This window comes from Caloenas nicobarica, chromosome 5, assembly GCF_036013445.1.
Source record: "Caloenas nicobarica isolate bCalNic1 chromosome 5, bCalNic1.hap1, whole genome shotgun sequence".
In the NCBI taxonomy this organism is placed as follows: Eukaryota; Metazoa; Chordata; class Aves; order Columbiformes; family Columbidae; genus Caloenas; species Caloenas nicobarica.
The window spans coordinates 48,126,068-48,198,156 of NC_088249.1; the positions used below are offsets into that span (position 1 = coordinate 48,126,068).

General features: G+C 39.4%; 1 protein-coding gene across 1 annotated transcript; it reads right to left on the reverse strand.

The window, feature by feature from the left end:
• Positions 1-9,355: 9,355 nt before the first annotated feature.
• EHF (ETS homologous factor) lies at positions 9,356-41,058 on the reverse strand. Its single transcript, XM_065636343.1, has 9 exons — positions 40,980-41,058; positions 21,525-21,624; positions 18,769-19,014; positions 18,418-18,477; positions 16,008-16,076; positions 15,848-15,916; positions 12,791-12,850; positions 10,405-10,600; positions 9,356-9,622 (listed from the first exon to the last, which is right to left on the reverse strand). Exons 2-9 carry the CDS (start codon positions 21,619-21,621, stop codon positions 9,523-9,525), a joined length of 897 nt encoding a protein of 298 aa, XP_065492415.1. The 5' UTR covers positions 21,622-21,624; positions 40,980-41,058; the 3' UTR covers positions 9,356-9,522.
• Positions 41,059-72,089: the final 31,031 nt, after the last annotated feature.

The window sequence follows — 72,089 nt, forward strand, 5'->3', positions numbered from 1 at the left end:
CCAGTGGCAGCAAGGTAATAGACTGGATTAGCTTTATCATCAGATAAATTTCCTTGAAAGCAAATATAACTTTTATTATCCCCTCACCCCTAAACATACTGGCAAAGCGAAGTATCTGTAAGCCATATGTGATTGTGTGACAACTGTTGAATATGCCATGCATCTGCATGCAGTGGCCTTCTCCATTAGATGCCTTCTGGCATGCCAATTATTTCAGCCTAAACATGCTGAAATGTTTCACTCATGAACTATGAAATACTGAAAAATATTGGTTTGGCATGAATAACTGGTGAATCATGAGCATTCATAATTGTTTGAGGATATGGAGGTAGTCTTGGCTTATTTGTATTCTGGTTTCACATGAGAACACTGATATGAAACAGCAGTAATTGAATCTGATAAGCTGTGGTGAGCCTTCCCCCAGGAGAGGAGGTACGATTTAGAAAGAGAGAGATAAGAGTACAGAGGGAACTCTAGAAGGATGCATGGATACTTGCAAGTTGCCTCACATTGCAACTGGTAGATTTTACATACTCCTAAAAGGAGTGATCATCATCTCAGGCAAAGCTAATTACCTGAGATGTAATGATTTTGTCTGCCATGAGAAGGATCAAATTCAAGGCGTTTCCTCCCCCCACCCCCTTTTTTTTTCTCTCTAATCAACTGTCTATTTAAGCTTTCTTTGAAAATACAGGGATCTTAGCATAAAACTGCAGTCTGCGAGTTTTTGGTGGCGAATGTTGTTTCTCTTCCTCTTAGTGTTCAAGCACAGGTTAGGTGGGATTGCAATGTTGAGGAGAAGTACCACAGTCCACAGGAAACAGGGCAACATCAGTCCTGTGGTGTGATCCTCCAATCTTTCCGAACTACAATGATTCAGTAACAGAGCCCCTGGTCACAGATTTGGGTGTCACTTTCAAATTTCCCTGACTTGGCAAATTCACAGCCTATAACTGTGTGAGCTAGAGCCAAAGGGCTAGTTTGGTCTTAGTCCATGAAAACTGACTCAGAACACCAGGGGGCTGATGGACAAACTCTTTATGTTCTTATCCAGGGAAAGAGCAATTTCCATGGGTGCAAGCCAGCAATGTTACAACTGCCTCACTTGGGAAGAGGGGATGGGAGAAAAGATTGGAGGCAGTAGCTGGCAAACAGTGAGAAAAACTAGCAAGACTTGAAGGAGAAGGTGCAGTCCACTCTTTTAAAGTACTTCGTGACCTCCAGAGGAGGGCTGTGTCTCAGCATCCTCATGGCAGCATCACCTCCAGGAGCTTCAACACTCCCATCAATCTTCTGACATTTCTGCAGCACACACAGTTGTTTCATTTGGAGTGCTTCTCCAAGAATATTAAAGATCTTCAGCCTGCATCTGCTCAGCGCATCTGAGCAAGGCAGGACCTGCAGCCTGGGAGATGAAGGTGTACAGTGGCACTGAACCTCTGTACACAGTGAATCCTACAGTCTCCAGAGTCTGCAATCTGGATAAACCCAGTGCTTCTGCTCACCAAACATTGCTATGGAGCCATTCTGTAGCCTTCCCTAGAGAGCTGTGAAGCACAATAATCTCCTTGCCACACAATGCAGGTCACATTATTGCCCGAAGTCTTCAAGATTCAGAAAGGAGCTTTAAAAAGCGGCTTGTAAGGTGTTGTCTTCAGCCTCTGAATACCCTCAGTTCCAAGACAGAGGCTTTCAGAGAATCTTCATGCTATGATGGTCTCTTCACCACTCTCAGAGGAGATGGGGGAGGCTCCTCTGTAAAATTCATGAGATGTCACGGATACCCAAATCATTGCTTAAAAAGGCATTCGCTCCTCACTGAACTACACATAGCCTGAAATGAGGAAATCCCAGTGCATGTTATATACTTATGTAAAAACCTGTGATTGGTCAATAAACACCTGTCAATGGAAATAAAGTGATTTTCACAATGAGTGATATTTGCAATAAATAGTCCACCTGCCAATCTCATTTTATGATCTGATTGACCGAATAAATCACTTGAACTAAATCACTGGAAGAAGAATCTATCTCAACATCTAGAGAGTCATAAAACTGCAGACTCAAATACGAACGAAAAATCAACTCAAGACATACATAAAATGTATAACACCAGTTAACAAATATTTATGAAGCATTCTTACTTCCCCAGGGCCAAGAAGTATTGCATATGCAGCAATCTTGCTTGTAAAGGCATGGGGCAAAAACACATTTTGTGTTGCTCTTGAGCAGGCCAGCTCTAGGAACAGAAACTGCACTTCTTGCACAGCCTGTCTCCCTGTTCCTCAAGATTTAAGAGGAAAAAAAAAATTGCAGTGCTGAGATTTTTATAGGTTGCATCCAGATTTTCCCATTTTTCGTCTAGCATTCAAAGGAACACTTTAGACCGAATACTCTGCACCAAGAAGATATTAGGGGCGTGCATCAGGGATGTCAGTGAAATGTAAAGGAGGCCCTGTGGTAGAAAGGAAGGTAAGCAAAGTAGCAGCAGTGATCCATTAGGTTGTAAAATTCATGGGGCAGGTCCTTAATTAGTTTAATTTTAATGAAAAAATATAATTGCCTATGTTGGATCTGCTGTGGCCTGTAGCACTTTAAGAAAAATATAGTTCCAATTGCCAGGTGCAGTTGATTTTTCCCCAGAAATTTTCATTAATAGGGTTCATCTAGGAGAACCTCAAACTGGAATAAACTTTTCAGTGAAAGACAGTTGAATGTTGAGCTACTGATGCCAATGTAGTGAGCATGGGATTTTCATAGATTTGAGCTTCATGATAAAAATTGCCTACAACTCTGTGTTTATCTTTGTAACTCCTAAAAACAGGTGAGTCACTGTAGAAGTACAAAAGTGTCACCAGCACTCTTCTTGGAGCTTCCTTTGCCAGTCTGCTTTTGGAGCTTCTCACCAGGTTTGAATTTACATTATCACTGCTGAATGGTTTGGTTAACGGAACCTTAGTTGAATCATATTAATGTAGCAGTTTCTTTAAGAGATTTAGTCAAGTCAGTTCCTGTGGAAACATCCCAACCAGCATATGTCGGGATGCTTATGTCTCGAATGTATGTCTCTGCTTTACAGAGAAAGATATTAGACAGGTGCTGTCATTAATTAAAATTTCCCTGTGTCTTCATCTGCTTGATAGGGTATAGAAGATACAAAACATTTTTTAAAGGGTGACTTCATTCATTAAATCAGATTCACTGCTGGTGCAACGACTGTAATGTAAAACATATAAAAAAAATTATAAAAGGAGGGTTAGTACGTAACCTTTTCTCAAAAGTTAAAAATAAAATGTCTAAAAAACCCCCTCCTGATTTATTTTTAATTTTTTATTTTCCTGGTTTGTTGGGAATCTATTTGGCTTTCAATAACAAAATTTGCTAATGAGATCTTTTGAATGTGAAAGTACTCTTGTAAAATATATTTTCACGTTAGGCTTTTCTTTGCAGAAACAATACAGGGTTACTTAAATCAAAATGTAAATACTTGAGTGTGTTTCAAATTTCCCACAGAAATAATCAGCCCTTTTAAACCAGATTTAGCTATTCAAGCTAACAGTCTTTTCCCAAGAAAAATAGTACTGCATGGTATAGTAACTGATTGGGACAGATGCATTAGAACCTCAGCTGCAGAAAAAAGAAACATTTGCAATCTCAAAAATAATTTTATTTCTCCTTTTCATTTTAGAGACATCACATATTTAGACTAAACTTATCCCCAACTTCACACAAAACACCTTGTTCCCAGAAGAGTATAAATGCTGAATAAGGAACCAAAAAACTTAGGAAGAAGAAGCTATAGTTTGCCTATTTATTTTGCAACATCCGCTACAGCATTACAGACCATTCATCTCCCTCTTCGTTCCCTATATTGAGACTGAATCTTTTGCTGAAAATTCAAAATGAGATGAAAGCACAGGAGAATATCACACCATTCTGAAGACAGAGGGGGGAAATTCTTCAGCAGAAGTAGTGCTTCAGTTATTTTACTTTCATAATTTAATGGTTTTTAATGCTCACAAAATTATGCAGTGCACATAGGGATACTGCTCTAATTTCTTGTTCTCCTTACAGTTATAATTGGACTTATAAACACTACTTTATGTTTCATTTTTGCAACCAACCTCTAAATGAAAGACTATAAATAGACTGACTGGGGTGTCATAAACTTTTTTTGTGCATATAGCCTTTGTATTTCCACACAGAGCCGTTTGATGCAGTAAGAACTGGCCATCTACTCAGTCTCTTTCTCCCGCCTTTTTTTCCCCCCTGTTGTTCTCTCTGACATTTTCATGTGTTGAATCAGAGTCGGGTGACTGAAGGAGCTAAATATCTGAGGAAAGGCAGCAAGAGCAGTTGTTGGAGGAAATTCTTGGCTGGCACAAAGCTTAGATTGCATTGTGCAAAGCTCTGTCAGCAAGGGAGCATTTGCTAAAAACCCAGATAGATAATCTGTCTTTCAAACTGTTATGAATATGCCACTTACACTTCTTGGGAGCTGTTAGTGTTGGTAACTCTTAATTGCTCATCTTTCTCCAGTACCAGATTTCACTCACCTGAAGCAATTCTCACTCATCCTTGATGCAGGCATGCCCACAAACTTGTATCAGGCTTAGCGTAGCTTGGTAGACTCTGTTTACAGCACTCATTCTCAATTTACATAGGATTTGCAAGCTCTGAATTTTACCTTGAATTAGTATTTAATATGGCCTTAGAACTGAGCTGAAAGCTGAAGTTTTGCTTGATTTTAAGTCGCAATCAAATAAGAGTTTTGTGGGGGATTTTTGTTTGGTTTGGTTTTGTTGTTTGTTTTTTGGGGGTTTGGTGGAGTTTTTTTGGTTTTGTTTGTTTGTGTTTGCTTTTGTTTGTTTTGTTGTTGTGGGGGGGTGTGTTTGTTTGTTTGTTTGTTTTAGTGTGCATTTATTTGCATATTTCCACACAATATTATCTCAAATATTGGCCTCAGCTTGCTTGAAACAGAAGGCCCAAGCATTTACAGGAAAACCAGCTGTATGCTTATTTAAAATTCAGTCTGAACTTGTTTGAAATCTGGTTCTATTTTGAAACCTGGCTTGGGACTCCCAAGTTCTCACAACGTGACAATTCTTTCAAGGCACTAGCTTTGTTTTTGCGTACTAAACATGGGGGTTGTACCTGTGTTTAAAATTCAAACATATTCTGCTACTTAGGCAGACATAATTTTGGAGGACCTTGAAATTCTGGGTTTGAATATAGGTTGATTCAATATGGACAGAACATTTTTAAAGCCACCATCCTCAAACACCCATATACGTAATTTCAAATGCAGTGGAATCACTCGCTTGCTTAAAATTAAGCACATTTGCAGATCGTAGAGCATGACAGTGTGATTTGTCCCATCGCAGTGAAGCTCCTTGTTTGAGATTCAAGCCCAACTCCAGATGTGCTGGCACAGCAACAAGTATGGGTCGCTGCAGCAGGCATACCACACTTCACCATCATGGTGCCCCATGCTGCCAACAAGCTCAGGATACCCAGCAACACAGTAGCAGGAGCTACAGGTTGGCTCATTGCAGGTCAATGCACTGCACCCTCACACCATATTGATACAACCACAGTCCCCCACAGAATGTTAATGCCATATGAGCCAACTTTGACTTTCTCTTAAATATAGAAGTTTTCACTTTTTTTCCTCAAGCTGCAGGCCAAATCAGAACACATGTTCCCTTTGTTCATTGAGTGTTTTTGTAGCCAAAACCTAGATGGAAAACGAACATGAAGGACAGGATTTCATATTTTTACCTGCTTGGATTCAGTAAAGAAAATGCTCAGTGTGAATAATTACATCCTTAATCAGCTTAGCTGTACTTAGCATGTACTTCAAAATACCTTGAAGTTAAATCAGTACTGAAGTAAGAACTTTGTAAAGTTTAGCTATTGAACAAGAAAGGCAATCTGTCTGTGTTGACATAACCAAGTATCCCAGTGATGCCTGTGAGACAAAAAACAGGTTCGGAAATCCAGTACCTTCGCAACAGATGGGCTGTTCAGCATATTAGTAAATTTAAGATATTGTATTTTGTGGTAGTTACATCGGTCCTTTTGCCAATATTGAAATATTCTTCAATATTGAAAGAATTCATATTAGTCACTTCCAATCTCAAAACATAAAGAAGTGAAAATAAACATTCATCATAACATTTCTTTCATGAGGGTTTTATTTGGATTTATATCATATCCACAAAAATAGAAATAGTCTTTAGAACCATTTCGTGATACATAGTCTCCAAGTTGAGATTTACAATAGTGAAATATCTAATGTGGATTTGTTTCCACACGTATACATTGAATATGATGCTGTGAAAAGCAAAGAGGAATTATGCAATGTGCTGTGGAAAGATGAAAATGTAACTAAACACTTTAATGTCTATGTAGTTCACAAGCCTACACACAGTTTCTCAGGATGTTTTAGAGTTTTGCTCTAATTTTGTACAGAAAATATAATTTGACAGTGCTCTTGCCAACACCTTTGACATTGTGATTTGCTTGTAAATATATAAATATAACACACTTTCCTATCTAAAGCTTTATACATATGAAAATTATGGTGCAATAACATCTGTACACATGGTGCTACCAGTTCAGCAGCTGCTAACTTAAAGGATGCATCTAAAAATATGATTGCTCAGTCTCTGAAATATAAAATAAAAGAGCAATCAGAAATGCTTTTTGTTTAAATAGTAATTTACATAAACATTCATGTCTTCATTTTCTCCATTTACTTAGATCTGGTAAAAAGACTCCCTTTGGTTTGTTGTATCTGTCCTTGGCAAGAACTGTAGTTTTAAACAGTCCTTTGTGTTTGCCTTAGACAAAAGTTAATATATTTGTAAAACAGAGTAAATGTTGGCTGGCTTCTATTCCAGCTTTGTGCTGTTTTAATGCTGAATGACAAGTACCTAGTCTGAGAAGTTCTACAGAGTGGGAATAGAAACTTGCACAATTTCCACGTGCTAAAAAATGTGACAGTGGACGACTGGCATTTATACTCTACCCCAGCTTAAATCACTCTCTAGATTTTTACAGTATGCTACAATTAAAGCTTAATTTTTCAAAACCTTTAAAACCAGGTTTAGATGCTGCTCAGTAACCAGTGGTGGCAGGTGTAGATCACAAGTTCATTTTATCTCCCAAGAAGTTTGGTGGGAGATCTCATAGAAAGCAGCTTTATGAAGGTTTTATAATCAAGTGCTGTAAGATGTATGTTAACCTGACATAGGTACAACAGTATTGCAGGTTTGTGACAGTACCACTGATTTCAGATTTTCACCCAAGGTGTTGATTGGCGGGGGGAGGGAGGAGTTTGAAGAGCATGGAGCAAAGGGCTGCAAATAACCATGGGATGGGAAAAGTCTTTGGAGCAAAGTGAAATTTCTCTCCTCATCTGGTGGCCTGGTTCTTGTTATATGAACTACAAAATGATGGTAGAGGAAGTAGAATATTTCTAAACAAGCTAAAAAAATGAAACTATTGAGTTGCACAAATGCGAGCAAGACCAGTGCAGTCAGTTTAAAAAAAAAAAAAAGGAGATAGACTGAGAGAAAAAATGCTTTGAAGTACAGAGGCTTATTATTTGATTTATAAATAAGATTAACCTCTCTCCACTCAGGTTATGAAAAGCAAAAATTGTCATGCATGGGTAATTAATGGTGACAGCTCTTGCATAAACAGTATAGAAGGTGGTGTTATTGTTTGTCAGTCACTATATGTGTAGAGAACAAGTTAGGCTCCCATGTTTGCCGAAAAAATTATTGTTAAGAACATTTAATACCCTTTATATTGATACTTCTGTTGTCTCTTCGTTTCATCTCTTTCTTTCTAAATCAAACAAAAAATGGAACATCCTACAACCATCAGCTGCACCTTGCTGCATTGAAATGCAGCATTTCAAATCAAGGGGATGCCTGAGGAAATGGATATTGGATGGATTTAATATTCTTAATATATTTTTTTCCTTTTTTTTTTTTGTCCTGGACTTCTTAACTCCTGTTATGGCTTTTGAAATTCCCCATGCCTGAAAAAGTGAGTTGGAATTGATTCTGGTTTCACCTCTGTTAACATCACCAAGAAAATCCTGTTTCTCAGTTCCCACATCTCATGTACTCAGTGACCTGGTGAAGTGCTCCTCTAGTTTTTATGTTCTGCATGTGCTTGGTGCCAGTGGGAAGCATTTATGACTTGAAGAAAGAAAAAGCAGCCCCTGAACATTCAGTCTCTTCATAGCACTGCGAGAGATGAGCCCAAAATACTGACCCAGACTTGAATGTCTTCAAGATCTCAGTGTCTTTATGTTGGTCAGTTTTTCTCCAAGAATCCCAAGCACAGCTGACAAATACAATATAGAGTCAGACTTGAGAAAAGGAAATGGAAGTAGTATTTTTACATGCAATGGAGGTTTGTGTTTCTCAAACATTTTTTGAAAGTATCTGTCCAACTGAGACTTGACCTGCTAGGAGGACCATACAACTTGAAGGAACAGGGCAGACTGCTCCTTCATGCCATGAGATTAACATATGTTCTGCTTTCTCACCTCCTCACTGCTTCAATATGGCACGGATTTGAATGCTTTAATTAGGAATATAAGAGGGTGCGAGGAGTACTAATATTTCTACTGAGAAACTATTGCCTTTCAGTAAGTTTGCCCAGTCAGAAAACTATCATCTTCTGTTAACAGCTTTTGGTCCCTGAGATTGACTATATTCCTGCAGTTCACCCCAAAGATGTTAGTTAAAAACAAATAGCCCTTTTCCTGAGATAAGATGAATGCCCTTTGGAGATTAGGGAGGATACTCAGTACAAGGTAAGGTCAGATCTTAAACTTCTGCCTACGAAATAAGGTCCCAATGGTGGAGGTAGCATGGGTTCTCCAAATAAATGCCAACAGCAACCTTGCAGACTCACTGGTCTCTGTAGCTGGGATAAGCTAACTGAAGAGGAACCCACCATCCAACTGAACACAAGCAACTGGAAGCCAGCAAGGTGTTAAAACACTCAAAAATCAGAGGAGGGAAGAAACAAGTGATATTTGCCAACGATAGCTATGAACCAGCCGACTACGGATATGGAAGAAGACTGCTTGGCTCAGAGATGCTTTACTGTTTCCTCCACTTATAGTTGCTTTTTAAAGTGGATGATCATACTAAATGCCCTAATATTTCTCTCCTTCCCTTTCTTTGCATGACTCATAAATCACATTATGCCTGTATGATTAAAAACCAAAACAAACAAACAGAAAAGATAAAAACTTCACAAGAAGGGAAAAATAATCATAATTCTATAATATTATATCACAGAAAACTGTGTACATTTTCTCCCCATACAGGACATACTTCAAATAAAATAATTTTAACACCAATAATGATAATGTTCCTTCTTCCCGACAGAAGTAGAATTGTTTTTTCACCCCAGTTTGGTACATAAATATAAGAAAATAGTCTTTGAATATCTACAGCCAGGTATTTTAAATGTTATTTCTTGACGTAATTAATTCTCATTTTCTCTCCATCCACGGGCATTCTTTCCAAATTTATATACTAATCTCCGACCATCCACACGTTCCAGGATTTCTCTTTTATAATAGTATCTGTTAAAATAAAAAAACATAGAAAAAAGATTTAAGATTAAATTCACCTACAGTCCTAAAAGGCCACTGCCAACTAGACAATCCCTCAGCTACCTGAAAAGTCCTCACTTTCTATTGATATATATACACAATACCTAAGGTTATTATAACTGAAAGACAAAGAGGTTGACTTCTGAGTTTAAATTTTCATCATATTTCAGGTCATAGAATATTGCCATATTTATCACATACTCTTATGAGATTTCATGGCTTTTTCCAGATACGCCAGGATCTGAAATCAGACCCGGAAGGAATCTCAGCTTTCATTTAAAAATACATTTTGAACTTTCACAGATGATGCAAAAATGCTAAAAATGTTAAAGCAAAGAGAAAATGAAATCCTCACATAGAATTTGTAAACCTATTTTAATATAACAGTTAAGGAGTACGTTTAGTTTCTGAACATTGCTGGAAATAACAAGGTCTCTGGCCATTACTGAGCCATTTAAGCCTTACCAGTTCAGTAGCATGTGAACTTTCAGGTTGATACAACCATGTTTCCTTCCTACATTGGTTGTTCGGGTGGACAGCAACAGAATGTATATTGTATATATAACACATGTATATTATACACGGGAAGGGAAATAAAAGACATTACATTACAATCTCAAAAATTAGTGTGAGACACTCAGCTGTCAAAGACAATTGGTGCTGCTGACAATTCATTTTTAAGTCAACCAGGTTCTCCATCTAGGTCGTATATTTATGTGCCCCAGTCTTCTACAGCAAAATCTCGGCTTTACCTCATAGCCCGGCTGAGTTTCTCGTAAGTCATGCTGCTGTTGTTTTTCTTCTTTCCCCAGAGCTGAGCCACAGCTTCAGATTTTAAAAATCTGAAGACACCTTCTGACCGGTCTTCCCACTTGATTAATCCTGGGTTTTTCTCAGGATTGAGAAGAATATCTCGAATAAATTCCCAAAGATGAGTTCCTCGAGGGTCTGAAAGAGGAAAGGGGGCAGGAGGAAGAAGTGTCTAAAGAGCTCTTGAGGCTATGCTTGTCATTTTTATGTCATATTCTTACAATGGGTCATCTACAAATGGTGACCATTTGATAAGGAGAAGCCATAGCTCCTGGAACACAGCAGCCCTGCCTCAGAGATATATAGGGAAAAGACGCTGACGATCTTTATACTGAGGCTGGACATGAGTTTCAGCCTTTGGCAGTCTAAGACCTATGGCAAGCAGGTAGGAGCCCCAGCAACCAGGGGAAGCAGAGTCCAGATTGCCCGCTGCTTCCTTCTGCCTTTGGCACTGTTTCTGCCCTGAATATAACGTGTTTAAGTCTTCCTGTCATCTCATTTGCCCCTTTCTCCTGATATTCTTCTACAGCATGGCATGTACCCTGATATTATCGTGCAGTACATGAAATGGCCAAGATAATTGTGAAACAGGGACTGAATCTCTATGCATTTAAACTGACATGAAATGCCATTCCACATCAATGAGTATTTGGTCCCAGGTCTCTTAGGTAGACTCAAATAAGAAGGTGTAGAGTAGATAGAGTGATAGTGACAAAACTGGTTAGTCAATGTATGTGAAAAGGGTATAAAAAGTTTTACTGTGATATCAAAAAAGGCAAAAACAGATTTCTAAGTTCAACAGGCAGACCTTGCAGTTCAAGCACAAATCCATTTCACAGTTACTGTAGAGATGGCATAAGAAAGCCCAGGAGAAAAAAAAATAATCCAACAGGTCAGATGCAGTAGTTTATGATTGAAGAATAACAAACACAGTGACAAGGTGGGCCAGAAAGATAGCAGTCTTTTGATCTGATTTCAAAAGTATGTAAGGGTTTAGACCAAATTAAAAAGGAAAGAAGCTAGTCAAAGATGTAAAGCTAAACAGAAAACAGTATACAGTGCAACATGAGTAGAAGTAGATTTCAGTCAACCAATCCATTGTTTTTCTTTGTTCTTATACTTGTTTTCTAGAACCAATGAAGTGTGGTGGACCTAGTCTATCTGGGCATCAGTTAACATATTCAGCAGATCATGATAGAGAGCAGTACTGAAGAAAGTGGAAATGTAGGGGATTAGCCCAGCATGCCAAGACTGCAGCTGAGTTCTTAGAATCATAGAATATCTCAAGTTGGGAGGGACCTATTAGGATCATTGAGTCCAGCTCCCTGCTCCTCACAGGGCTATGTAAAACTAAACCACGTGACTAAGAGCTTTGTCCAGATGCTCCTTGAACTCTGACTGGCTTGGTGCCTCCCTGAGGAGCTTGTGCCAGTGTCCAACCAGCCTCTCAGTGAAGAAGCTTTTGCTAATGTCCAATGTGAATTTCCCCTGGTGAAGCTTCATTCTATTTCCTCATGTCCTGTCACTGGTCACCAGAGAAAGGAGATCAGCACGTCCCCCTCTGCTGCCCTCCTTGAGGAAGTTGCAGACTGTGATGAGGTCATCTCTCAGCCTTCTCTTCAAATACTACAAAACGTAGTGGAGGACCAGTATTAAGATTTTTCTATTATAGATAGAGAATGACACGGGATGCAAAAGACATACACAAGGTATTTTCAGCATAAAAAACTAAGTAAAGTACATTAATGGAACTATGTCCAGAAATCACAATTGTGGTAACCTGTCTTCAGAGTCAAGTTGAATCAAAACTAGCAGAAAAAGCAGATGAGGGGGGTGGAAAGACTCTTATATCAGAGAAGAAAATGGCAAGATTGAGGGGCAGGTGCTTGTTCTTGACGCCATGTGTGAAAAGGTCTGCAAGGAGAGATGCTGAGTAGGGTCTCTGGTGCATACTGCACCTGGCAGGTATAGGCACAAGCACGGCCATTCCCATGCACAGACCTTCTTGATTTAATCTTGGGTCTTCATCATTCCTTTACTCCAGTCCACCAGCCCAGCTCAACATAGGGAAGAGGCAACTGGTTTCTGGTTGCTTCCCCATAAGCCCTCACTGACAAAACCAATTTGAAAAGTATAACAGTACTGAGCCAAAAATAACATAAGCAAACATTACTAGAAACAGTCAGATATTTGGAGGATTCAATCACAATAACAATCTAACCAGTTTTGCTTTCAAAATACCTCCTTTTCCCTCCCAAAGACGATTTCCTTCAATTTATTTCTTTTCCTTCAATCAACCAACCATTATAAACATGGATGTCAACTTACTGTGCTTCTTGGTGTGGGACTTTGGTGTATGATCTTGCAATTTTTTCACATCTGAAGAATCTGCAGGGAAGCAAAATGAAGCCTACTTGTAAATTTGATTAAAGTCTTTTCATTGACTAGCAGGTTGAAAGAAATAAAACCACAAAAACAATTATTACCTCTTTTAAAGATAATAACTTTTCAGAAGGTAATCTAAGTGAGGAGGGAGTGAGTTTTGTTTTCTGTACTATATGTTAATCAGCACAGTTCACAAAGAGACCATTGATGAATAAAGAACGAATGCAGAGGTAAACATTTGGCTTTTGAAACCTAAATTTGCTTAACAAATACCTCACCTCATGTTAAGTGTGAGAGAGAGAAAAAGAAGATGATGACATCTATAAAAGGAATCCTGAATTGTCTCACAATGTCTTAGTCTTTGCAGAAGCATGTATCTTTGGGGGCTTATTTGTTTCTGAAGAGATGATCTAATGTGAAATGTATGCACTGGTACCAACGCACGGAACACCTACCTAACTAAAACATAATGAACTGGCAAAATGTGGCTGTTGGGGGAGGCAGGGTGAGGAAATGGGTTTGCACTGGTAGGAGTTTTGGCAGCTGGATGGGCATATATTTTTTCATGGCTCAGAGCCATAGAAACAAGCCATTTCTCATCGATGGTACTTTATCACCTGCAGCCAAACAAAGGAGGAAAAGGGTTTCTGGCACAAGCATTTCTTCAGAAATGAAGAAAAGGAAAAGTTACTCCTGTTCATGAGTGTAACCTACCCTGCAGTCTGCATGTTCAACCCTCTCACCCTCAAACCACAGCAGGCTGGATCACTCTAAGTCTTCTAAAATCCTGAGAGAGAGTCCTGTGAGGGAGCCCCTTTGCTTTTCAGCATACTTTGTGCCTGAATTCCATACAGCAAAGCTTTAGGTCCCACGCACATTTTCCCAGCTTCTATGAATGCATGATTATAATAGTTTTCATGGAAACTGGGTATTTGCATGGGAAAATGACTCACAGGAAATATTCATTTGCATAGAAACTTGTTGGATTTGTACAAGCAACTGTAATAACTGCATGTGAAAAGGTAGATGCAAAGCTATTCACACACTTGCTTTATTAATACATAACTGGAAACATAAACTGAACAGGTCAATGAGGATAAGCCTAACCTCCAATATTCTGTGCCTGACATAATTATTGTCCTTGACCCCCAAGCAGTAAATGCACTCTGAGTCATTTTGCCTTCTCGCTCTCGAAGAGCAAGAACTAGCCTGAACCTCACTCGGCTTGCGAGTGGGAGGAGGGGGAAGTAAAATGAGGCTTATTTCACTGCCTTTTCTCAGATTATGATTCCCCTGATGTTATTAAAAGTCTGTGGAAAGTCCAGATGAGGACAGAAGGACCCAGTCCTTTATTTGCCCTCTTACATAAATTCTTCTAATTTTAAAATCCCACAATTCACTTGCAAATGTTTGTTATGCTGCACTTAGCTGGAGATTTATTCTTGGAAATTCAGTTGCCTTCTGCCTAGATGGTGATTTATTCTGGATTTCAGCTGTGTAAATAGCCTCCCGCATTGCCTCCCCTCCTACATGGAGACCAGTTTCAAACATGCCATGTTAGGAGGCTGGGACCTGACATATTAAAAGAGTTATGATGCGGTTTCAACAAAGCTTTCTTGCAAAACTTTTGACAAAAGGTTGCACAGTATTTGCATATGATTCAGGAATGAGCCATTTTTTTACAGGATATACAAATTTAGTTTTTCCAGAAGGCTGTGCCCTTGGCGTGCCACCCTAGCTCTAGGCTTAAGCAGTCAGCACCATGCCAGGATCTTAACAGGTCCCCAGTCCCATCAGAGAGCTCTGAAATCCTGGTAGCCATCTTGTGAGAGCTGGTGGAAGCAGCAAAGCCATCTTGTGAGAGACGGTGGAAGCAGCAAAGGAAGTAAACAGAATGTTTGTTTCGGGGTTTTTAAGGTTTGGCAGTTTTCTTTTTCTGGTCAGGTTTTCTCTCTCTTTTAATTTTTTAAATTTATTGCTGAATGCATTAGTTGAAACCATGCGTCAATTGGCAAGTCTGGCTGTGCTGGAAGGCTGGGGGATGCAGCCAATGGGCAAGCACACAGGCTGTGACTGCCACCGGGTTGCAGAGGCACAGGTTTACCCCCAATGCAGAGACAGCACCTGTGAAGCTGCATTTACAGCAGTGTGCTTTCCTTTCTTATCCTCCCATGACTTCGACTGCTTTCTCCTTCACGTCTGTTTGCCTAACAGCCTGCTAAGAAGGACCTGCCTTTCCTTCCCCCCTTTCTCACTCCCCTGCCATCTCTGCTCTCCTCTTTTCCCACTGCCTCATTCTCTAACCTCTGCCTCTGATGCCTGCTCCCAGGACATGGTCCACAGAGCACCCCGACATGTGTGGTCTGACTGCACTTCCACCGAGCACTATGGCAAATGGATTTGCTCTTTCTCCTGCTCTTTAGCAGGCAAATTGTATCTCTGCCTCATGGAAGCACTGTGGATAGGTGAAGAGGCATGCAAGTGCCTGCCCTACTGTTAGCTGAGATGAGGTCCAGTATGAAGCCCTTCTGCTGGTGCAGTTGGGCAGAGAGCTTGGTGCCTGCCCTACAGCTCCCCTGGGCTGACCCCAAACCAACAACTTACTCAGCATGAACCACTGGCTCACTAGGAAAATGCAGCCAATTCTGGGGAGGAACATGGCACTCATTCGCCCATACTCAGCTACACCACAGAAAGGTGTAGTGCAGCTGGAACACCTTATCTCTCTGACACTAACATCTTCCCCTTTGACTCAGTCACTTTAAAAGATATGTGGAGATCACATATTATTTTATCTTCTTTGTCTTTACAGAGAGAGGAGAAAAGCATTTCTTTGAAACAAGCTATTGTAATAATGATAGCTAAAAGAGCTATCAGAATCAATACTGCTTGGTTTAAAATTAATGGTGACTCAGATTCAATCCTACAACAGAAGACCACACAGATGGTAGCTCTGGGACAAATGACAAACAATTAACAATATAATTGCAAGTTCCTTACCAGGAGGCTGGTGATTAGCTGTCATCATGGAAATCTGAGCACGACAGAATGTTTTACTATCCAATAGCTCTGCGAAATAAAAATAGGACATTTAAAGTAATAGCCTTAGACAACAATAAAACCATCTCAGAAATACATGAAATATTGTGATGTTAGTTACCTACTGTGCTACCATAGCCACTGTCATACAGGTAATTATCTTCTTTCCAGGACACCATTAATGATGGATCTGAAGGTAAAGGATCAAAAGGAAAAACAGATCACTAAAAGAACATTTTTTAGCACAGAGGCAAATATTGAGCCCCAAGGGAATAAGAAATGAGAAGAGAAAAGAAAAAAAAAATAAAAAAGAGCTGTGAAGGGAACCAAGAAGTGAACGGGCCATGTATGAAATTATTTCCTTTCACTCAAATTACGGGTGGGGTTTTGCATACTGAGGCAAATGTACTTACACAAAGCACTGACTTTTAGAAATAATGTAGTAGGCTCTTCAGTGAATTCTCTGCCCCCGATGATTATAACAGTGCTTTGGTGCCATAGAGATGAAAGTGTTCTCAAATATCTAGTAAAATACGAGGACGACTCTAATTTCTATAATGGTGGAATTCAAAAGTCCCCTCTGAAACAGAACTTCATGTGTATGTGTAAGCACATAGTGAGAAACATCAAAGGCTTATCCTAGATGAAGGGAAATTTTATTCCAGCCATTTCAAGTCTCCATCCTTAACCTAAAAAACACCTTCATGATTAAAGAGGGATAATTTTTAGTGACAATCTGGTCATATGGATCAACATAAACAGAACAGAAGCATCATTTTTATGACCTGTACATTGATCAGGAATTGCTTTCCTCATTTTTGACATCAGAAGCCTTAAAAACCTATATTTTTCTTTTGAATCCAGGTCAGAAATGGTGAGATATAAAGTTCAAAACTAAATTTTTACTTAATTTTTGTATGTTAATAAAAATGAAATTTAAAAGAAGAAAACTGTGTTACAGTTAAATTATCATGTTTGGCTGACACTTATGACATAGGAATTTAACAGGTATGCTAAATAATAGCTGCATGTTTGGGCACCCAGAGCTTGTGTTCCTACAGTATCATACACCTTTTGCTTGCTTGGACACCTGATCTGCTTAATATTGCCTCAGAAAACAAGCTTTAACTAGCCAAGACACCAGGAGACAGCTTGTCTTCCTCTTTTGCCAGTTTCCAGTACCTGTCTTTGCAACTGCGATGGTCTGCTAGGATGAGGCAGGCTTCTGCTCTAAACCACCAGCCCCATTCCTGTTGGTTCACAAGAAGTCCCTTCCCCAGTGGCCCCAATCCACATCACCTGCTCCTCCTCACGTAGAAACTAAACCCACTCCTATGGTCTGTAGTCAAAATAACCAGAGCCCCATCATGCCACTCTTGATTCAGGACAGCGAGAACCATTAGTCCTCGGCTTTGACCTTTCCAGGATGTGCCGCTGAGGTACTTTTCATTGCACTGTGTATCTCTAGTGGGAGAAGGAATCAACATTATACCAGGATCTCATAAACTGGGACTTAAAGAATTACTGTAGTCTCCTATATGGCAATCATTGAGGCTGCTGCATGCACATCACCCACATTACGCAGGTACAGGCAAGGAATGTACTGCAGATTGCAATGCTTGCCTGCTGCAAGGAGAAGGTGCATAGTGTCCCTGGCTGAAGAGGCTGGGCTCCTCTGAGTTACCTGAATAAACAGACTGGTAGTATCTGTTGGAGACATGGCGCGCCACGAATCTGTATTCATTCTGGCAGAAGATGTTAAAATGTGGCTCATGAACCCACCAATATACAAAGAGGCTGGCACTGGTGTGATAGAGAATGATTGGATACGTACAGGAGTGCTCTGGCAAAAGAACCAGGAAAATAATTGTGCCTGAAGAGAAAGGCTGAACCGAGCTGGAGTTCTTTTCTTGGTGACACAAAGTCCTGGGAGGAAAAGGATCTAACTATGAACACACTGGAAAAAAAAGGCTGTCACAGGAAAAATGCAGATTTGGTCAAACAAAAGTACTCCCTGAATTTCAGTTTGATTGAAACGTGAAAAAATTGAAATATAACATCTTTTTTCTCTCAAAGTTGTTTTGTTTGGAAATTTCCTCATGTTTCGAGAATTAACAGCACTTCACAACAAAACATTTTTTGTCTTTAACTTTTTTTTAAAGTAAGAATACCGTGAAAATATTTTTTAAGTCTGCTGAATGAGACATACGATGAAGTCCGCTACAAAGCTGCACTCGCTGAGCACTGCAAACTATGCCAACTCTGAACATCAGCATAGACTGCTGATAATGCAGATGTCTCCCAGGAAAAGTGGCCACATGCAAACTAATAAACAATGGTACTACCTAGAACTTCAAAAAGCGGTCATTGACTGATATTTGTGTTACTTCTTTTATTTTGCATGATCGTTTTCCCTTGTATTTTTTTGATATCTTTCTTGGAATTATATACATATATATATATGTATCTTGGAATGGACAGTTTCCTCTTTTTGTCACCATCAAACAACAAGCCACCCAACTGTTACTCACCTGTTTGCTCTGTCTTCACAATGACATTATGAGATTGATACATGTCACTTCCACACTGGCCTGCAAGAAAGCATATGGCAGCTAGAACGTATGACAATGAGCACAGAAGAATCAAAGGTATTAGCTGTAAGCAGCAACTGCTACAGCTGAGCCAGAGAGCTAATTTTGGAGTGGGAAATATACCCTTTCCCCTGGTCCTTCAGATGTTTTTCTTATGTCATAGCTAAGCAATTTTGCAACACAGTGAGTGAGGTGTAAGCAAATAAGATCTGCCAGCTAGGTCTCTGGGGAACATAACTGATCTGAATATCCTAGAATTCATTTCACTGTATATGCCTAGAATCTATTCACCATTCCATTTCAGGTGCTGAAGGTTGCTGTAAAGCAGTTGCCCTGCTGTCCCAGCTGCCTGAGTGAATTCCTGCAGACTCATACTACACAGATGTTCGCCGTTGATATCAAACTCCTGGAAGGGTATGCAGTTGGCATCCAGTTGGTTGGTATCAAGGAGATGTTGCAGCCACTCCCAGACTTGAAACTTAGTCCAATACTGTGGGTGTATTTCGTGCCACTGGGCTCCATAGAAGCTGCTGGACACTGGAAAAGAAAATAGGTATTTACTGTATTTGTTATCACCATGAGATTATGTTGATGACAAGAAAGGTCTATAGGTAAATTGCATGCCCTGGAAGTCCACGGTTCCAGATTATTTTCTCAGTCCTTGACACTATCTCGGTAGCTATTGCTGGAGAAAGTGTTGTTACTTTTTTTACCTCAGTTTTCCAGTTAAAAACTGGTAATAATTGCATTACACCTCTCTTGGCAGATCAAGTATGTAGGAATTAATTTATTAATATTGGCTAAATACACCAAAATTCATTAATGGAAGATACCTTACAGAAGTACTGTTGAAAAAGTATGTTGATTCTTTGGTTGGAAAACAATTTTAGTGCATCAGAAAATGATGGAAAAAGCCTTGCAAAATTCTCATAATGTGACGTGGAAATTTTCTTTGAATAATGAATTGATAGGGACTGACTATGAATTGTGGGATTCAATCAAAGAAAAAAAAAAAACCAAGGCACTCTCATATTGCTCCACAGTAAAAGCTTGTCAGTATGGCCCACAGCTTCATGATAGAGCTCATGTTCTGAAGAATGCATATTATTTCTGTAGTCAGGCAAGGTGATTTCTGAATGCAGTTGTAAAATCCATTTTTATTTATGGAAACTGCCTAATCTTCTTGTTAGAATGTCTGAATCTTTTCTTGGCAATCTTTTAAACTGCTCTCAGTTAGATGTCATTGCATGATGATAATTTACATGTGCAAATGAATGAAATTTTATGTGGGGATAGGATAATTAGATAAGAGTAAAGGCAGGACTGCTTTGGTCTGCCCTCACAGAAGCACTGTCGAAAGGAGTTCAGTGCAATTTATTCCTTGGGAAAGGAGGACAATGGAATATGCCAGGCAAAAACAGCAGTGTGAAAAAGTTCTCACAAGTTCATAAAGCATTTAAGGATGCAGGAATGAGAGATTGCAGAGGTGGTTGAATTATGGGAGGAGAAAAGACTGCCGTGGCCTAGCTCTACAGTAGCCCCACTCCAGGATGTGGCACTAGTCTGTTCTCAGTCTACCCAAGAAAAAGATTACCCATGCAGCTCTGAGAAATGCTGACAACAACGCTTATTGCTAGAGGACCACAAGCAACAGAGTGGTCATGCTTTAGGAAATCTCTTCCCCTTAGGTCCAACTAGATCTCAGGTTTCTTTGGCTGAAGTACAGTGCCCAGTGCTAGTTCCAAAGTAAACACAAAGAAGATCCATGGGTTTCTTTATCAATATTGGCCAAGAAGATCTGCATCAGTAATTTACCAAGTTTGCAGGACTGTTTCTCATCCTCCTGTTGAAGGATTTAGGGAGTGAGAGTGGAAATGATTAAGAGTGTGATATGTCAGAGAATAAAGGTTTGATGGAGCTGTCAAGTATTCCCTGAAAAGGAGGTTGTTTTCTCTTCCCATTAGTTCAGAATGTTAAAGGGATTTCAGAGGCCACTAGACTCCTAATGTAAATGGAGAGCCTTGAAGTGAGAGAGCAACTAAATTAAAGGAGGTGAAGAAATGAATGATTGTAGAGGATGGTCTGAGCTTTTGTCTTCCTGTTCCTCTAAAACATGAGTGAATCCTGAGGAGTTCCATACTGGAAACATGTAAACAGAACCCATCATTTTTGTTCATGAAATCTTGTGCAAACTGAAACTCAGCCAGGACTTTTTTCCTATGAATCTGTTTCAGATAGGTCAGCACATTTATTAAGTGCACACTTATGTATTTCTCTGTATTTAGAGATTACACCTAAAAAAGAACAAGATTTCCACTGAGTGAGTACCTTATTTGTAAGTTTTGTTGCAGCATTTGGATTAGAAGGAAAACTGCAGTATGGATTTGGCTGCTTAGAGTTTAAAGTTTATCTGTTGACTGAGTGATAAAAAGAATTTTAAAATTGTATCAAACACTATATAGATATATGTCTATATCTGTGTTTTTATCTTGAAAGTGAAGATATATATGAACACATTTTCATATGTACAGCCAGATAATCAGAAAACAGCAAGAAAAAAACAGTTCTCAGATCATAGGCTATCTAGTGCTCTAGTGTCAGTCTAATTAGAAAGCTATCTAGCAATTTGAGCTGAAAAAGCAAACAGAGTGAAGGAGCTAAAAGACTCTTCCCTTGGAAAGCCAGAGGGGTGATTAGCATTGAATAGTAATGTTCGTTCAGAAAAGGCGTGAGGGATAAAGGTAAGAGAGAAAGAATTCTGGACTGAGGAGAGGGAACTTTTAGCACTTTCAACACCACTAAACTCATTTTAAGAAAAAGAACGAGTAAGGAAATGAACAACAAACTGGTCACTTTCAGAAACTTAGTGTTGCGAGTTCAGCTTTTTTACAAATATGTAACAAATGGAAATTTTTCTTACCAGAAGTGAAACTCTAGTAAATTAGTATTACTGAAAAACACTACTTGTGCATGCTTAAAAAAACAGTAGCCTCTTCCCCCTGCCTCCCCTCAAAAAACATGTCTCAGAGCCACTGAATTCCTCCTACCATTGCATGTGGAATATCCATCTGTCCAGGAAGGCTGCTGGTGGAGTAAATTGCTGCTGGAATTGATACTCATTCTGCCAGTTCCTTCCAAAATCATGATCTGTAAGTGAATTGAACAGCTTGCTCGGTGAATGATGTCTAGTCCAAAAGGTAAATGGCAAAAAAAAAACTAAACTAAAAAATCCACTGAAGGTGAAGTGAGGAAGCCAATTCCATTTGTAGAAGATGCAACTAAAATCAAGAACATGTTGCCACAACCCCTTTTTCCCCGCCACAAAGTCTCTTTTTGATAAAAATTACCATGATTGATTTGCATATGCAAGAAGCAAGTTTCAACAGCTGCCCCTCCATAAATGAATGAACTGTAACCAGAAATGAAGCCGAATGAAAAGACAAGGGTCCTGATAGAGCGAAACAGGAAACCTGCCATACTTTGAGAAAAGAAATAGTAATTGTTTTACTTTTTTTCTAATTTAAAGAGAAATGTGGTTTAGACATGCTTTTTTTCCCTTTTTTTCCCTTTTTTTTAGGACAGAGAAAAGACTTTTGAATAATTGCAAACGAAACTATACAGCTGACAAGTGATGTTCTGAAACTCCCTTACACAAAAGGACCCACATGTTAATGCTACAGGGAGGTCATGTTACAGGGAATATCTTGTCAGCTGACCCAGTTTCTTATCTAATCTATGTCAGCAGTGTCCATAACACTTCTCAGTAACAAATATCACAGATCAGACATTTCAAACGACCAAAAATTCAGACTGTCAAAGATCTTGTAAATGAGACAGTCATTGGTGTAACAGAAACAGCATTTTGGAGTGACACCACGCTCAAGACAGTATTCCCTCTTTGAAGCGACAAAAACTTTCCTTTCCACTTAACATTAGCACCATGAGTAAAACTTTCCTTTGTTTTATTTATACTTTAAAAAATACCCAAAACCATTTAGGTGATGTTTTAGAAAAATGTCACATATTTATCACATGCTCAATCATTCCAGTGAAGGTATACAAAATTACCTAATTACAAGTACTCCTGGTATTTTATATTATCTTTCAGTGGTTTGAAAGGTTGCAAAGTTTAAAAATATAAATTATAAGCGTTAGACATTCTTCAAGAGTTTGGGAAAGTAATTTGTTAAATAATATAAAGACTTCAGATTGTTATTCTTATATAAAAACACACACAAAAAATTGTTCAAAAATTTTCTGTAAAAACAAAACATTAGACAACAGGATGGCATGTGTGTGCAGCTAAAATTCACCCTGGAATTAAAAAGAGGATGAAATACAAAATGGACTTGTGAAGCTTAAACTCTTGGCCAACTGAGGCCAATGAGAAAACTTCCACTGAGAGCACAGCCTGACCAGTTTTGTAGAAGCTCATACCAGCAACCAGTTTGGTAGAAGAAAAAGAGTCAACGGAAATACTCGCAGCCTCCATTTTAAAGAATAGCCTGAAGATGTCCTGGGTTGATGTTTTCCTCTGTCATTTAAAACAAATTATATAACTTTTAAAAGTCTCTCTCTACTTCCTCCCCTCCATATATATATGTATTTAGAGAGGGAGAAGGAGAGAGACAGGTTACTGAGAATTGCTTAAAAAGCCAAAGCCTTAGGAAGTGTATCACAGTGAATGGTGCTTTACATTATAACATAGTTCAGGGCCTTTTTGTAGCTATGGATGTTTTAACCGTTGGTTTCCACTCTTAACTCTAGCCAGACTGTGACTCAGTGACCACCAGCAAGGAGAACTGAAATTCTCGTAGCAGATATGTGGGGGTATAAAATATTAACAATAAAAGCGATATCTATTGTCCCACTCTGACCAAATAAAAGATGACTGCCATATCAGTCAGTATACTTATGCAAGTTAGAAGAGATGACATTTTTTAGTCTCATGTTTAAGCTGAGTGACTTAGTATTGTGAGGTAGAAAGTGTAAGGAAGCATTTAAATGTATTATACCGAGTATAAAGATGTTCAGCATGCAAGAAGAATATAATTTATCTCATATTTGATATATAAGAACTTCTAAGCAATAATGCATGTTTGACAGTCAATACATACGCTTCTGAGATTGTCCAAATTAATGATATATCAAGTTATTTATTTAACTTGGGTTTTAATTATTTAAGACAATTAGGTATGAATGAATTAAGTATTAATGATAAATGCCCTATTACAGTATCATATAGAAGTGAGGTAGAATATGATCTATTCTGGGAAAACTATAGAACTTGAGGATAAGCAAATTGCTCTTAGGAACATAGTTTGGTAAAATTCCTTATTAAAACCAAAACAAAACAGTATGCACTTAATACTGAATTTCAGCTTACTGATCTGAAGTCACATTTTCAGAAGCCATCTCAGAATTTTCAGAATCAAAGAATGCTGGGGGTTGGAAAGGACCTCTGGAGATCATCTAGTCCAACCCTCCTGCTAAAGCAGGTACACCTAGGGCAGGTTACACAAGATCGTGCCCAGGCGAGTTTTGAATATCTCCAGAGAAGGAGACTCCGCAACCTCTCTGGGCAGCCTGTTCCAGTGCTCTGCCACCCTCGAAGTAGTTTCTCCTCATATTCAGATGTAACATCCTGTGTTTCAGTTTGTGCCCGTTGCCCCTCATCCTGTCATTGAGCACCACTGAAAAGAGTCTGTCCTTATCCTCTTGACACCCACTCTTAAGATGTTTATGAGAACTGATAAGATCCACTCTCAACATTCTCTTGTCCAGGCTAAACAGACCCAGCTCTCTCAGCCTTTCCTCATAAGAAAGATGCTCCAGACCCCTAATCATCTCTGTAGCCCTCTGCTGGACTGTCTCCAGTAGTTCCTTTCTTGAGCTGGTGAGCCCACAGCTGGATGTGGCCTCACCCGGGCAGAGTAGAGGGGGAGGATAACCTCCTTTGACCTGCTGGTCTCAATCTTCCTAATGCACTCCAGAATGCCATTGGCCTTCTTGTCCACAAGGCCACATTGCTGGCTCATGGTCAACCTGTTGTCCACCAGGACTCCCAGGTCCTTCTCTGCAATGCTGCTTTCCAGCAGGTCCACTCCTAATTGTCTGGTACATGGAGTTATTCCTCCCTAGGTGTAAGACCCTACACTTGCCTTTGTTGAACTTCATTAGGCTCAACTCCCTAGCCTATCCAGGTCTTGCTTAATGGCAGCACAGCCTTCTGCTGTTCAGCCACTCCTCCCAGTTTAGTATTGTTAGAAAACTTGCTGAGGATACGCTCAGTCTCTTCATCCATGTCATTGATGAACAGGTCGAACAAGACTGGACCCAGTATTGACCCCTGGCAACACCACTAGCCACAGGCCTCCAACTAGACTCTGCGCCACTGATCACAACCCCATTCAGACAGTTCTCAATCCTTCTCACTGTCCACTCATCTAACCCTGAGCTTACCTATAAGGATGTTATGGGAGACAGTGCCAAAAGCCTTGTTGAAGTCAGGGTAGACAACATCCACTGCTCTCCCCTCATCTACCCAGATAGTCATGCCATCATAGAAGGCTATCACATTGGTCAAGCATGATTTCCCCTTTGTGAATCCATGCTGACTGCTCCTGATACCCTTCCTTTCCTCCACATGCTTCAAGATGACATCCACAATGATCTGTTCCATCACCTTTCCAGGAATGGAGGTGAGGCTAACCAGCCTGTAGTTTCCTGGGTCCTCTTTCTTGCCCTTTTTGATGACTGGAGTGACATTAAGTGACAATGGAGTGACATTTCAGGTACTGTGTTATGTGGTTTTGTCTTCTGAAACTTCTGCAGTTCCTGGAATTCTACATAATTTTCATGCCTAATACTTGTGTAGATAAAAATGTGTCTGAGAAAATGTGTGCATATGAACTGAAATGATTTTTGTGTTCAAGCTCCTGTGTAATTTTGCCCTGAAAATTCAGTTCAGATAAACTATTGTTTTTCCTTCTTCATAACTATTGAGGTGAATTTCCAAACCAAAAGATCCTTCGACACTTTGATTCAGCAGCTGAAGTTATGGATAATTAAATAAACCATGTTGTGTGTCTTGCACAGTTTTTCCACCTCAGCAGTAACCAAAACCAATGAGCATTAGTGATCTGAGTAGAAGCACTCTGACAGCATTTTCCCTAGATTTGGATTTCAGTTATTATCCTTTAAAACCTTCTTTACCTATCACAGTCTAGCAGACAAATGCTCTTCACAGTATCCCTAAAAAACATTAAGAATAGTTTCAGATAATGTGCATGGAACTTCCTTCATAAATTAATCAATCAATACATCCCACTTTTGAAAGCTGTATAAGTTATCTCAACCAGAATAACTTAATTCATTTCCAGTATCACCAACGGAAACAATTGTGCATGAAAGGAAGAATTTGCAATATGACATTAATCACAAGAACAGGACTGGATTTATCCTTAACTCAAACTTTCCCAAATTTCTGTGTGTTATTCAATGTACTGGGGTTTTTGTGACTTAAAATTTGTCAAGTCACCTCCTATATCTTAATGCAAGGATGTTCCTTGCTTGGAAATTATTATAGCTCTTTGTTAAAGGTGAGTATAAAGTCCCACACCTTCACTGGAAGTGTACAGTATGATGCTTATTTTCCCTATGAAAACTAAACTGTGATTTTTTACATTTCATCCTGTATATGCCTTTCTTTGATAGAAGTTCATGCCATTTATGCTTATAGCAGTGTCTCATCCCATACTTGGAAAGATTTTGAGTCAGGATGTTGGAAGGGAAGTGCCCTTCACTAGTTCAGGGCCAAATCCTCAAATTTCCCTTATGTACAGACAAACCTGGTTAGAGGGTGTGAAGCCTCAAGGGGAAGGACACATAATGTGTTCAGTTTTCTTTTAATCATATGCCATGTATCAAAGTGAATGATGGAACTAATGAAGCCTGGTTTCCTATGAATGCGTATCTTGTGGTTGGATTCTCTAGTGTCTAGTAAGATGTGAGCACTGATTGAAGTTTTTCCCATGGTTTGGGCATTCATAATATCTCGTTGTCTCAAAGCAGTGAGCTCAAGATTCACTCTGTCTTTCAGATGCAGTATTAATAGATCTTCCTCCTGTACTTGGCAGCCAGTTTTCATTAATCATGTAAGAGCTTCATATCTTTGAGACTTCTACCCCATATCAAATTTAATTAAAATTAGCGATGGGACTCAAAGATTGTTACAGGCTGAATGCAAAAGCCAACACACAGACAGAATAACCACAAAAGCCTCACTTCCTCAGGCAAACATGTTAAAAAGTGGTTCTAGCTGAGCTGAGATTTTGGAAAACTGTATAAAGATCTTGGGATCTGTCTCTCTATGAACACAATACATCATAAATGAAAGCACACATGAAATATCATATGTGTATATACACACATGTATTTATATACACACGTATGCTTTTGTGTGTGTGCATTGCAGGTATTTGTACACACATTTCCATTCTTTTCTACTGAAGAGGAGCTGTCTCTGGAGTATAATCTTACAATACTACAATGAACATTGCACAGTCATGAGCAGAAGCAAATAAGACTTTATTCAGTCAGTAAGGTTAAATATAGTTGTGTAGTGGTGTTCAGCAACATTCTTTCAGGAGAGAGTCTTATGAGAATGGATAAATGCATTAAAAAAAAAATCTTTCACCCATATGCAATACATCAGGTGGTATTCAAAGACCAAACCCTGAAGGCCTCTCATAGTGAAAGCTCTCACTGGAGTCAGGAGGAGCTTTGACCAAGCCACACACAACCCAGCAACTTGGCCGTAACAGGATGTCATTTGCTCTGTTCGTCTGGTCTTCCTTGACTGCCTGAGAAAACACCAGCAATGGAAAGAGCAAGGAGCCATGGCCTGCCCATGGAGTAAATCCAGCATTGCAGAAAGACATATTTACAAATCCTTGAACCTTGAACACTGTATAGTGCAGTCTATGCAAATTATTTTATTGCATTACAAGTGTGCTCTGAAAATATATTACTCTGATCTCCATTTTCACTTTCAACCCAATGAGTCTTAACATCCAGATAATGAGTTTCTCCTTTCTTTGAGCCAGAATCTTTCAAGAACAGTTCATAGTAAATGACAGGAAAATGCTGAACACAGTATGAAAGTTGTAGAAGCGGTAGAGAGAAAACAAGTGAATCCTAAAGTACTACAAAGAGAGTGATTGTTCTGGCATTGATGTGTATGGTTGCTTATGTTACAACACTGAACTGAGGGTCTCATTAATTACAAATATGAGGGGTGTGGACCCCATAGGGGAAGGGGGTCTACAGCTTTCTGGTTTGTAAAGCTATATCCTCCATGCAAAAAAAAAAGATATCTAAGACAAAACTGATTGAAACTATTAAACTATGACTCCACCCGTAAGTTATGCAAAGTCTAAGAGTAACTTCTAGCTGAGACAAGCTCAGCGCAGCTCCTCCTGGCCTATCCAAAAGGGTGGATCTCTTTTGGACTATTTACCTATGGGAGCCTTCCCCATTTTTCCCCTTTTACCATCATGGATGAACTTCAAATGTACATTTCACCTGGGCCTATTTTCTTTGAAGTATATTATGTACACAGTGAAGACACAATCACTGCTTTTCAGGGCTTGGAGTTTGTGCAACAAGTATCTACAGAGTTTGTTTAATATTTTAGATTATTACTGCACCTTGGATTACAGTCAAGCACTTAAACAGCAATCTAAAAGAAAAGATAACAGGTAATAACTGCAGCTGCAGAGGAACAGAATCTGGATTTTAATCTTTTTCTTGAAAAATCAAAAGACAATGAAGTGGGCCTAGTTATCAAGACACCAGAAACAAAGGACATTTACAACAAAGCAGGTGGATCTGCTTTAAATGTATGGTTACTTCAGAAACATAAATGCATTGTATTTGTAATGTGAATGATCAATTAACTGCTTTAAATCCCAGCCACCTGTTTTACATCTCCAGTGGAGGTAAGGGCAGGCACAAACTGAATATATTAATGTTGCACATTACCATGTGCTTTGGGTCCTTTTTTTCTTTTTCTTTCATTTAATGTGTATTACTACCAGGGTTCCAGGGTCTTATTCTGAGCCAATGTGCCAATACATACAGTTATGGCTGACCCTATGATTGCCCTATGATCTCTATTTTGCAAAGGTCTTAGCTTCATCCTTGGTGTCTGTGCCAAACTCCCAGATAAGATATCATCCCTGCCACAGCTCACTTTCAGATATGACCTTTTCTGCAATATATCAGTATCTCTTCTGGCCGTGTAGATCCACATGTAGCCATCACACACTTCCTTGTTTCCATCCCATTGTTTTAGCGCCAAAAAGCAGAGAGAAGCCTCAAAAGAAACAACTCATCTACAGGCTGAGTACTGGCAGAGATCCACTTCACAACAGAAAGCTCAACTTTGGGCCTCTTTGATAAGACCTGCAAGGTGTACCATTCAGATGACTGCCTACGCACCTTGACTTGACTGACGATAGTCTGAAGGCTCACCACTAATATAATTGCAAATATACTGCATAAAAATTGGTGTCCAAATTCTTTGACATGTTTGAAGGAAGTTCACGTGAAGAAGCACTATGATCACACTCAATATTTGATGTATAACATACTGAGTGTTTGATGCATTTCGTTTTTAGTCCATCATATGTACCTTTGGGCCACAGTAACACAATGTGTTTACAGAATCACATTGTGAGTGTGAAGTTCAAGGAATCATTTTTATAAGAACATTTTCTAAATAGTCTCCAAAACTCTTTGTATTCAGGCTTCTGGTTTGGGTCTTTGGGGCCAATCTTGTTCCCTTTCTACACCTCTATGAACTGCACATTCCTATGCTTCTATATTTTTTGCGTATACGGCTGCGGTTCATATGCATAAACCCAACATTGCACGTGCAAAACTGACTCTTGGTGAGCTTTCAGAGGCTACACTGAGACCTTGATCATTTACTGTTTTAGGCTTTTGGAAAGGAAGAGTTGCATTTATTCTTTTGTTTTCTTTGAACCTTGCATATTAAAGGTAAACATGAAGGTAAACTGAAAGATCAGAAAAAGGAAGATGAATAGAAAAGGAGCATTTAACATTTACCTACATACGGATAGGATCATGATAAACAAAATCAAATAAAACTTGATTGGAATCTTTTATTACTAAAGATCTGATTTTCATGATGCACTACATGGTAACTTTTATAGGATATGAGGTGGTTGCTTTGATATGTTCATGTGGATGCTTCAAAATATTGCATATATATTTTAACTAAGGAGAAGTTGGGTAGAAAATTTAGGATCTAGATCTGTATCTGAGCTGTTCTTCCTGCTCCAGGGTTTGGGTTTGGTTCTTATCTCTCTTTTAATGATGTAATTTCAAGACAAAACCATAGTTCAGTTTCCTTTTTGAGAGAGAAGAAAGTTCACTTTATGAATATGAAAAAAAATGTAAAAAATTACTTGATGATATGCAAAGTCTCATAGGTTGTTTTTTTCTCTGACCTCTTTTTTTCCATGATCAACAATCATAATATGAACTTCAATTTTCAAGGTACTCATGAAAAGGGAGAATTTTAAGAGGTTTTGTTTGTTTGGTTTTTTAAATCAGAAGCAAACAGAAGGTCAACTGTCAACAGAGAGTCCTCAAGGCATAGATGTGTCTGACAGTGGTAACCACCAAAGGTTGATACTTCTGCAAATTTAACCTATAGTTACGTCACCTTAGAGGAAACAGTGAACCAGAACCTACCACTTAGTAAGGATCCAGTGTTCGAGATCCATGCTTCCTTGTCACATCACAGGCTAGCTGTGCCTCTTCATGATGTGACACTAGGTTTTGAATATGAAAACAATAATATCGTCATTTATTTTACTGTCAAACAGCTCATTCTTCTCTTGCAGAAGACCTGTGATCTGCATGTTATTATTGGAATTGCTAGTCATAGAGCTAAGACAAAAGCAAGCCAAGAAAAGGGTTTTTTTTCTTGTGATAAATGTTTTTGTCATTTTTGCACTGGCATGTCCCTAGAATGTTTGGAGCAGCTAGATATATTAGCTAAAAACTGTGGCGGGGGGGGGAGTGTTTTTTTTTCTTTTTTTATTCTTTGGAGTTGGTGCTGCAAAACATGGCTTTGACCAGTGTGTGGCATTCCTTTCATTAGTGTCTGCACTGCCTCAGCAAGTTTGTGATAATTTGGGTCAGCCATTTTTCCTGAATATTTAGAAGGCATTTGACATAGATTATCAGTCTAGCCTCAGGTATACAGAGTCTTGGAAAACACAGTAATTGGAAAAACTGCCTTTGCTCTTTATTCTTCTTTCATCACTTAATATCACACCTCATGGAACAGTTCCATACCTCCTTTCATGTCCTTTCTATCTCTCTGTTACATCCTACTTCTATTCAGGAGCCAGCTCATCTACCTAATCTCCTTTTGCTAAATACTTTTCTTTTTCTTACAATACACTAAATATACAAATGGCCAAAAAGCACTCTAGATGCCCCTGTAGCTTGACAAGCCACATGTTTATGATTAGGCAAGAACCTCATCAGTTAACAAAATATTACCATCATGTTCTAACACCTTCTCCTTTTCCCTTGGCTCTAGTTCCCCAGCCACTTCACTCTACCTTCCATGACAGCTTGGCTTTGCATTGCATTAGAGACTAACAGCATATTGAGGGAGCTGCTTTCCATACTGCTGATGTAGCCTGTGATACTGTTCAGTTATTAGTGAATAATGACAATAATAACAATAATTTTTGTGTTTGTACTCATGTTTGTCTCTCAAGCACTGAAGTCTTTCTAACATAACAGCTACTCAGATATAGAGACTCTGACACGTGCTGTTGCAGCAATCAATATTTCATGAAGAAGTTTCATTTAATCACTCTCACCACCAGCACTTCTCTTATGGGACTAGTCTGGTTTTCAACAGCAATAACCACTAATTTCCCTACTTCCAAAAGAAAAAGATCCTTTTTTTCTCTTTTCCTTTTTGTAAGTTCTGTTTCATACATAAAGTGCACCTGCTTGGAAACTGTGGGTTTCCTATTTGAGGCTGGTTTCTGAGTGAGAACAGAATAAGAAATGTGAGATGAAGCCTAAAACCAGGAAAGTGTCCTAGGATGCATGCAAATTTTCCCATTGGGACTATTATTTTTTACATTAATTGATTCATTCAATCAACAAACTAATTATCTTTCCTCATTAAATACATGAGGGGCACAGCACAAATTAGCTAGGATGGGGCATCTAGAAGTTGAGTGTAAAGTGTTTTATCCCAAACTAGGTAGCTTGTGGGCTGACTAACCTAGTCAATAGCAGCGTTTATACCTTATTACAACCCACTGCCTGACTAACCACAATCTGATCACACTCTTTCGCTGGCATGATAACAAAAGGATGTTTCAAGGAGGAGACACAGCAAAGGCAGTGCAGGGCTCATGGTGGGAAGGATCATCTGCGTGGCTGTGACTCCTCTGCCTGGGTCAGCCATGTTCCCTAATGGCAAGCTGGGACTCGCCAATCCCCTCTCCGTGATAACTAAAGCCAGGATGCCTGCTCCCTCTGTATTCCTCTCCAGACTACCAAGTATCTCAAGGTGGGCAGCTGTTTGCAAAGGAAAGTGTACCCAAGCAGGTGGCTATGACTGAAATAGTGCAATGGAGCTCACTGACCCTGTTTCGGAAACCTGCTCTCAGACCATTACCTTAACTGTCACTCAGGCTTGCAGGTTTGTGCGTGTTTAGTAAACATTTGTTTGGAGACCAGCTGTATCCATGTGGTTTCTTTATATTTTATTTGTTGTGTAAAGAACAAGAGATTGCAAGACCACTGCTCTGGCATCCCACTACACTGGCTGCACAAGAGCTGTATGCTTAAACCCTGGGTGTAGCAGCAGGCTCACTGACCCTATGTACCCAGTGCTTCAAGGAAGCTCTGAGCCTCCTGGAGCCACGTGACAGTGGGACAGTAGGTGACATATATGCTGGGGCTTATTTATACACCCTACCTTCATTAAAAGAAAATAGAAAATGGAGGGAATTAATTTGCCTTGCTCTTGAGCTATCTTCTGTAAGTAAGGCAAGAAGCTGTGGGAAACATTTGCCCCATTTTGTAAAAGATGAGAACAGCTTCCTCCTCTTTCCTGCATGTGGTTAGAGGAGCCATGCTTCCATGGCATTGCTCCTTCTCACCTGGCACAGCAAGAGCTGCCCATCCTGTTTCCATTGATTTCTCCAGCGGCTGCATTGAACAATACAATGGAGTATTTATGTGCCAGTGTTAAGAGCAGGTTATTAAGTAAAACCCACCGTAAATAGAGCCGTTAATTCAGTTGCTGGCATGGCCCTCTGTTATCTTCTCAATACCTCCCAGAGGGTATTGGTCTTACCTTTTCATTTGAGTTGGCAGCAGAGTTATTTTTTTGCACCTGCTGCTCTACTCCGATAACAACACGGGTCAGCTTTGATTTGTTGGAATATAAACAAAAGAGTAAAGCCAGGCATCTGCCTTAACAGCCTGGGCCGGTTTGACGATAGAGCTTTTCCCAAAAGATTTTGTACAAAAGTACTCTTTCAATTCTTACATGAACCCCCTCCCACTTCATAAATAGTCCTTTACTACAGAATAGCCTGGTGTTGGAGAACAGCTCAATACCATACTTTTCCATCAACTGAAACCTCAACAAGTCAGAGTAATACACTGTTTTAAGACTGAAGTCAGAAGAGGTGTCATAAAAAATACATAAAGAAAATTCAGCTGAGATACAGTGGTTCGAAAATTAGCAAGAAAAAACAATAAATTAAGTGCAAGCAGTAAAGGAACTTTCTTGAGAGATAAAGAAAACCTGAAACACTAAGAGGTTTGTTTTCCCATATGAACCCCCACAAACCCCAAACCTTGATCTGTTATTAAAAATAAAATAAAATAAAATAAAATATAATATAATAAAATAAAATAGTCCATGAGAAGCAGGTACTCAGCTGGGAACTAGGCTGCTTTTAAGTTATTCTGAAAATCAGCCTATAGGGCTCATCTACTGTTAAAAGCATCTCCAGTGGTGGAAGAACTCCTGAAACACTGATATCATAGAACAGAAAAGGAAGAGTCCACACAGACAGCGAAAGCAGTGAAAGCACAGAAATAAAGGAAGGAACTAGCATTACCTCCTCATTACAAATAGGAAAATTGAGACACAGAGGTGAAATGATTTGCTTAAGTCATATAACAAGTCAATGGACAAGCCGGTCCAACTCATATCTACCAGCTCAAGCTCCATTGCTATCCATTGCATCACATCTCCAGTAAAAGTTTCAACATGTAGATGTGTTAGGATAATCATGTGTTTTTCTGAGGGCAAAGACAAGATATTAAGTAAGGGAAATAATTTTCTATTAAAAAGAGACCTGTTCTGACTGAATGTGCCTAGTAGAGATTTGAATGTAAAAATGTAAAGTTAACCAAACAATTAAATCTACACATGAAGTATTAAATTAAAAAGACATCTTGACCTATGTGTGATCCTGAAAATGAGCTAAGTAGAGCTGTAGCTATTTGGCTATTTCAAAGCTTTTTTTTTTTATCACAACGAAAGAAAGGAATTTTAAAAAACGAGTTTCCTGGCAATAGAGAGGGAAGATCCCAATCCCAGTCAACTGACAAGTAAAAACCTATATTCAAGTTGTCCAAGTAACAAAAGTGCAACTCATCCAATTATGCAGAATTGTTTGTTTTAAAAAAAAAAAAAAAAGTCAAATACCAAACTAAGACAGTACTGCAAACAAGCAGTAAAGTCACTGAAGAGCAGCTGCACTGGAAGCAATAAACTTGCCTAACATGGCTGCTGTGCACATGGTTACTAGAGAACCCTCTGCAGAGCCTCATCATAGTAATCCTGAAATGCAGCCTCTGAGGACTACCAGATTTGACTGTCTCAAATATTACGTAGGATGTGAAGTTTGCAGTCCTCTTCCTCTTCTTTCACTGATCACTGCTATTCCCTCTCTTCCTCCTTATTTCTTCTATTTATCTTTTTAAAATTTTTATTTCATTTTTTTCCTCTCTCATTTTTTGCTGTCTACTTAGTCAGACTGGCTGACTTGGCCAAGGAAGCTTCTTTCAAACACCATCATAAGCCTGTAACCAGTAAAACAGGCAAAAACGTCATCTTCAATCATCTACCTGTGGCACAAGAGTGCCAGATCTTGCAGCAACCGTGGTGTTTGTGGCTGGTCTCTAGGATGGAAGCTGGAGAAGTCAGAAACAGGAAAAAAAAGCTCACTTCTCTCAGTTCTTTTTACTCTCCTGTAGAGGTATATATCTTACTTACTCCTCAAGGTAACTAGAAGAGGTTCCACCAACAAAATCAATAAAAATATTTCCAGACTATTTCTAACAACTATTTTATTCAAAAGGAGATTTATTATCATGTGAATTATACCAACTTTAATGTTGTTCTAGGAAGTAGAGATCCTTATAGAAGATATTTTCTGGTGCTGGGGAGTTTTTCTTCTTTTTACCTTTAATGATTAAATCTTCCTAAGATTTTTAATATTGAAGATATGTCAGGCTGATACATTGGTTCTAAATGGCCCAAAGCTATTTTCATGTGTATAGTTACACAGATTATGTTAATACCTTTGAGTCTATCCTTCCCTCCATTATATCAGTGCTAGGATAAAAGAGCCTGACTGGTGCTAGAGGTGAAGCCCCATAGTCTGGGGCTTGGGGAAGGCATTGGGCACACCAGCTCTCAGGCCGTGCACATGCAAGAATAACTACCGCAGCACAGGGCAAAACCAGCAGGTGTGGAAGTTGCAGACAACTCAATCTAGGGCTTTTGGTATGAGCAGTCCCTTGCTCGCTGCAGGACAACACTAGTCACTTATTTATACCTACCAACAAAATAAATATATATACCAAATAGCTTTGCATTTTAAAAGATTAAATGAAATAGTTATTTGCATTAGCAAACAATATTGGTTGAAATTGGGGCAATTATTTGAATTCCTGTTTTAAAAAGTAAAGCAAGAATGCCAGTGCAGGAGATCAGGGATGTCCATGTGCATATTCTCAGTGCAGTATGTTTGTGTGAGTGTATGTCTATCAGAAGCAGCTACAGGCAGACTAAGAAAAATTTACTGAATAGACTACAATTTGACCATCATCCAAAAATATTTAATTATTTTAAGTTTTAAAGAAGGAAGAGAAGTTTCTATCTGTTTTTACAAACTATTACAGCTCCATCAAAAAAAGGTTTAGGGACAGTTTGAATATCTACACATCACTAAATGAAGGAAAAACTTCATCTGCTTTATTTTGTATATCCCACTTTTGGTAAGTCTGTAAAGATGTCTTACTCATCTAATCACCCATTAATTCAGTCTTCTAAAACTTTTTCAGTTTCTTCTGCCAGGGCAGCTGCCTGGATATATTACAAGTAAAGTCTGCTTTATGTGAGTAGTGTGTTAGATTCCACTGTGAAAGCGATGAGAACGGCACCCTTGAATGTGTCAGAATTTGGCTCCCTGATAAAGCCCCTCCATAGCTGTGCCAATGTATGAGACAATTGCTTAACCAAGCATACTTTGAAAGTGCATCATCAAAATGCAAGCTTCTAAACTGTTGTGTAATAATAATTACATGCTTCAGTAAAAATCATTAAGAAAGTTTGGGGGTAATCATTATATTATGGACTTAGTCTTATTCCTGACATCTTGGGCAGTTTTACATGGGTTTGTTAATTATACAGCAACATAAATTAGTTACCTGCTCCCTGTTAGATGAAAGGAAACCCAGAGCAGTTTTAAAAAACAAAAACGTTTCTTCTGATGATGGCATTAGTAGTTTGGACAATAAAGCATCTTTTTACACATAGTTGCTTAATCCTTGCAGACTAGTAGGGGCTCAGGAGACTATTCTGGCTAAATCTGATTGTGAACTGAGGAAATATCTCAAGTGTTTTTTGTCTGTATCCTTCCTCCATAACAGGCGGGAACTTTTATTCTATGCGTTTGCAGATCCTTTAAGTAGAATGACTTTCTTTTCACCACTGCAAAGCAATTCTCTTTTATTGTCCTATCTTATTGCTCTATAAGCAGTGATTATGTAGCCGCAGCTAGCTGTTTTGTCTACTGGTTTTCATACTCTTTCCTGTAGAGCACATTTCACAAGATCAGCAGAGGAACAGGCAATGATAAACACATGCTATGTCAGCTTTTGGAAAGGGAGCCTTTGAGGGCTGTCCCTCAGAGGGAGACCCACAAAATGTCAAATACCAGTTAATTGCTCCACTGGCTACATGTTTATTCATCTTCACCCATCTATAGACAAATGACCAACAAATGTCCCAAATATTTTAGGCATTCAGTGAAGGGTTTGGTGCAAGCCGAATCCCTAGTAGAACTCAAAGCAGTTTTCATACTAAGACAAACTCCTGATGATTTCCACATAAACCAAATTAATCCTTACTTCTCCATATACCAGCTGTGTGAACAAATCCTTCTTTGCTTACCCTTTCTATTGGCAGAGTTATTTACAAATTTCACCCTTACCAAGTTTGCGATGTATCCTTTTCTTGAAAACATGCGGAAATAAATCCTTGGTTCATCGGCAGACAAAATATATGTAAGCTGCAGAGTATGCTGAAGGCATGGACAGGGAGAAAGAGAAGCAGACATTTGTGTTTAGAAATCTTGAAGCACCCTTGAGCACTAAGCTGGCTGAGCAGCTGAATCCAGTGCACTTTGCTGAAGATGATGTTGAACTTCCCTGATGCTCACAAGGAGCTTATTTTTAGGAAGAAATCTCCATGTGTTTATGCTTGAAAGTTCAACAGTAACTAAGCTGTGAGAATGAGCAGACACTGAACTTCAATAAACATCATGAACTACACAAGCTACAAAATTCGTTAGCATTTCTTTTCACTTCCTCATGTACAGCAGAGCCTTTGTACTTGCTTCTACTACATCCTAACCTGATGTGTCATTAGCAATGACAACTGACAATTACGTTTGTGACCCTTTTCTTTTTATGTGCCGCTTGCCGCAGGAATGCCTAGCCCTCAACAGGAATACTTAACTTTACAACTGTAGGAAGGCTGATGAAAAAGAGAGCACTTCAAGACCAGAGAAAATCCTATAAAGGGTTTTCACATCACCAACAGAATAAGACGGGGTAATTCTTCTCTATCTGCAGCTTGATCTCAGCACACTGACCAATTTTTAAGCCAGACAGGTCTGTCCTGTAGCACTGTAGGTCATTGCTCCTGTTCACAGAGGTGGTATTCATTGTATTGCAGAAGCTCAGACACTTGTGGGAATTGAAGCTAAGCAAGTAAAACAGCAATAGAAAGCACATAACTGTCAGCTCCACAGAATAGATCCAGATCCAGTCAGTGGAAAGTTTGCCTGGCAGAAGACTGAATCATTTGGTTCTGAGACTAAGTTAGACGTATTTATGAAAAATGTGTATGGGGTAAACAAGGGAGAGAAGGTAAGCACTGATTCTGGAAAGGTAGCATGGCTCATGGACAGTTCTCTGAGTTCACTGAGGCAATAAAATAATTAATCGTCTTCTGTGAGAAATGTACACAAATATTCACTTCTTCAGCAGGTGTAGAATTTCATTGTCGTGGGGTTTTTGGTGCAAATTGTTGTGGGACAGGTGACAGGCTAACACATCGGTCCTATCTTGACACAGACTCACCCACAGAAAATCCTCATTTTTCCTTTCTAATCTCTTTTCATCTGCATCTCTGGATGATTTTTCCTTTTTAGTTTGATCTCTCTCCATTGCAATTTGTTACCTTGCACCTCCCAGACAGAACAACTACTGATGTTAATCATAAAATCCATTTGGAACAAAAAAAATTGAGGAAGTTCAGTGGGAGAAAAATTATTTAATTTTCTCTTTCTCCAACTGTCCTATTGTCTGTTTCCACCACTGCTGAAAACTCACAACACCCTGAGAATATCTGAAGTGATATAAAATTACTATGGCAATACAGCCTATTCTCTCAGGTGACAAGAGGGTAATAATATCCCATGTTAAACAGATCACATTCTATTACCTGATCTCGCCACAACTAGGGTAATATGTATTGTTGTTTACCCTATAAATTGCTATGAAGGGCAACTTAATTTGTGCTGGGGCAAACAAAACATTATTCTGGTCTGATATGAGGCCCTTTACTACTATGAGTGGAAAAATATACTTTTTACCATCCTTATAGGCTTTACAAATGACACTAGGACTGGAAAAAAAAATTTAAAAAATAAAAGCAAATAACATCAACTCTACTAATGATAACTTCATTTCCGCAGGTAGAACCAATGCTCAAAGGTGAGAAGGAGGTCTCGAGGATGATGACGCTAAGAAAGCCCTGGGCACAGTTTATAAACTCCTGACCCTGAACTCCCAGTGTATTGATATTACCTTTGTGCTGAGCACTGCCGTTCCTACAGCCTGTGTCCAGTTCTGACATCCAAATTTCACAGGAGATGTTGAAAAATTAGAGGGAACCACTGAAGTGATTAAACAATGGAAAAGCTTACAGTGGAACAGGTTGATGTTCTAGAGGTTTTCACTGTAGTGTAAGTTTATCTGTGAGAGGAAATAGCCTATGGAGCTTGAACTACCACAATTATCAAAGACTAGGCTAAGGACTGACTTGTCCCCAGCTACCTACACAAGGGACAGGAATGTAAACCCAGGGCAATTTCACATTAACCGTCAAGAGGCAACAAAATCAGGTGGCTGAATGTTAAAGCTAGACCACATGAGACTGAAAATGAGATAAAATATTTTTAGAGGAAGGGTATTTAATTGCTGGGGCACTTTAAAGAGTTCTGGTGAATTTCCCATCATTAGACTTCCGGACTTCTTTTTTTTTTCAAGATTGAAAGTTTTCTGGAAGATAAACTATACTTTGAGTCACTTAATTAAACTCTGAAAAAATCTGGGAAGTCGTGTGTTGTTATCACAACAACCACTTCTGGTTTTGAAAACTGCAAGAGCCAGGAATTAAACTGTCATTGTGATATTTTTTGGCGAAACACCTTAATCCTGTTGTTTTTCTAGTTTTACTTGCAACTGTTTTCTTTGGCTTCTGCATTTGCTTTAAATATAAAACTGCTATATTTTCCAACTCTAGTATTTTCTACAGTGTGAAATAGGTGTCAGAAAACTGGCTACCCACGAATTTACTATCAAAACAAAACTTAGAGGAGTGCATTTTTTTTGTTCCACTAAACTTTTCACAAATCACAGGAAATACTGGTGCAATAACACAGTCCCATGAGACACAAGTACAAATAAAATCACTAAATGAAACTTTTGCCTCAAGGTTCATTTCTGCCGTTATGAACTGGTTTTTTTGTCTAAAGAATAGGAAAAAAGATAGTTGCGTGTACTTTAGAAGCGAAGATGACATATGAGATTTTTAGATTAAGTAATCCAAAAGCACATTACAATAACTTTATAACCATATACACAAGAGGATGTTCCTAAAATGTCTTGTGTGGTGAAATGCAAACCTTTATCACTAAGCCCATTACACATATTTTACAAAATCAAGGTAGCTTTTGAGCAACTCTTTCTTTACATTCACTTCTACCATTACTTAAACAGCTGTGTCTATACATTAAGGGGCCAATTCTGGTTCTATTCAAATAAATTTAGCATTGGAAGATAAAGAGGAAAATTAAAGATTAAACAGGAAAATGCGCTGCAGGCTTCTACTCACACTATATTCACCTACCCAGTGCTTGAACTGGGTTCTGTGTGATACTTTAGCTTAGAAGGGACTAAGATTGCCAGAACCTCCCTCATCCCAGGAACTGTCAGGAAATTGCCTTGAGGATAAAACTGAGCCAAATTATAAATGTATGTTAGGATTTTTTATTATCAGCACAATCACCATCAAAATCCTCATCACCAAAAGCAGCAGAAACTTTGTCATTATAAAGTGTCTCCCAGTTCTGCAACATCAGCACTCTCAATGGTATTTGAGAAGGTCTGCTTTTTTGTCCCTTGCCTGACTGAACAAATGACCGTGCTCTGGACGAATGCAGCAGATTTAGGACCCAGAATGTTATTAGATACATAATAATAAAAAGGATCCTAAAGAAACTTCAAGTAATCCTGATGAAGCCTCTGGCTAAATTCAAAGTCAGTGACATTCTGGGTAAGTAAAGGTAGCAGATCTGGCCCCATTAAAATGTAAACAAAACAGAAATATTTAAACAGAAGTAAGATACAAGTTCAAAATAGGAAAACAGAAGTCTTTATGGTAATGTTAAAAAGCCTCTTGATCAAATGAGCTTAGCTGCTGTTCCAAAGTGGGAAGGGAGAGGCTCCGTAGAGTGGGCATGAGTCCAGTACATACTTGTTTTTTTCCTTTTTATTTTCACTTGTGTTAACTTAAAGGAAATATATTTTTAAAAATACTCCAAACACCTTACCTCATTTAGCTGCAGATTCTGGAGTGGAAGTCCTTAACTGAGGCAATGGGAAAACTGTCTACAGAGCAGTAGGTTGGCTAAACACAGGTACTAGGTTGTCTCCTAAAGACTCCCAGGAGTGAAGATAAATGGATGTGATATTAATTTTAAAACATTTTGCTGAACACTCAGGCAGCCAATAGCAAAATTCCTTAGGTCACTTCCTGTTCATTTGATTGGGTCTGCAACGACAACAACCAAGGTGAGGTTGGGAGGATTTGCATAAGGCCAGCTCAGTCCTCAGTATTCAAAGAGAACAGGTCTAACCGGGTTACACGTGTAGCTCCAGAACAAAAGAAAAATCTGGTAATGGATGAGGGATTGATTTCTTTGTAGTTGTTTTTTTAAGACCATCCCTTTTTTTTTTTTTTTTCAATTGAGGTTATTTCAAATAGATAAGAATATTATAATTAGAATGAGGAGAAGCGAAAAGCAGGAATGTCCTAAATTAAAATTAGTCTGGAAATAACATTAGGAGATACATGGTATGGACTGGGTGAGCCAATACCTTGGGCTGGATTCTTTCTTTTTCATACTTGAACACCCTGCAAAATGCATGAGTCTGCAGAAAGGGGAATCTCTTGTTCTTCCAGCTTCTCTGGGTAACTGAAAGTAAAAACAAAATGAGGAAAAAAATAATCTTTATATGTCTATATGGAGTTGAGTATGAAAGCTCAGCTATATGCTGGTTAGCAGGGCAGAGAATCAGCAGACGAGTGTCCAGTTTTACATTTCTCTGCTTTTAACCTTTCTAATTGTGAAAGTTAAGATCAGCAGGGGAAAGCTAAAACTTTTTTTAAGGCACCTGCTGCACAGCCCGTGGAATTCAGGTAAAATATTTTCGCTTGTTCCTCTGAGCCGCAGCCTAGGCATTGCATTAGAAGCCTCTCACTAATTCAGTCATCAGTTCGACTCTCAACTAGGGTGAAAAGCAAGGGAAGGCTGTTTCCTCACAGAAGATCTGTGCTTGCAGGACAGTTCTAATAGTTGTGAGCCCAAAGTTTTCCTTGGCCATGTGTGAGTTACCCCTCCAGCTCGCAACCATGAATTTGAGCACGAAACAAGGTGCCTAAATGAAAATATGAACCTTCACCTGTCTCTCATTATTTCACTAGTCAGAAAAGGCATGTAAGATGAAAACAGCTAAAAATGTAGTGACATAGGAAGTTTCTGAGATTTCATTTATTTGCATGTGTAGAACACAAGAAGAACTGAATATTACTATTTGGTGACTGCTCAATGGCCTGTGTGAAGTAAATTTTCCAGTCTTTGTTCACTTTTGGTTCTAGGGCTTATCATAGATCTCCCTCCTGACAGAGGCTGACAAGCATTCTGTGCTAGATTTACTAAGCACAGGGAATGAATTGTCCTTAAACATCCAGAGATACTATTGATTATTAATCAAGATTCATTGTTAGTGTAGGAGAAACATTTCATACATGTTGTTTATGCTGAACCCAATTTCAAGATAAATAGTGCATCTCAGACTCAAGGAATGTCACCTTTGTTCCTGTCATCCACACTAGCAGCAATTACTTTAAAACCTGAGTTGCTTTTGTTCACATGGATAAGGTGCACCTGTGTACAAGTGTTGCTTGGGAAGACCTCATCATTTTTCACCCAGGTTATAGTCAAGATCCACAGCTGCTCACCTTGATTCTCATCTATCAAAGAAAGTTATCCTTGAGGAAGAAGGAAGGCTGTAAATGCCTGTATTGTCTTGTATTTACAACATCAAGGGTTAAGGATGTAAATAAAAACAGCTAGGCAACTGTTTGGAGTTTTCATAAGTAGTTCTAGCACCTATAAGATTTCTCTAAGCATTCATGTCACAGGATCTAAGTATTTGCATACCAGTTCATGTCTTAGTATTTATACTAAAGTTTTCACCATCATTGTCCCACGATAGGACAATGGGTTTTAAACTAAAAGAGGTGAGATTCAAGCTATGCATGAGGAAGAAATTTTTTACCGTGAGGGTGGCAAAACACTGGAACAAATTGCCAGAGAGGTGGTAGCTGCCCTATCACTAGAAACATTCAAGCCCAGGTAGGATGGGGCTCTGAGCAACCTGATCTAGTTGAACATGTCCCTGCTCATTGCAGGGGGGTTGGACTAGATGAGATTCAAAGGTCGCTTGCAACCCAAAATATTCTATGATTTTATCAAAATAATGTCTTATCATCATATCAGCATGAATGATCAATCCAGAGCAGGAGAACAGGAAAAAGCTAAGAAGTAAGCAAAGAATGAGAAAGCAATAAAGAGCACTTCCCTTCCCAGGAAGGACATCTTTAACAAGCAACCCACCTCTTATATTGTCCCACCGAGCTAAGCATATGGATTAAAAAGTCACACTGAAATACATCTCATTCATATGCTGCAGAAGCACCAAAGGAGGATGTGACCACTGAATCTCAACAGAGATAGGGAAATCAGACTTTTCCTACTGCTAGAAAGGATACCAGCAGAAGAAATTTTGTTCCAATATGGTCCTTAGACTGGTGTGTCACTTTCTGTTTGTGTGCCTGTAAGCCTTTTCTGTCTCAGCTCCCAAAGGCAGAGACAGCTCTGGGTGCTAAGGCTGAGAATACTTCCAGACAGACAAAAAAGCACATTGTACCAACAGGTTTGGGCAAGGTGAAGCTAACTTGGCCAGCACACCAGCGTGCATTATTTAGTAGTGTGCTATTTTCAAAGGCAGGGTGCCACACAAGGTGGTGGCTCCTTAGATTTACGGCCCTGTCTGGCCAGCTATGCTGCCCCCATGCTTCCAAGTATGTTTATTGACACTTTCATGTGGTTCAGCACAGAGAGGATTATGGGTGACTTTTGGAGACAGACAGACCTTTCCCTCTGCATATCCCTCTTGAGTTCTGCAGCCACAAAATTAATATGATTTTAGTCCCCACATAATTCTAGGTGACAGAGAAAACATGAAAACCTCTATAATTAGAAGCTATGAGGCTACATTCATGGTATGGCAGAAGTGTCAGTGCAGATGCCCAGAGTTAATTTAATTATAACTGTCAAACATTGAGGAAATTATCTAAATCTGTCTAGATTCTTATATTGGTGTCTGTTACTGTAGCGTCTGACACATGATGAAAACAGACAGCAAATTTCTACTTTTCCATTACTGTTAATCTCTGCTTCATTTGTTAAATTCCAGTGGAATCTCAGAAGGACGCTGTAAGAAGCTGATATGTAGGCTAGACATGTCAAGCAATCAGAGAATTCATGGTATGATATTCCTGCCTTCATTTTGTTGCAGCAAAATCAGAAGTGATTCATGAAGTTTGATGTAAAATAATACACTTTCTGTAAAAACATGACTAGAGAAGCCAGAAGAAGCAGGACAGAGGCTATTTCCAAATTGTATTTGATGCTATAGGCAAACACCACCTATTACTAAAGTTGCCCATTACTTAGGCTGGCAAGACCTTTTTTTTTACAGTTTTCTAAAATCTAGCTCTTATATGTTTGTCTAAATTGAAATCTTCCATCATGGGCATTTCCTTTGCGACAAAATTTTGAATAATTCTCATCCATAATAGTGAATGTTTTTCTGACAAATTAAAAAGACAGGGGAAAAAAATGCTGTTCTTTGGATTCATAGTAAAAAAAACATTCCTGCCTTTTCTTTAAAAAGCTCAGGAGCATTTATATTTGAAGCAAGGACTGATTATAGCTGGTTGTCATGTTAAAGGTGTATTGTTTACTATTCGCAATAAAATCCAACCAAAATTATCCAGTTTAAAGCTCATTGGCAAATCACAGTCCACATAATGGATTCCTTTATGAAGAACCACATTCGCTTCATCTTCCTTTTACACTGAGCATTCTCCACTTCCTGGCTTCACAGGGTTTTCTCAGCAGCTGAAAAAGGCTATTCCTATGCATCCATTCTCCTGAAAAGGCAAATTTTTCACTGAGTACCTTATTTGGCCCAGCAGCTACCCTCAGTACAAATGGCAGAGGTCTGTACAGGGGATCTAAAGATTTCATTTGTGAGCTTAACCCACATGATATCCAAAGCTGAAACACTTATCTTTGTACATCACTGGTTCAAAACCTAGAAACCATACACAAGAAACAGAAGTAGAAGAACATTATTAACATTGTGATATGTTATTAGGCACTGTACTTAAGACATAGAAAAGAATTTACTCATTCAAAGAGAAGCTAGCCAATATTATGCATTCAGGGAGTGGCCCTGAGCTGTATTTACTGCACATGAATCAAACATGCTCTGAAAACTTCTATTCATTTCCTCATGAGTTTTCTTACACTGTTCATCCTCATGGTATTTGAGGTATTACAGTAACACATTTATTTATAATATAAATAAACATTTAATATATGTACATTAGTATATTACAGTATGTTAATGCATTAGCACTAATATTACATTATTAGCCCCAAAACATTTATTTATCTTTATGTTTCCCTAGTGGGGTGAGAAGGTAATTTTATCCCTATTTTAATGGGAAATACTAAAAAGATCAAGATAAAGCTGTTTAATAATTCAAGGTATCCATTCTGAGATGCCTAAACAAACGTATTTAGAGCACTTAGTATTCTATAGTTATGTAAAGTACTGAAAGCACACCTCTCATTCACTTCCATTTCAGATCTTAGCACTTAGCAGTTCTGTAAATCAGACTTCTTTTCTCCCAGAAAAGAAGGAAAAAATAGATTTTTTAAAAATAATATGAACAAATGGTGGCATCAGTCTAGAAATTAGCCTAAGCATTTTGTCTAGATTTTTGCAAATATATTCAACCTCAAGCAAAACCTATTATAGCTCTGCTGGTCACCGTTTGGCTAAATTATAATTAAAGATAGCAATGATGACTAGCTAGGCAGTGGTCGCAAGACACTATCAGCTTTACATATAGTTCTATGAAGGTTCAATTTCTAAACCAATATCGCTATGTATGTTAATATTTCTTCAGTTTCTTCACACACATCCCAGTCGTCAGACAGACCCTAACTTGCTGTAAACTGGAACTGATGAACTGGAAGTAATTGAGTAACAAAGCCCTTTGGTTCTGTATTCTCTCTCAATGAAAAGGAGATGTCATGTAAATCCAGATATGCCTCAAAAGGGGTACTGGACAATCTGATGAACAAAAACAAGCCTCCCCGAATTCCTTCCCCAGCAAAGCCAGCTGCCAGCTGGAAAATACCACCTAAGCAGAACTTCTACTGCTCCTGGAGAGGAGCCCCCCATCTTGACCCTTTGGTCCACTTTCCACACAACACAACTCAAGGGATGGACATTTTTTTGCAAATGTGATGGTGGTTTCTCTTATCGCAGCAGACTAAAAGTAAAAAAAGGCAAAATCCAGTGTGCATCTGTTAACTTACAGACTTGCAGGAAAAAATATCCAGGAATCTTTGGAAGGATCAAAACTTTTGATGCTCTGTGAGAGACATTCATGGGGAAAAACAAAACGAAACAAAACAAAACAAAAAACACATACACCGACACTGAGAAACAGAATGGGCATAGAGTGGAAACAAAATTAAATTATAAACAAGTTATGTTTTCCATGGAAAGAATAAGGTTAACAAAGGGCTAGAATGAACCAGCGAAGCAAACATGAACTGCTTACACAAACACTGAAAGAAAAAGATGCAAATCCTAGAGAAAATACATGCTTATAATTAATTTTGTGTTTGTTTTGGTCTCCTTAGTGTGCAGGTGAAACCAACAAAATGTAACAGTGCAGTGATATCCAGTCACTCCTTTGTGTGAGAGCTTCTCTTGTTGCTCATATTGTTGAGAATAAATTCCTATGAGAAATGTGTAAAGAGATTAATAAATAATGGCTGTGGCAAATAAAAATATACATAACGCTGAAGAGACCATTAAATCGAGTGCAACATCAGTTATATTTTGCTATTCATTTGAAAGAATAATGTGAAAAATTTGTAAGGAGTCAACAGGACCAATTGTTAAGAAACTATTTATAAGACTATTTTCTGCCCGTATGAACTCACACACTTCAATGCATTTCTCTTAGGTTTTAGCGATGTATATCTAACAACATTTTTTAATATAATAGTGTATATTGCCTTTTCAGGAGTAAAAAAAAATTATTATGATACTATACTGACTGTCCAATTATGTCTTAGAGAAAAAGCTTCAGAACTACGCAATAATAATTGTTAAACAACAGGCAGGGCAAAATGACCTATTGGGTCATTTCTGTTTGCGGTGGTTTGAATCTTTTAACAAACACCTTGATGCTGCTGGGACCAAAGCAAAACAAAACCTTTGATTTTTTGAGAACACAAAACTATTTTTCACTGAATGCAAACAGAAAGTAATGCATAAAGATAAACAAAGTAACATAAATATGGTGAAACGAACCTTTTGCAGGATTCAAATATTTTTCTGTAACATTCATAAACCAGGACATGATAAAACCATAGGGGCCAAGGTAGGCAAAACCATTCCTGAGTGTTGCACTTCTCACTCCCAAAACTTAGTGTATATAGAAGTATGTTTGTGCTAGGACCATTTGTATCTACAAACCACTGTGCAATCCTCCAGGTGCCACTGATTCGCAGATAGGAACCAGAGCACAGCTATAGAGCTTAGATGAGGTCTTGTGTCATGTGGATACCTTGTTATTGAGCTGAAAATATAAGAAGTGGGGATAAGCACTGCAGGTTGGCTGGACAAGAGTTAAAGTTCATTCCTGCACTTAGGTCCTCATCAGTGACTCTGTATCTGCATTGTGCTATGGCATTTTACATACAACATATAATGTAAAATCTTTTAGAAAACCTACAAATGGAAAAGTGGCTCCCAGCTGCAGAATGTCGATTCTAACAATGTTTCTTATCAAATTAAACTTTTCCCAGTTCAGGGGTGTTGGACTCCCTAAAATCCATCTAGGGTCTTTGTAAATCCAAATGGTTTGAACATTCCCAAACATAAAAGCTGTTCAGAGGAGAGCATTTGTTTTGAGATAATCCCCAGCAGAGGCCTACAAGGAGCATGTGTGTGGGTTTTTTACATGCTGGGAAAGAGGGAAATTAAAAAGTAAGGACAATATGCAGCCGAAACACCAGTCATACATCATAAGGACAGATCAGGGAGTCAAAAAGATGGGAACGAAGAAGGATGGCAAAGCCAGTTATGTGAAAATGGAAATTGTTCACACTGTAGTCAGCTACTTTTCAAGGCAGTCACCCTTGTAATCTACATGGCTTGTCAAAATGAAATAGACATAAGAAGTCAAGGGCATTCTTGGACACAAATACCCACGTCCAGGTTTAGATCGAAAGCAATTCAAGGACAGGACAACACAACACGTGTCCTAACTGAGAATACAGAAACAGACAGTTTGGGATGCAGAGCATCCGACTGGGAGATTATGGATTTTATTAGTTATGAGGAGTCTATGGGACCAGTGCTGCTCCTCTGGATTGCTCAAGTAAGAATACACCCAACAGAGAGCCATGGCAGCATGAATATGTGAGTGACCAAGTTCTTCAATGTGAGCTTCTCACTCTTCATGACATTGAATAGTAATAAGATTCTGTATAAGTGCATTTTCATGCATGTCTGCGTGCATGTGGGTGAGCATTACCTGACTGAATGACTGAGGAAGGGATAAAGAAACTCATTATGCATATATCTGTCTTGGTGCATAAATGTGAGCTGAGTGCATTCAAATGAATATTTGAGAAAGGCTACTAAACAAGCTTCCAAGATTTCACATTTAGAGTCAAGGAGAGGATGCGTCTGCCATAATGTATGGTTGGAATAGCTTCACAGAAATTAATGAAGGGGTCTAAGAACTGCACAGCTACAAAGGACACTAAAAACCCAACCCTTCATGGTTTAAGTTAGCCTTAGGAATCGTACCAGAACAGATATTTGGGGACATCTCAAAGCAAGCAACTACCTGCAAGATAGCATGAGGTGTGGACAACTCATAGACTAACTTCCAACTTTGTGATTATGAGAGGATTTTGTTAGCATCTGAGTGGGGGAGTGAGGGTTAAGTCCTGAACATAGCTATAGCACACAAACCTTTCCAAACCAGTTTATCCCAACCCCAATATCTACACAATGCTCAGTGACCATGAGATGCAAATATCAGGTTTATGATTAACTGTATTAAAATTCCATGGAACTGCAAGTACTTTTATGTGTTTGTATAATGAAATTGAAACAATGCACCCTTTCCTTACTACACTTCCACTTCGCTAGCAGTTAAAAGGAAATCTCTCAGTAGATATATATGCAATATTCTTACATGTCCCAAGAGTTTCTTTTGCATCCCTTAGTTGGACATATCGGTACACTATCTGCCAGGGAATATGCATGTTCCGTGCATGCGTGACCAGGGCAAACATTGTTCTACTGGAGATGGAGGACAGAATAAACAAATATTTTACACTGACCTTAGAGAAAGTCAGCTGATTCTCACCACAAAACTTGCACTGTGTAGCAGATACTTTTGCTTAGCAGGACACAGGTAGGACTTCAGAGGCCTGGGTTATTACTCTGAGTTATGCCAGGGCCTTTCAGAAATGGGCCTCTCTAGGTCTGTCTGGTCTGTTCTGCTAATGAGGTAACTCTTCTTGAAATGACGTAACACCATGAAGATGACTGCATTCCTGTTTGTGAGACATTTCAAGTTTCAGTGGATATGTCTAGATATGAAGACTCTGTAGAGTTGAGACCCATAAACAAAGGTCTTGCATATAACAGACTATTGTACTAGCATTTATCATGGTAATTAAACTTGAAGGGCACAGAAGTTCAGCCTTTGTCGTTAGAGTGCTGCATTAGTTTTTGAGATGGGCTGTCTGTGTCTGATAGCTTTAATATTATCCAGATGCCTTTTACTTTGCAAAGATTTCGTTTTTCTAATCCTTACATTTGGCACATTGTTCCCAGCTGAAAGTACATGCACATCCTTTTTGCCAGGAGAAGGGGCCAATTTTATTCACCTGTGTGGTTTTATGATCAGTGAGCACTGAAGAGCTGCATTTGCCATTTATCAATCAGGCTGTTAAATCATGAAAAGTGACCATCTGAACAGTATTGCAGGTACTACAATGAGGCACACTGGCATGAAGCTGGCACTTCATCACTCCTGTACAGGATTACCACGCAACATTGCATTACTCAGAATTAATTACTTGGTTTATTTAGAAAGAAAAACCTTTTCCCAGGTTTCTCCCGTGCCCTTTCTGAAACGGCTTTTAGAAGCTGGCATGGTTCATCTGTGGGAGGAAAGAATGAGAAAAATTGTATTGACTTTACTAGGACTCATTCTGTGGCTTGCAAACTAGACTCGGTGACCCACAACAACACAGCCCTAAATTTCAAAGGACTGATCTGCTCGCCATTCTTCTAGTAAGCCAACGAAAGCCTTGGAAGTGGAGTTCTGATCTTCAGGAAACTCCATCAACAGGTCTCATGCCCTGTAGGCAATCCTTCTACTTACATGAAGTTTCCGCAGGAGAACACTACAAGCTTTTTTTTCTACAAGTAATTCTATTTAAGTGCCAGGATATATTAATAGGCAGCAATGCCCACTACTATCACCCTAGTAGTGGGGGTCAATCCCCCCAAAAGAATGAAGTGAGCTGCTGATTAAGCAGACAGGTGCACTTCCACACATATACACACATTGCAGAAATGCCTTTCAAGAGCATACCTGACAGAAGCACAGAGTAGCCGCATCTGGAGGAAAGAACAGACAGTCTTTAAGTCGATTTTTGTACTAGGAGACTGCAGATTGGCTGTTCCATCACTACTGAGAATTATGTATTTTAGTTACTGGTCTTGATGATCTAATCTAAATGGTGACTGGTACAACATGCTTTCATCTGAGCATTCTTGGATACGGACAGAAAGCACATAAAAAGTATATTCTTGGATCACAAAACAGCTACACAGGAAAGCATTTTAATATGACTAGGAATTACAAAAGGAGGAAGAAAAAACGAAAGAGAAAAAAAAAAGAAAAGGAAAGGAAAGCAGGGGGAAGGGAGAGTTTCAGCTTATGGACTGCATAGGAAATGGTACAGTCACTTTCCATATTTCTATTCTTCACCGTATGCTTGGGTGTATTAATTTCATAGGGCCATTCAGGTTGGAAGGGACATTAGAAGGTCTCTAGCTTAACCTCCTGCTCAAACCACGGTGAGATAAGTGATCAGACCAGATTGCTATAGGCTTTAGAGCTTTATTTGTCCCTCTAAATAATTTTCTTTATCTAGCAGGTGTATTCCATGCATTGAAAGTACTACTATTACTACCATTGTAACTACTCTATCATCTGGACAAGTTTTAAGTGTTCCTAAGGATGGTACTTGTACCTCTTCTTTTACAAGACTTTACTATCATTTATCACATTCTGACAAGAAGATGAACCTAGTCATCTGACTCAGTTTTGCCCCGCTCATGTTCAGACATATTCTCTAGTTATAAGCCATTCTAGTATTCCTCTTGCCACATCACTTCCTCTTCTAAAGTGTACATCACATCTCAAATAATGCTATATGTAGAGGTACTGAGGCAGTGTGAAATCCAATGTCTGTGAGGGTACAAGGTAAAAGAAAACAGCCATCTGTTCATGTGCAACTGTGTGTAGTAAAAAAAATAACAGAAGCAAATTCCCCTGAAAATGATCATGAATCCAAACATTACCTTCAGCCCTCATCCCTGGAAAATCAGTGGCAATAAAGGCAGGTAAGCCATGGCATGTTCATACATGTATTTGTCACTCATTGAAAGATACAATGAAAAAGAAATGATGGAACTTGCAGGTATATCAGTAGTCTTACCATTCCAATCATTCAGCATCTTAAAAGCATAATATATTAATGTGAGTTTCTAATGATATAATTCTTCAAGAAATGTGTTTCGTTTACAATAATAAGAAGCACAGAATCTATGTCTTAGCATCCTAGCATAAAATATTTGGTGTGCAAGTTCTAAGTCAGGAACTTAAACTTCCTATTTGCTGACATCAAATTATTATTATTAATAATAATATGGAGGTGGGATAGAGAGACTGGCAATCATCTATTAAGCAATATTTGACGGTATTAATACTCTTTTAGATGCAAGGTGAAAACCACAATCTGTGTATAAAACAAAGACTCGATTTTAAAATCACTATCCTGCTCAGACTTCATTCATTTAGAATTGAGATTTAATATTAATATATATGTGAATACTTATTTTTTTATATATATATATAATTTTGATTGAAATTGATCTAAATAGAAGTGGATATTTGCAATATTCCAAAGCTTTAAACAACACCATGTTCTTGTGTAGAGATCCTAGAGCTGGTAGGAAGCTTTAAACTGATACAAAGTTTTTCAAGAGGAAATTATTTGCTGTTCACTTCTGACAGAACACACTCTAATACCCAAGCTAGCAGATGCAAGAGTTCAACTTCATGGGTTTTTTTAAAATGCCCTCTTAACATTGAAACTTATTCATTATCATGGGGTTTGTGTCCTGATTGACCGGAAGCAGAAGTCCAAAGAGTACGATAATGCCTTGATGATACTCAGTTCAGCCCTGCAGTTGGCTGAACTCTCAAGAGATGCATTTGCCTATCTAAAATCAGCTTCTTGAAACTAACATCCAATGGTGTCACTACAAATAGCTACATTATCTGGTATTTTTCAATTATTTCAACTGCAAATGTTACAGATAGATGAGTCCCTTGGACAGAACTGTGAAAATAACAAATCTCTCACATGAAAGTACAATAAATCATTACTCTGGTGACTCACTCCCTGTATAGAGAATAGAAAATGAAAGGGTAAGTCCTTGAATAAGAACTGACTGAGACCTGACTGAGACCAGTTACTGAGATAATTAGCCAATTAATGTGAGATGAAAGCTAAAGTCTTTTCATTTATACATTAATGAACAAGAAGATCAAAGACTTGAGCTATGTCTTTAACCACGACTGCAACATTGGCTTGCTATGCAATAATGAACTCATTATTACCTGCTTTCATAAATTACCTGTGGTAGACTATTTCATTTGTAATGCTGTACATAAGGTAAAAAACAACTATAATGTTATTTTAGTATGTTTTAAAACCTAAGCATGCACTTTTACGTAATAAGCGCATTCATCCTTTTAGCTGATTGCTGCTGCTGATGCTGTTCTTCCCTTGGAAACTTCCTGACAGGTGGCAAACCTCTTCACATTTTGTGGCAGAAAGGGGAAATAAGTGACAGAAAGACCAAAGAGAACTTGAAGTGAGACGTATCAATTAAGAAAAATCTGAAAATCTACATCGGAGGGAGGAAAAACAGATCAACATACTTGGATTTCATAAGACTGAGAAAAGTAAATATTCTAACACTCAACCTCACCCCATCCTTCTGTGCTGGCCTTCTGTGATGTCTGCCATTTATCATATTAGGGACAGATATGCCTGAACCCATGATCACGGAGTTAATATTTATCTTGTGTATTTAAGGCTCTGGGGTTATCTTAGGAAATCTGGAGTGTATTTCTCTTTCTACCATAGGCTTTCTGCAAGACTATAGGCAGGCTATATGATACCCGTCTTTCAGGGCCAGACTTGTAAAACATATCATTTTATATAGATGCTGGGAGAATAAATGCATAAATGTCTACAATATATATTTCAGAAAAGCTTATAAATATACATCTGATTGAAATTTCCAGATCAAATCACAGCAGTTCAAGAAGGAAGTTTTGAATCAAGAGTAAAGACATGATATGGAGAAAAGCTTTGTCACAAATGGACAAGTTATTAATGTGGGCATGTTAGTACATGCAGTCTTTTAAAGGGCATAGGAAAGAAACGTATTTATCTCTTGGCAAAATTTTTGGTACAAAGAAGATATATTCACATTTATTTATGACCCACTCAGAAGATCTGACATAGCTGGTGAAAAGTTTAAGCTTAGAGGATTAAGCCATCAGCTACAGGCCCACAAAGTAATTATTCACTTATCTGGGATATCGGGTAAACCTGACACATTGATTTCCACACCCCTACAACTCCCCTCAAATTAAGTAAAACACTTAGTAATTTACCTTCAAGATGAAGACCAGATGACTCACAACTCAGAGGAAATTAAGGGGGAGCAAAATCCCCACATAAAGGAGTTTATTCAGAATTTTTTTTTGCCTGGAAGTTACCACAAGCTAACATTTTTCCATGTGCTTCAGTAATTTGGGCTGGTCTGCAAATTTTTTTCAACCCCCACGGTTCTCACCAGGTATTCACCAAAGCTTTCATTTCCAGCATGACTATTCATAATGTCTTATTCATCCTATGAACTCAGTAACATCTTATGGTTGTTTTTCTCCCTAACTGGATGACTTGAGAACCCACAAAGACCTAAGATGGCTGCAGAAACACTTCCGCTGAAAATACTCATGCGTGTCAGAGCATGTCATTGCCAATGTGCAGCTAGATGGATGTTTATGGGTTGTCCCTATTTCACAAACACTGTAGTAAACAAAATATCAAGCCAGGTGCAAAGACTAGCAAGTACAGTCCAGAGTTGTTATTAAAACATACATTCCCAAAGCTCTTTGAATCACTCATCCAGGTTCCCTTGAGAAAGACACAGAGAGGAAAACTCATCATTGCTTCGCTATTATGCAGGACCTATACAGTACAGTTTTGTTGACTCTTATGCCCTAGAGAGAAAAGGAGATGTGGTTGAGACAACATCAACTAGACTCATTTCCCCAGGAAATGCTCACAGCCTCTGAAAAGGATGTATCAGCCACAGGAGCTACAACATCTCAGTGGGTGCCAAGGGACACTGTCTTTGCCAGTGCTGCAGAGTGCCTCATACTCTTCACTCTGCCCTTTAAAATCTTTCCTGAGGACTCTAGTGGTGGATGAGAACTTGGCCTAGTCATTGAGTTCTTTTTGGTAATTAAATAGAGTGTTTACCATACTATCTATGGAAGAGGGGGTGCGGTGGGAAGTCCTCTAACACATACCACCCAAATCTAAATGCAGAGGGCAAAGTCAGAAGACATGGGCCATCAACTTCAAGGACACCAGATAGCGCTAGCCTCACAATCAATACCACGGCTCCATGCCAGGAGCAGTGCCCATCTGAGCTGCATAACTTTCTGGAAGGCATATTCTTGCTTTGTCACTACTGCTCTGATAAGCTCTGTACTATAGCTGTTCCTTGATAACCTTTGGGATGCAGTCTGCTCTTCCTCATATAGTCTTGCTCCACCTCATGTGAACATTAGCTTTTGTAACCTGTTAATTTTGGAGTTAAGCTAGAACTAAGACATTAGATCAACCTACCACTCTATTTATCAGTGCAAGACTATCTTCTTCATTGTATTATGTGAGTCTATGACTCAGCAAAAGCAGTTTCTCTTGGTAAGTTTGGCCCGTTAGCTATTGCTAGTGCTACTGCTAAACATCAAGAGTCTAAATAGATTGCATCAGGCCCAGCACCTAGTTGGCTGATGTAGGGAGGAAGCAGGATTTCTAGAGCCTTGCCAAGTATTACCTTTTTCTTTTGCCTGCCCATGCCTGAGATTGGAAACAAGAAAGCTATTCATTCCTTTGGTCTCAATACAAAGTATTATATCAGCTTGCTATCATTTTGAGTACTAGCTTATCTCTGCTTGTCATTAAATGTCTAAAGAAGGGTAGCACATTTTCAAAATATGTGCCTGTCTTGCGATAAAACTTTTTGTTGGATTAACTTTTCTGCACACATACTGTACATTTTGCAACATGAGCAAGCATGCAGGTATTTCCTGCAGCCCTACTGTCCCATCCTCATCAGAATTGTGATTGTTTCCAAACCACTTTCCACACTTCACTGTAGTGTTGGTAAAAGTCACTCCCAGAGATGGGTGAATCAAGCAGTTCTGAACGGGAAAGAAGGAATCCACAAATAATATGAAGGCATTTCTCTTCAGTAATGGATCAGATGAGAGTTTAAATTCTTCCAATAATTTTTCTTCTCCTATAAATGCATCCTGCTGTTCAGGCATCTGGACAGTAAAGATGAGAAGCCCATTCCTATGGTTTGGTTCTAAAATGAGGACAAACTTCTAGACAGAAAAAAACCAAATCAAAGTAGGCTTTCCAATGCATACTAAAAAGCAGATCTTGAGCCACAGGATTTGCTGTCATTAATCCTTGAATTATTTGGAACAAACATATGTAATAGCTCTTCCACTATCATCACAACCACGGAGTGTATTTTTGCCCCGTTTTACTTAAGAGTTGATCTGTTCATGAAGGTTACAGCACCTAGGCATTTGAATAAGCAGGAAGCAAAGACATCACAACAGACAACATGATCTGATGCATTACTAAAACATCAAGGAAAATTAAGCTCAGGACAGCTTTCAAGGTCTGTGTAACTGGACAACATTCCTGCACATGAACAGTCTGTGAAGAAGCTATTTGTAGGACCCAGATGCTTGTCAGTGAGGAAAATACAGTGCTTTTTGCTGTTTAACTAAATTAAATATCCGCAAACGCACATCAGTAAAACAAACAAACAAACAAACAAGCAAAACCCAAAAAACCCAACAGGTCATGAAAAAACAAGTAAGCTTAAACCTCCCCCCCCCCCCCCCCCCCCCCAATTATTCACAGTTAAAACCTTTTTCCACAGAAATAGAAGAAGTAGAACGGAATTTTAGTTCTGCTTTACAGTAAAATTCCTAACTGGTTTTAAGATGGTGCTTAATCTATGGATGAAAGGACCCATGTGAATTAGCAGCCTCTGACAGGAGGGGATAGGACTCAACAGTTATAAGCCTTAAGTTCATTACAGTCATCTGGAGTCACCAAGTTTTCCTTTAATAGTGGTTTTTTAAAAAATATGGTGTTTTTACAGAGCCCTCAAATAGCATTATGAAGTAGCAAGCTAAAGATCAGACATTGACTCACTTTGACCCTGTGCAAGTGTCTTATTTCATGAAGAGGTGAATAGGGGAGTGATAATTCTCAGTTTCACAAAATACTTTAAGAACTTTCTATGAAAAGACCTAGCTCCATAAGTACAATCACTTACCTGACTCCTTCCTAGCCCAGTAACACTATCAGAGCAAAGCACGAAAGTCCTACAGAAAAGCAACCCCTACTGCCCACCATCTATTTATATCAGATATTGGAACCCTCACCCATCCCTTCCTGACACTGGCAGGTGTGTCTTCTCAACACACACCATTGCAGAGCAAGGGTGGGAGGTAGGGTGAGGACTGACAGAAGGCTAGATACAGGGAAGAGGAGAAAGAAATAAAGGAAAAACCTTAGAGCAAAATATATGCTTAGTTATTTCAAGAGTTTTCTTAAAAGGAGATCCATGAAAAAGGCAGAGCTGAGGACTATGGAGAGCTATGAGCAGTTTGCGGATGCTGACAACTGAAGGACAGGGCTGCAGCTCTCTCTGTAACGCCCACTAAGCAGCCAGTGGCTAGAGGCATGTCAGGTCCCAAGACTGTTATTTGTGGATCGATGTCTTTATGTTCTGATGACTGTCACTCAACACAACTAAAATGACAGGCACATGTCATGATACACTGTGTTACTTCTTATACTTTTCAGAGCTTTTAATACAGATAATGAAGCCTCTACCACATCCTTTGCTGGCTGGCTTCCTGCTACTAGATAAAAGTGGAAATTACAATAGCTCTTTGGTGAGCTGCTCTGGGTGAGCCAAAGAGCCTTGGCTCAGGTCAATGCAAGATCAGAGCTTCCCCTCAGCAGGGAGTGGACAGATCAGTGTCATGGCAAATGCAACAAGTGCTCTGGAAATCACAGGATGTAAACACTGTAAAATCAGATTTGTTTCCTGCTTGACTCAGCTTTTGTTTTCAATTTGGCATGTCATCCACTTGTTTACCATGATAAAGACCTAGTCTGGAGAAACCAATACATGATTTCCAAAGACTTATTGCATTCCATCCCAGGTCATAATCCTGTGCTTGATTAATACACTGTGACCTCTAACAGTCATGGTGGAATTGCTAAGAGAATACTTCATTTTTTGGTTTGTGTGTCTCAGACAGTACCATAAAGGTGAGTAGGTATGGTGGTAACAAAGCATTGGGATGTATTGAGGCAATGTGATTGTACTCAGTTGTGATATCAAAGTTTCACAATGAAGCATAAGGTTTTGAACAACGAAGCAGACTCCAAACATCCTATAAAGCATTCATGCACAACTGCAGGTCAGACCTGCAAAAGCAGGGCTGGCCAAAGGTGGTCGCCCAGTGCAGTTTATCCAGGTGCACAGTGTCGGTAGAGACAGATAAAGAGATGCAGAGGGGCTAATCTGGCCAGGTATTAATTGGTTGGGAGTCATCAAACACCTCAGGACAAGAGAAAGAGCACCATCTGGTGGAGAACTTGCCAGAATTAAAAGCAGTGATTCTGATCTATTTTTATCATCACCCTGCAAAGAATGAATGAGTTTTATTGCCTCTAACTCACTTTGCACAACTCTGGGAACCCGTGACTTACTCTTCACCAAAGAGCAGATCTGTCTCACTTGGCGTATGGAATCTGTGCAACTATCACATAAGATAAAAATGGATCTGTGAGTGTGGGGAAACCTGGAGTTTGAGGTTGGTTTTGATTTAAATTCATGACAAGAATCAGACACCCGTACGGCATACCTAAAAAAAAAAAAAAAATCCAAATTATCTATATTCATCCTCTTGCAATTCTATACCGCTCCATACACATTTAGTTTTCTCTGAAAAACATATCCTTGAGACCCTGTCTTCATACATTTTGAAGCATTCATCCTCTATCCAGTCAGAGGAGTTCCCCATCTTCATTTGTTAAAGCACTGAATTTCTTCAAAAGGGGAACTCAGAAAGAGCAGTAACTATAAGCAATGAGATCAAGAAATTGTGGTTGTCTGTGGATTTGGGTCTTCCCGCAGTTTTCAAAACTCATTTGGGCTGTGTCTGAGAGATTCCCACAGGAGGACTATTAACTATAGCTGTGTCTCATCTCAGTTCTTTCCTGTCTAGTAGATGTTGCAGCACTTCTTAGGTGTTGTCTTTTATGAAATGACTTGAAGGGTCTCCTCTTTTTCCTCACTTGACCATTTCCGTTGAACACATGGTGTCCTTCGGAGTGCTACTTGTGTCAAATATAGTCAAAACTGGCCAATAGTTTCAAAATATAAGGGGACAGAGAAGAAATATGCACATGAACTTACACACACATAAACTTTCTTAGGAAACAAGACAAGAAGCCACATGTGAGCCATTAGTTCATCTGATTGTTTTGCAATGAATGTATCTCAGTCTAGTAACTGCAGAGTATTTCTGCAATAACAACATAATAACAGATGCCAAGCATCTGACCCTATTTAGTACACAAGTAATTCATTAGAATTCAGAAGAATTAAACTGATGAGTTACAATTCAGGTCAATTCCACTGATTCTGTAATTTGGAAAAGAGAAAAACCTCTAGCGGTAGTTTCGGAGTGTAGTACTGAGTGGGGAAACATGATTTAATGTTTCTACAGTAGGAAAGATCCAAGGGGCACCTGAAAAGAAATTCCAAAATCAGCACCTTTGAGAATTACATTAGCAACAGATTGTGCCAACTCTTTAAGTTGTTTCATCAAATGAAGTCAAAGATTATTTTCCTTCCTTCAATTTTAACAGCTTTTAGCTGTCTTGCACTAATGGATCACCTAAGAGGATGAGTACAGTATAGTTTAATGTAGTGGGAGATGACTGTCAGATTTGTGTGAAGCCGGTTTTTTTCCAAGCTATTTTATTTTTGCTTGCCTTTCTAAAGAAATAAGATAAAATGTATCAGAGAGAGAATAAGATGACAATAGTGGATCCTATAGAACTTGCACAGCAGTCACAGGGAGAGGATTAATTCTTGTGGTAATTTAACCCCATCCGGCAGCAAAACACCACACAGCTGCTCATTCACTTTCCCCTGGTGGGATAGGAGAGTGAACTGGAAGGGAAAAAGTGAGAAAACTCAGGGGTTGAGATAAAGACAGTTTAATAGGTGAAGCAGAAGCTGCACGCACAAGCAAAGTAAAATAAGGAATTCATTTACCACTTATCATTGGCATGTAGGTGTTCAGCCATCTCCAGGAAATCAGGACTCCATCACATGTAAAATGACATCATATGGTCTGGAATATCCCTCTGGCCAGCTGACATCAGCTGTCGTGGCTGTGTGCCTTCCCAACTTCTTGTGCAGCCCAAGTCTACTCATGGGCTGGCTGGTGTGACAAGCACAAAAGGCCTTGACTGTGTAAGTACTGCTCAGCAATAACTAAAACATCTCTGTGTTATCAAAACTGTTTCCAGCACAAATCCAAAACATAGCCCTGCATTAGGTACTGTGCCAAAAATTAACTATCCCAGCCAAAAATGGTACAAGGCTTTTTCAGGAATGTCACATGGAAAATATATACTCAAATACATAGTTTATGATGCTTGTCTTTCATAAAAGAACTGCTGCTGTTACTCACTGTTGAATTTGATGATAAATGTTAATGATATCCAACAGTGGATATACAAGATTGAATCTATTTGTAATTATAGTCACAAAAATGGCATTGACATGTTTGTCCAAGCTTTCTATCTCACTGTTTCACCTTCACATTTTACCAGCCTGGGAATCACTTACACAATAGTAGCAATTGCACAAGGAAACAAGCATCTGTGTTTCACAGTTCTAACAACAGACATGTGCACTCTTTTAAAATCTACCTGCTAATTCATTGTAGAGATGTTTCTTTTGCACTTGTGTATGCCTTCACAAACAAATCAAGACCTCTGGGTTTTTTTAACTGGCAAATCACAATTCAGTTCATAGATTATTCTCTCAACCTACCACATGACTGCTGGAAATACAACACAGCAGAGAGGAAGCAGTCTAGGAGGCTCCTGGAGTGCATGGAAGACAACTTCCTGACACAGCTTGGTTTGTAAGTCTACTAGGGAAGGAACCCCAGTTAATCTGTAAATAGAGAAGGACTCATGGGCAACTTGTCAGTTGTAGGTGGCCTCGGGCATAGTGATCATGAAATGACTGAGTTTTCTGTTCTTGGGGAAGTTAGAAGGGTGGTCAGCAGAACTGCTACTTGGGACTTCTGAAGGGCAGACTGGTCTGTTTAGGAGACTGGTTGGCAGAGTCCCTTGGGAGGCAGTCCTGAAGGACAAAGGAGTCCAGGAAGGCTGGTCTTTCTTCAAGAAGGTAATGTTAGAGGCACAGGAGCAGGCCGTCCCCATGTGCCAAAAGGTGAGCTGGTGGGAAAGAAGGCTGGCCTGGCTGAATAGAGAGCTGCGGCTGGAACTTAGGAATAAAAAGATAATTTATAACCTTTTGAAGGAGGGGCAGGCTAGTCAAGAGGAATACAAGAATTCCGTGAGGTTATGCAGGGAGAAAATGAGAAGGGCCCAAGCTGGACCTGGCTACCACTGTAAAAGGCAACAAGAAATGTTTCTATAAATCAGCAACAAAAGGAGGACTAAGGTGAATCTCCATGCCCTGATGGATGCAGGGGGAAATGTAGTGACAGAAGATGAGAGAAGGGCTAAGGTACTTAATGCCATCTTTGCCTCAGTCTTTAATAGTGAGACCAGTTGTGCTCCAGGTACACAGCCCCTGAGCCAGAAGACAGGGACGGGGAGCAGAATAAAGCTCCAATAATCCAAGGGGAAATTGTTAGCGACCTGTTACACAACTTGAACACCCGCAAGTCTATGGGGCCAGATTGGATACATCCAAGGGTGCTGAGGGAGCTGGCGGAGTTGATCACTAAGCCACTTACCATTATCTATCAGCAGTCCTGGCTAACTGGGGAGGTCTCGGTTGACTGGAAGTTGGCTAATGTGACGCCCATCTACAAGAAGGGCCAGAAGGAGGATCCAGGGAACTACAGACCTGTCAGTCTAACCTCGTTGCCTGGAGACGTCACGGAGCAGATCATCCCGGGTGATATCACATGACACATACAAGAAAAACAAGTGATCAGGTCCAGTCAACCTGGGTTTCTGAAAGGCAGGTCCTGTTTGACTAACCTGTTCTCCTTGTATGACAAGGTGACCAACCTAGTAGACGAGGGGAAAACTGTGGATGTTGCGTACTTCGGTAAAGCCTTTAACATCATATCCTACAGTATACTCCTGAAGAAGCTGGCAGCTCATCGCCTGGATGGGTGTACTCTTCGATGGGTAAAGAGCTGGCTGGAGGGCCAGGCCCAAAGAGTTGTGGGTAACGAAGCCAAATCCTGTTGGCGGCCAATCACGAGTGGTATTCTCCAGGGTTCAGCATTAGGGCCAGTTCTGTTTAATCTCTTTATCAATGATCTGGATTGAGGGGACTGAGTGCACACTTAGTAAGTTTGCAGGCAACACCAAATTTAGTGGGAGCGTTGATCTGCTGGATCTGTAGGAAGACCATACAGAGGGATCTGGACTGGCTGGATCATTGGGCAGAGGCCAATTGTATGAGGTTTAACAAGGCTGAGTGCCAAGTCCTCCACTTGGGTCACAACAACCCCAGGCAGTGCTACAGGCTCGGGACAGAGTGGATGGAAAGCTGCCTAGCAGAAAAGGATCTGCGGGTGTTGATTGACAGCTGGCTGAATATGAGCTAGCAGTGCGCCCAGGTAGCCAAAAAGGACAACAGCATCCTGGCTTGCAGGACTAGAAAAGTGATTGTGCCACTGTACTTGGCACTGGTGAGGCTGTTCAGTTTTGGGCTCCTCATCATAAGAAAGACATTGAGGTACTAGACAGAGTTCAGAGGAGAGTAACAAAGCTGGTGAGCAGCCTCAAACACAGGTCTTATGAGGAGAAGTTTAGGGAACGATGCTGTTTAGCCTTGAGATAAGGAGACTAAGGGGAGACCTTATTGCAGTCTACAACTACCTGACAGGAGGTTGTAGCATGGAGGGTGTTGACCTCTTCTCTCATGTAGCAAGAGATAGAACAAGGGGAAATGACCACAAGTTGCTCCAAGGGAGGTGTGCCAAGGGAGGTTTAGATTGGATATTAGGAAAAAATTATTCATGGAAGGGATTGTCAGGCATTAGAATGGGCTGCCCAGGGAAGTGGTGGAGTCACCATTCCTGGAGGTGTTTAAAAGGCATTTAGACGAGGTTCTTAGGAACATGGTTTAGTGCTAGAGTTAGGTTATGGTTGGACTGGGTAATCCTGAGGGTCTCTTCCAACCAAAATTATTCTATGATTCTATGATTCTCTTAACTCAAGTATGATCTTGGACAGGCTTTGCTGTAAGAAACTGTGTATCCATCCTGCTATTGTCACATAGCTTCACCTACTTGAGCCAAGTAGAGAGTTCCTCACTGTCTGATTTGACCAAGAATGCCATTTCAAGTATTATTCTCTTGAGGCTGATTTATTTTCATGAAATAGTTCTATTTTCAACAAAAGCAAATTTTCTGGTGGAAAAAATGCTGGCCTGGCAGATTCCTCACCAGCATTGCATGCAATTACCTATCAGAAAAAGCAATGATTAATATTCCTATTCCTAGGGACTTGGATCTTGCTTCTCAGCAAGAAGACATAAAGAGGGTAGTAAGCCCATGAAATTCATTCCTCACCTGCCCATGTAGCTCCACTACATCTACCAAGCAATAACTGCATATTCCAAAGAGAAATTTCCAGGAACAGTAGTTAACTCAGACCTGGAGCCAATCATAGAACTGCTTTGGTTGGAAAAGACCTTTAAGATCGCCAAGGCCAATTGTTAACCTAGCACTGCCAAGTCCACCTCTAAATCATGTCCCTAAGAAACCTCATCTATGCATCTTCTGAACATCTCCAGGAATGATGACTGGACCATTTCCCTGGGCAGCCTGACAACCATTTCAGTGAAGAAGTTTGTCTTGATATCCAATCTAAACGTCTCCTGGCAAAACTTGGTGCCATTTCCTCTTGTCTTCTATCACTTTCTACTTGAGGAAAGAGATTAACAGCCACCTCACTACAACCTCCACATAGCTGTGGGGAGTGATAAGGTCTCCCTAGACCCTCCTTTTCTCCAGGCTAAACAACCACAATTCCATCAGCTACTCCTTGTAAGACTTTTGCTCTAGACCTTTCACCAGCTTTGTTGCCTTTTTCTTAACTCGCTGTAGCTAAGAGAAGTAAAAATTTGACTCACTGGCTGAATCTATTTTATCAATGCAGCCTGTTCCTTGTTTCAGCCTGGGACCCATACCTGCCTGAGTACATTTAAATCTTACATTAAATCTTGTTCCTTTATATATCGTTGTAGATTCCAGACTTGCATGTGTCCTTCCAGAGTCTTTCTCTTTTCTTCCTGTATTTAGGGTTTTTTTTAGGGAAGTAGGCTTTAAACAAGCAACCAACTTTTTCCATCACACAATCAAACAAAAAGTCTTCATATGTTAAAGATAACTGCATTTTAGTTTAAAACTACGAAGACCTTGTGTGTAACAATGCTATGGTCTAGATGAATACAGACTACTTCCTGATGATGTGCTTTATTGAGAATTCTCTGACTGAAGTGAGTTTGAGGTTTATCCATTCCAAAAGACATATAATTACCTTCATGATCACACTGTTATTCTTCTGTTTGTTGTGTGGGTTTTGTTGTTGTTTGGGGAGTTTTCCCCCCAATGAGCTAATATGAGGAATGGTTGAAAATGCATCTATATATCTCGTGAAAGGCTATAGCAGACAGTCAATTGTTGCCATTTGTAGCAGAATGATTAACATGCATAACAAATTTCAGATCAGAGTTCCATTTTGTGAAGTACGTACAAACATTTGCAAATATATAAATCGTGGACAGAATTTTAATGAAAGTGTATTCAATCTGCTAGAGCTCTAGAACACAACAACGTCTTGAATGAGCAGAAAGGAGCCTTTGCCATTGACAATTTTCCTCCATATTTTGTCCATATTTTGATTTTAAACAGGACTTGTGAGCAAATTGTACTATCCAAACCTGCTTTCTGCTGAGGTTTTTCAACTTATCCTCCTGTAAAATTATAGTTTATAGATGGTTATTGTATTCATTTCAAGAATAATATTGCAATGAGAGATGAACCACTTAGATGCTATCTGCCTTCTTATACTTAATTCTGCATTTATCTTAAAAGATTTGATTTATCTTAATGGGAATCCTACTCTAAAATTTACTTCATCAGGTGCCTGGATGAATGAAGACTGCTGTCCACTTCACAGAATCACAGATCACAGAAAGTTAGGGATTGGAAGGAACCTCAAAAGATCATCTAGTCCAATCCCCCTGCCAGAGCAGGAACACCTAGGTGAGGTTACACAGGAAGGCATCCAGGCGGGTTTTGAATGTCTCCAGAGAAGACGACTCCACAACCTCCCTGGGCAGCCTGTTCCAGTGTTCCATCACCCTGACTGAGAAGAAGTTTCTTCTCACATTTAAGTGGAACCTCTTGTGTTCCAGCTTGAACCCACTACCCCTTGTCTTGCTGTTGTTTGTCACCAAGAAGAGCCTGGCTCCATCCTCGTGACACCCACCCTTTACATATTTATAAACATTAATGAGGTCACCCCTCAGTCTCCTCCAAGCTAAAGAGACCCAGCTCCCTCAGCCTTTCCTCATAAGGGAGACGCTCCACTCCCTTAATCATCTTTGTTGCCCTACGCTGGACTCTCTCAAGCAGTTTCCTGTCCTTCTTGAACTGAGGGGCCCAGAACTGGACACAATATTCCAGATGAGGTCTCACCAGGGTACAGTAGAGGGGAAGGAGAACCTCTCTCGACCTACTAACCACCCCCCTTCTAATACACCCCAGGATGCCATTGGCCTTCTTGGCCACAAGGGCACAATGCTGGCTCATGGTCATCCTGCTGTCCACCAGGACCCCCAGGTCCCTTTCCCCTACACTGCTCTCTAATAGGTCATTCCCCAACCTATACTGGAACCTGGGGTTGTTCCTGCCCAGATATAAGACTCTACCTTTTCCCGTATTATATTTCATTAAATTTTTCCCCGCCCAACTCTCTAGCCTGTCCAGATCTCGCTGGATGGCAGCACAGCCTTCTGGCGTGTCAGCCACTCCTCCCAGCTTGGTGTCATCAGCAAACTTGCTGATAGTACACTCAATTCCCTCATCCATGTCGTTGATGAATATATTGAATAATATTGGTCCCAGTACCGACCCTTGAGGGACTCCACTAGATACAGGCCTCCAACCAGACTCCGCCCCATTGACGACAACTCTCTGGCTTCTTTCCTTCAGCCAGTTCGCGGTCCACCTCACTACCCAATCGTCCAGTCCACACTTCTTCAGTTCAGCCATGAGGATGCTGTGGGAACACTTCAGCTGTGGGAACACTTCAGCACTAAAGACCTTCCAGGCACCATATACAGATAAAAGGACTGTTTAAACTGAAATGCCTATTAAAAATCCATAAGATACAAGAGATTCCTTCTAAAAAGATAATGTTCACAATTTTACACGAAAAAAAGAGATAACACAAAGAATAATACGAACTGCCAAGAAAAAAAATGAAGCAAGAAGGATGAGTAGCCCTTGTGTAAATGTAAAGCTTACGTTTTTGGTCATTTCTAAACCACTATCTGATAACGAATTTATCCTGCTTTCATAAACTGCATCTAATCTATAGGACGGCTAATGTCATTCTAGTGCAGACTCTGAGATATCCCAAAAGGAAAAATGAAGTTTTGAAAACACCACTGCAAAAACCCGACAGCAAATGTGAAAAAAGACACATTCCTCACTTTCTAGGTGTTTAGCAAACATTCAGGACACTGCCTCACTTGCAGCTGTTCCCTCACAGAAGTGTGCAGAGACATATTACAAGCAAATGTTCTCAAAGCATGACAACTGATTAATATCTGACTTGGCCTTGGCACAGCCTGAGCTTGCAAAGATCTGACAGTATTTCAAGGTTGTAAAAAGAATTTGACATGTAGTAAGGACATGCCTTCTAAACTTCTTCACTAAAAGTTGCTTTGAAAGAGATCTATAAACCAGCGTAATGGAAAATTAATGAGTGGTAATGGGAGGTGGATAGCATGTTGTAATCCTAGGTGACAGCCACACAAAAAGAAAAACATAACAATGGTTGCAGAAATTAACACTATAGTTGTTAGCTCCCATTTCAACTCCCTGTCTTCCTAGCTGACTTTTAGATACAATTTATCTATTCAGGAAAGTGGACAGGAGCTTTGTATATATGCGAAAACATGCTACACCTCCAATTTAGTGCTCTCATGTAGCTTTAAATCACTGTGCGCTTAATCCTGAAGAGTAAAACAATGATATTTAACTTTTCTTTTAGCAAGGATAATTTAGCCTAACCTATCTATCTTACATCAAATTTTTGCAGAGTTGTAGTCATATAGTCTTGCCTTCTCAGCCTTTCGGAGCTCTTTCACAAGGCCACGCCAAATATGATGACTAATTGGACATGCGATGGCCAAAAAAGTGATTGCTGTTGGAAGCATTGACCCAACAAGTGGAACAGTTCTGTACCAGAGCATGATAACAGAGGATGCTGTCTTGCTCTCATTATTCATATGAATGAAAAACTTCTATTGTTTTTAACAGTCAAAGTTTGAACACCACTTTTTAGAAGACTGAAGGTATTCCTAGTATTCTGGCCAGCTTCCAGCCTCCATACCAAACAGTAAGGTAATGGACTATTTAGGAAAGATGAGAGACCTTCTCCTCTGGTGGTTTTTGAGAAGATGTTGGACAAAAATATCAAGGGTTATCTAGACGATGATTCTGCCCCAAAACAGAAGAATGGACTGGGTCAGCGATTCCCATGATTTCTAAGTAAGTCCTGCGATGTGGGCTATCACTTTTTTCCTCTATCTTTTCATATGCTTCTATACCTAACTTTCACAGCCCTTTCTCCTTTGCTTTTCCTCTTTACTCTCCTCTTTGACCAGAAACATAGTTCACAGGCTCCACTTAAAATGCTGATGTGCCTTATTAATGAGGAACTTAAGAGTTAATGCAATAACTGGCTACATTGCTCCTTTTGTAAAATTCTGAGCAGCACCACAGTGACAGTCATTCTAGGGTATTTCTGTTTGTAGCAGTGGCCTGAAAACTCTTTTCCCTCCTCCCCATTTTAAACAGGGTATGTAAACTCAGCATATGATAACACTTCCTCTGATCCATTTGCTGTCAGGCACAAACTTTGCAGCATGCTGACTCCTGCAGACCTTTCTCCAATGCTCACCTGCCCTAACAATTACAGTTTTTAACAAAATTCCCTTGGATTCTAAAGTTCAAATGTGAATCCTTTTTAATGACCAAAGGAAAGCCAAATACACTCTATCCAGTGCCTCTTCACTGTCCATCCAGATCATGCACATATTATTTTGGGATTTTTTTAATAATTATTTTTCATGCATAACAGCGTGCAGTTTATCTGCCAGTCCTTCATGCTTAATTCCTGAAATGTCAAAACCACTGTTTGAACCAAAAGCACTTGGCAGCATTAAGCTGATTAAACTGAAGTAAAAGGTCAAATGTGTGCATTTACTCCAAGAAAAGCCTAGCAAGACAAGAAGCACAGGTGTCCTTGTTGTTGACTGCTTTCTGTAGTCCCTAAGTTGTACTTCGAGTTGCTCTTCACTGTGTTCCAAAGAACAAGCCCACTGAGCTTCCAGACAATGATTTGAAAGAACTTTTGAAGCAACACTTTCTGCCAAGACGCTAGTGTGCAATATTAGTGGTACACTGGTTTAGAAAGAAGAAAGATTCTAATGGGAAGATGCCTAACTATTTGACCCATGGTCCAGAAACCCTTATTTGGGTAAAAGAACCACTGCTCTTTTGCTGTCTGTATCCTCCAGATGAACTTCAATCTGGATTAGGGAATGTTTGGCCTTCTATGTTGTACCACTGGAGGTGACAAAATTTTTGTAGAAATAGTAGTTACTTGATTAGCCCATTAATTTGCAAATCTCCAGGAGAACATGGAGTCTAGCAGGATTTAATGATTTGCATAATAAAATTTTCCAACTAAGACTGTCGTAAGTATTTCCAACCTCTGATTGTCATGCCTCAGGTCATGATCACCTCCTCATGAGGTTAGATCAGTATCAAGAAAAAAGCATAAGAGAAACTTTGTGCTTGTAATGAGAATTTGTGTTTCTCATATGTGGTCACAAAGGGTAAGAGTTTATTTAACTGGAACTGTGTACAACTGTATGGTTGACAGATGTCCACCTTTCTGGTTACTGAAATATATATATGAGCTGCTTTTGCAGGCCATGAAAAAGGCATATACATGTATGGTGCAATTAAGGGGTTACTTTTCTGTGCCTTTGAGTTTCAAGGATTAAGAGAAAGGCTCGAACACTTTTTGAAGTTTCATCTTTCATTGTGTTACTTCATCCCTCCACGCTTGGCACCACTTCTCATTCATTTGTTTATATTTTCATCACTTGAGAACAACATTGACCTCTTTTTTAAACCCTGAGGCTGTGAGGAGACAAAACATATCAGTGAACAATAGGCAAATGGTGCTCTGACACCAGAATAAGCTATTAGTTACTAGGGCCTTACTCTATTCATCTTTCAGGGGAGCAGCAAATCTACCCTCTCTTATTTCTCTCCTTCCTCTCTTAGAGTATCACAGTAAAGTTCGTAGTTGCTTATGTGTCTCACTGAGTATTCGCTGGGAATGTCCTGTGCCCATCCCACCAGCAGCTTTGATGTCCTGGCTGCACCCCTGCACCAAGAGACTATGTGAAGAGCACAACACGCTCTGGCAGTCCTCTGGCTGGGGTGAGATCCCACTGCCATGCTCCACAATCAGCAAGGCTGTGTCACCTCTGTGTTCAGGCCTGGTGCTGGACTTTTTATCAGGAAGCACTAAGAAACAGGAAACTATCCATCCTTGCCACATGTGCTGCAACATGTTGTGGAAACCATGCCGAGCAAAGGCTCCAGTTGCTTTGTCCAGCTTCCAAATACAGCAGCAGCACTGTTTATCCCAGGTCCTATTTCCTTCCCTTCACCCAGCTTCTGATGCTGCAGCCAGGAACTCTAAATTCTTTTTGTCCAGTTTTTGCCTCCTTCATGCTTTCTCCCCTTCTTTTGATAGTTGTGCTGGGAAAAGGGAGTCTTCCTCAACAGCAAGGAGAAGTAGTGCAGCTCTGGTTTGAATTGCTGTGCTTGGAGGCAGTAGTGGCAGATTAAGATTTGACTAACACAAGCTTTCTTAGAGTAGACTTGAGCAAAGAGTCTTACAAAACTAGACTGTAAACATATTGGAGGGGAAAAGGTTTATTTTCCTTGCTGTTGGGTTCATAAGACATTACATTCTAGAAGGTGCCGCTTAAGAATGGGGATGATAAACAGTGACCCCTAAAGGGAAATTTCTTCTACATTTTTTTTAAAGAACTGTAAGCTGTCAAAGTGGTTTGGCTGTGATGATTTTATGAGGCACCCAACTGATGCGCTGCCTACCACTCTCATTTTTGCATCGCCAGTTTTCACGATGATAAACAATTGACTTTGATTTAATGAATCAGTGGTAGAGACAAGCATAAGCCTCAACAAATACTTTTTAATAAATTAACAATCTAGGCCTGTCTTACTAAATCAAAACAGAGTGTTTGTAATGTCACAGCTAATTAAGCACTTCCTCAAACCCAGCACCAGCTGGAGTAAAACCATGAGCTATAAATCTCTCCAATTGTTTAAAAAGCTCCCCTTTCTGTGTCCCCAAATTGTATTTAAGCAGATATCAACTAATAGTGACCCAAATCAATACTGTGCTTGCAAAACATATTTGAAAAGACATTATCTTTGCTAGTGATATTATTAAGTAACATTATTTTCTGGACCATCTATAACTGTATATGAGAACAGTGGTTTTTGCTGTCTGTCATAGCATGAGGTCATGTACATTGGTAGGATTCGAAGCTGACAGCTTTGCCCCACACCTGTGAGTCCAAGTCTATGCCTCAGCAGGGACTAAGACTGACATTCTGCTTCACAAAATTAGATTCCCAGCTTGCAGAAAAGTTTTCCTCAGAATAATCTACAAATTCAGGCATATACCAAGTTCTGAATTTTCCCAAATCCAATGGCATTGGCTTTATTTCACACCCCTATTTGCTCATAGCGGTTCATCCATGTTCCCAGGTATCATTTCACCTTGAGCAAATCTACTTTCTACCTTTAAAAAACATTATGAAAATTCACAAGCAAGGAACTAAATCTACTAATCTGACGTTGCCTTTTAGATAGAAATAATGAAAGCAGCTTCTTAGTTTTCTAGCTAAATCTTAATCTGATGGAGGAAGGAGTATCAACTTGCAAGGAAACATATACTTTTATCAAAGATATCAGTATTTCCAAATTATTTTATTATCACTAAGAGCTCTAGCATAAAAAAAAACCAACAGAGAAATATTGTACTGTAAAGAAAATGTAAGCTCAGATTTCCTTCATCTTTTCTCATTTACTTTTCTAGTAAGAAGTAACTCTCAAACTTGTGAAAGTGTCAGCTAGAAATTACTTTCTGCTGACAACCAGTAGAAATAAAATGTGAAATTCTCTTTTTGATTAATTTGGTGTGAAAATTCTCTCTGTCTTGTGTAGGAATGGGATTTCATTCTACACATTTATCGGTATGAAATCTTACATATTTGGGAGGTAGGTAGAGAGAATGGGGGTGATAATTTGAACAGGTGATCTTTGCAATTATTCTTAAAACATATATCTCTAATGACCCGCAGAAATATTCTTTCTCCCTCCAAAATGCTAACTGGCTTCCAGAAGTTTATTTCTGCCCACTGAGCACGTAGATATACTCACAGTGGGCTGCTCATTGCACTTGGAGACGACTGTTACAGGAACAAGTGTATTATGCTGGCTGAAAAGGGGATGATTGTTGTAGCTACACATGTCCTGGACATCTCTACCTTTTTCAGAGCTGCTAAGTGGGGTCATGGATGTAGGTACTTCTCTGGAAGTGTCCCGTCATTATAGAAGTGGGTTGGCAGTGTCTCATAGTTCTCCCAGCTCTTCTGCATGTCTCTGTCCTGCC

Excerpts from the sequence above, each read along its gene's own strand:
- EHF (XM_065636343.1), bottom strand. The coding sequence starts at position 21,621 with ATGATTTTGGAAGGAACTGGCAGAATGAGTATCAATTCCAGCAGCAAT. Across the intron at positions 15,917-16,007 it reads TGGCTATGGTAGCACAGTAG|AGCTATTGGATAGTAAAACA; the intron begins GTAACTAACATC and ends TTTATTTCGCAG. Across the intron at positions 12,851-15,847 it reads AGCTAATCACCAGCCTCCTG|ATTCTTCAGATGTGAAAAAA; the intron begins GTAAGGAACTTG and ends GCTTCCCTGCAG.